This window comes from Vigna unguiculata, chromosome 2 (assembly GCF_037176805.1).
Source record: "Vigna unguiculata cultivar grain cowpea cultivar isolate G323 ecotype 2 chromosome 2, ASM3717680v1, whole genome shotgun sequence".
Classification (NCBI taxonomy): Eukaryota; Viridiplantae; Streptophyta; class Magnoliopsida; order Fabales; family Fabaceae; genus Vigna; species Vigna unguiculata.
Window position 1 is genome coordinate 20,256,643 of NC_140793.1, and position 72,089 is coordinate 20,328,731.

The following is a 72,089-nucleotide window of genomic DNA, read 5'->3' on the forward strand; positions in this document are numbered from 1 at the left end:
CACCACTGGAAGATCCAACATTTTGTGTAGCAGGGGATATAGGATCAGTAGGAGGAAGTTCTTCATCTTCAGCTTCATAATTGGGCATGTCATTTCTATGGACATAGGTATCACCAAAAGGAACAAGCTTTAGCTGTTTGAGAGAACTTTCAACAATCTCATTTGCACGTATGGTACTTTGACAAAGCTCCCCGGTGGTGTCAACTCCCTTGTATTCGCAAATCCTAGAAATTAAGAGAGAATATGGGAGAGGATACTGCGGGTACCTCTTGGCTTTGAGCATAGTGTCAAGGATTAAGCTAGACCATTTTATGGGAACACGATTTAGAATCTCATACATTATGAGAAGGTCAGCCTCTGAGCACTAAGCTTGATTGGTTCCTCTAGGACACAAAATCCAGACAATTAAATAATGGATGAGTCTTTCATCCATTTTGAGTCCTCCAGCCAATAATTGTTTGCCAACATCTTGTGCTGGGTTACGTAAGAAGGATTGATAGGCTAAGATTCGATTGAAGCCAACAATCCCATTGAGAATGGATTTAGCATCATCATTGATGGGAAATTTGGCCATATTTTCCCAAATATTATTATCAATGATAATGTCCAATCCCTTTACTCTTGAATAAGCAACTTCATCTCTGATTCTGAGATTGTAGTAGAAAACTCGAACAAGATCGGGATAGTATTTTCCTTGCATTTCCACAAACTGTCTGATGCCTTGGAAATTAAAGAGAGCGGGAAATTCAAAACATGTAGTTGTGAATTTTCGAGAATTGATGTACTTGGGAGAGATGATTGCCTTGTTTTTCCAAATTTAAATGAATTCATCTCTTCGTTCTTCATCAGAGATCCAGGCTTCGATGGATGCAGATTGGGTAGAAGGTTGAGTTGGACGTGGAACAGTTCGTCTAGCCGTTACAACGGCTAGTTTTTAAAAAAATTTCACCCAACGTCGCACAATAATCGATTATTCTGAGTGATAATGGATTATTGTTTCATGATATGAATTCCAGAAATTATTTTTATGAGCAGATAATCGATTATTGCAAGTAATAATCGATTATTCCATAATGACTTTTAGTAATTTGGACAGGGTCATGATAATCGATTATCGCACTTGATAATCGATTATTCCAGGAGTTTGGAACTTATTTAGGGAGAAGATAATCGATTATCCTTAATGATAATCGATTATCCTCAATGATAATCGATTATCCTCAATGATAATCGATTATCCTCAATCGATTATTCCATAATGACTTTTAGTAATTTGGACAGGGTCATGATAATCGATTATCGCACTTGATAATCGATTATTCCAGGAGTTTGGAACTTATTTAGGGAGAAGATAATCGATTATCCTTAATGATAATCGATTATCCTCAATGATAATCGATTATCCTCAATGATAATCGATTATCCTCAATGATAATCGATTATCCTCAATGATAATCAATTATCCTCAATGATAATCGATTATTGAGGGTTGTTTTACGAAAATTTGGAAAATTGAAGTTTGTTGATCTTTCAAGAGACTTCTAATACTCTTAAATCTCTTCTAAGCTCATAAAACTTGTCTTGTAAAAATGTTCGCCAATTGATGCTTGGTGTCTACATATTTTATGACACAATTTCCTTTATTGATGTGATCCCTTATGAAGTGGTGTCTAATTTCTGTGTTTTGTCCTAAAATGCATTATCAGATTCTTGGTTAAGTTTATGGCACTCGTATTGTCACACTTTAGAGGTATATGATTTAGATAGATACTGTAATTCTCTAATTGTTGTTTCATCTATAGGATTTGGGCACAACAATTGCCATCAACAATGTATTCGACCTCAATGGTTGATAAAGCTACACAAGCTTGTTTCTTGGAGTGCCAAGAGACTAATGAACATCCTAAAAGATGACAAGTACCATTGATACTTTTCCTATCAATTTTACCGCCACCATAATAAGCATCAGAATAACCTATTAAATTAGGGGAGGCTCCTGAAGGATACCAGAGCCCAAAACAAGCAGTTCCTTTTAAGTATTTTAAAATTCTTTTTACAGCAGTAAGATGTGATTCTTTTGGATTTGCTTGAAAACAACCACACACACACACATACAGATTGCATTATATCAGGCCTAGTTGTAGTAAGATATAACAAAGAGCCTATGATACCTCTAAAGATAGTCTGATTTACCTCTATTCCTGATTCGTTTTTGTCTAAATAACAAGAGGTTCCCATAGGAGTACTTGCTTCTTTAGCAGTATCCATTCCAAATTTCTTAAGTACCTCCTTACAGTACTTAGACTAAGAAATGAAAGTTCCACTTTCCATTTGCTTAATTTGCAGACTCAAAAAGAATGTCAATTCACCCATCATTTACATTTCAAACTCTCTCTGCATTATACTTGCAAAACAGAGTTAAATCAATTTTTCCTCTTTCAAAATCATTTTCTAACAAAAATGTACTTAAACGCTCATACCAAGATCTAGGTGTTTGTTTTAATCCATACAATGCTTTCTTCAATTTATAAATGTGATTTGGAAATTTATAATCTTTAAAACTAGGGGTTGTTCACCATACACATTTTCTTTAATGAATCCATTTAAAAAGGAATTTTTAACATCCATCTGATACATTTTAAATTTCATTAAAGACGCATAAGCAAGAAGTAAACGTATAGCTTCTAACCTTGCAACTGGAGCATATGTCCCATCATAATATATACCTTCTTCTTGTCTGTATCCCTTTGCTACAAGTCTAACTTTATTCTTAGTGATGTTTCCATCTTCATTCCTTTTAAATTGATTCAGCTCTTCTTGCATTGCAATGCACCATTGATCATCTTGAAGAACTTCTTCTACATTTAGAGTCCTTTTGATGAATGGTGCAGTAGTCACTCTCAAAGTCGACTTTGAGTCCTTTATCACATAATTGACTTATACTGAGAAGATTGTGCTTTAATCCTTCCACAAATAGCACATCCTTGATCACCAATGTATTTCCCCCACCAACATCACCCGTTCCAAGTATTTTTCCTTGTTGTTATCCCCATATGTAACAACTCCTTGTTCCTTTCTTTTAAAGTTCTTAAACTTCCTTTTATCTGTAGTCATGTGCCTTGAACAACCACTACCAAGATACCACATTGATTTTGTGGATTTAGAAGTCATATGCAAAATAAGGAAACAATTTCTTTAGGTCCCCAACAACTTGTTTGAGTCCTTGGTGTTAGAGAAAAATATTTACCTAACAACAGGCACCCAAAAATACTTCTCATTTGGAACACCAAAATGTTTAATGTTGCACTTATTTAAGTATGACCCTTTTTCACGCAATAAAAATAAGTAGCAACACATGCATTCATAGAGTAACAATGTAACATCCCGATAGGATATTACTTAAAACAATTAAAAAAACAATTTATATAAATACTACCTCATTTATTATCAATCCATTTTCCAAAACGCCAGAAATTTTAAAACTTTAAAGTTGAATAATCGCTATAAATAGTCATATTACTCACAATTCACTTTTACATTTTAGAAATCCAAAGTAATGTAAATTGTAATTAAATTACATGGAAAATAAATAAAAGTCTTTATAAACAAATCCCCTGTGCTCCCGCTCTCCGCCACTAAGCATCTCCTGGCTCACCTAAAACATCATATGCCCTTGGATAACAAGTTATCCAATCATCGCCACACACAAACAGATAGGGTGAGTTATGCCCATAGGTATAAATAAATATGAAATACACCCACCGACAAATCATAAATATTTATTATTTCTCAAAACACCCATTTTCCCACACTCATCATCATTATGAGTTCATGCATGTACTATAAATCATGGGACTTCCTGTGCTTCCACGACCCTCCTCGCTCGTGGTCCAACCTACAAGCCTATCCCGCTTGTAGTCCTGCTTCACGGACTTCCTCGCTCGTCATCCAAATTCATGAGTTCATTCTATTATGAACTCCCTCACTCATAGCATTTTCAAGTTAAGCATGAGATGAACTCCCTCGCTCACTCATCCCAACGAGAGTACCTTTGGTGAACTAAACCGTTCACGTTTCGCATGCGGTCCACCCATCATGAACTCCTAGCTCGCGACTTAAGCCAAGCACATCCCAGATCCTATAGACTTAGTCCTTCAAGCCCAAACACCACAAACACATGCATATAATTCCCATAATGTAGGAAACACCAAGCAAACTCGTGCAAACAGTACACACAAGCATAAATTCTCACCATTCTCGCTTAAGCTAGGGGTCTTCGCCCAAACGAGTGCATCTATCTCGCTCAAGCTGGACTTCCTCGCCTGAGCGAGTGGGGAAACAGTGGCTCACCACGAGCTCTCGCTTAGGCGAGACCTTCTCGCCTGAGCGAGACCCTCGTTCACTCAAACACACAATCCCTCGCCTGGATGAGGATTTGAACGCAAGACCTCACTTGTTTCATCGCGATCTCACTTGGGCAAGCCATTCTCGCTTGAGCGAGTGAACGTGTCGCTCAAGACCAAAATTGGTCGCCTGAGCGAGATGCACGAACCAACACAATGGACGAGTTTCTGCAATTTTTGCTTAGGCGAGAGTGACTCGCTTGGCCGAAAATAGTAGAGTTTCGTCTCTGTTCACGCAAGCAAACAATCGAGGCATACCAAAACACAACACAACCATTACAAAACAGTGTATATCAACAAGCACATCACGTCAGAAGCACATCACCAAAACCAGAGGTTTAACCATAGGCAACGAATACAGTACCAAAACCCTCATTCTAGATGCATAAAGCATAAAAGACTTTACAATAACATCAATTTACCCCAACTTCTCAATCACATCAGGTATATCACGAATTCCATAGCATACATAATGAATTGAGAAAGAAACGCAGAAGCACAATTCTATAATTTGATTTACACAAATAAGGACAACTTCCTCTAACCTGGAATCCTTGCTTAAAGTTAAGAAAACATGTTTTCCTTTGCCCACCAAGCTCTTGCTCAAACCTTCTCCCAATTCAACCTCTTGTGCTCCAAATCACCACTCACTCTCTCAATTTGTCCTCCTTTCAAAAATAAAATAACCACACTGCAAAAACCCTTCTCGTCTACTCAAAGTGGCCTTTTATAGGTGTCTTAATTATGGGTTTAAGTGCTAAAACGAAAATAGGCTTTATGGTGGATTTAATTTCTATTCAAGGACCATTATATAATGGCTTTTTAACCCCTCTTGACTGCCCCCTTCTGCTAGGGTTTTCTCTGCCCTTTCATATTCAAGCCAAAGTTGATTCTAACAAAAAAATAAGGTTAATTCATGTCTATCAAGGTTTGAACCTGTGACCATACTAATGCCAATTCAATTAGAGATGTCAAAATGAGTTTCAACCCGTGAGCGAACCTGGCTCACCACGGGTTCGAGCCGGGTTGGGTTGAGAAAAATTCAACTTTTTCAAAAGTGGGTTGAACTCAACCCGGCTCACTTAACCCAGGGGTTAAACGGGTTCGAGCCGGGTTGAAGGTGGGTTGGCCCACTTAACCCACCAACATTTTTTTACAATTTTTTTAATTTTTTAATTTTTTTTAATAATTATTTACTATTCCTATTATATTTGTTCACAATTTCATATTTTTAAATACTAGAATGTTGCTTAATTATATTTGAATAGTTTAAATGTTTAATTAATTTGATTGTCAAGTTATATATATGTTGATACTTTAATCTTTAACTATAATCTTTATAGTAAATTACTCAAGTAACCGTCTTATAAACAATTTTTTCTAAATTAGCATGAAAAAAATATATAATTTGTTTATTTATATTTTGTTGAATAGCATGACAGAAAATTTGTAATATTAACCATGCTTCCTTAGACTAATGGATACTTTCTTGGAAATAATTCTTCATATATTGGCGGTGAGCATGATCAAAATATTGGTTCTTTATTTTAGTATGATTGTCATTTCATGGGTTACTTAAAAATTTATTTAAATATTTAAATACTAAAAAAAATAAAAAAATAATTTTTTTAGGTGGGTTGGTGAGCTAACCCACTTAACCCACCAACCCGTGGTGGGTTGAGCCGGGTTACAAAATTTCTGGCTCACCAGAAAGTGAGCCGGGTTGGGTTCACTCATTTTCAACCCGGCTCGTGGTGAGCCAACCCGTGTGAGCCGGGTTGGCCCACTTTGACATGTCTAAATTCAATACATCACCATTCAACCAACTCATATTTGGTGGTAATTATCCTAATCCTATGATTATACTATCACTCAACAGATTCAAGTATATTATCAAAATAATAATAAATCAAATACACATAATTGGCATACATAGGACTTAAACCCAAGAGCTCTCACACAATAAAGTACTCTCAACCACTTGAGCTAGTACTTTTCTACTTTATACCAATTAACATTTAATGTCATCAAAGTTCTCACCACCTGCATTTATTAATTAATTAATTTCCACGGGTCTTACATTCCCCCACCTTAAAAGAATTTTCGTCCTCGAAAATAGAACTTACCAGAAAATAAATGACGATAAGACCTCCTCATGAGATCTTCCATCTCCCACGTCATCTCTTGTGTCGTCTCATCCCAAAGCACCTTCATTGTCCTTATCTCATTGCCCCTTAGTTGCTTGACTTGAGCATCCAATATACAAACCGATCTGACTAGCATGGTTAGATCCTCTCGCACTTGCACCTCATCTGCTTCTAACACATGATATGGACTTGCAATGTATTTCCTCAATTGTGAGACATGGAATACATTATGCAAGTTGGCCAAGTGAGGTGGTAAAGCAATCTCATATGCCGCTGTTCCAATCCTTCGTGTAATCTGATAAGGTCCTATAACTCTCGGAGTCAACTTTCTTGATTTAACAACACTTCCAATACCCATGGTTGGAGTAACCCGGAGGAATACGTGATCTCCTTCATCAAATTCCAATGGCCGTCTTCTCTTATCAGCATAAGACTTCTGCCTACTCTAGGTGGCTCTGATAGAGGTCGTACCCCACCAAATTAAAACAGATTAAATGTAGTATATGAAAATGAACCAAGTCGTCTTCCAACGACCAATATTTTCATTCAAAGCTTCAATTTCCAGATGAACACAACAATACAACAGAGGGGGGGTTGGCAGATTTACGGATGCAACACACAATTGAAAACTTAAATGCAGACTTCTAAAATCAATGTAAAAGCAACGTTGATTCCTTGCTTCAAATGAACATCCACCAATCACGGATTACAACTCAAAATGGTTATATTAACTCTCACTGAACCCGAATTAACTACTAAGCGCAAATTAACTCGAACTCAAGTGCAATTAAGCAAAGCACACATCCATGAATCTGCTATAGTTCACTAAGCATGAACACATAATGATTCCACTCTGCAAATTAAGCAAAAACAGAATGGTTTCTTCATTTAAACCCAAACGCAAATTCAGAATTGAGAGATTAACATAACTCCACGAACAAAACACTAATCTCAAGGTTTCAATCCATTATCTGCAAAGAATCAACATATAAACTTAGTTCCTCATGGAATCCGAATTAGGCTTCAACATAAATTTTGATTCAACTATCCAAATGAGTGCAAATTGATGTAGAAAACCTAAATTGGTGCAGTAATCGAAAATGTGCAAGGAATGAAAGGGGCAACAATGAAAACAGCAACAAAAAATGAGAATACTTCAATATAAATGTTACCCAAGGTGTAGAAAACGTGAATACAAGTTCAATGTGTTGTCTGAGACTCATTAAAGGTGAAAAACGAATGGAAAACGTGAAAAATTAGCTTGTGCCTCCATGAGTGACCTTCCAAAGCTTAAAACATCAAAAATGGAGGTTGGAGAAAGGTAGAAGATGAAGTGTGCGGCTGGTTCATGGAAATGAAACCCTATTCTCGTGGTCACCTCAAGTCTGCCAACATTATTTACAAAATTGCCATTATGAGCTGCAGAATTAAAAAAATGTCACTCTTAGGCTTCTAATGTTGGCCTATTCACTCAAATGACGTGGAAATGATGTGGAAATGATGTGGCGATGATGTGACCACTCTCTTCAACTGAATATTGATGTCCAAGCTCCAAAATTGCTTCACCCTAATACCTAAAAATAATTAAAAAACAAAAATTAGGCCAAATAATGTGAAATTAGTCCAAATTCGAAATAGTAGCCCAATAAAGCCTAACAGATGAAAAATACTATAAAGATGAACAATTAAGCACTGAACAACTGTCAAATGGGTACACAAAGGCTAGTGGAATGGAAGAAAATAATGACTCATCAAAATCGACTACACTTACCCTTTTGCACTCTTGGGCAAAATTAAAGAGTAAAGCAAAGCAAGGACATCACAGACATAACAAGAGAGAAAAAAGACACAAGACAAACATACTCGACACAGACAAGTGGAAACACATCCAACCCAGAAGTATTCAAAGCTGCAAGGTATCCATGAACAACATCCAAGCAATTCAAAACATGTCAAGTACTCAGTTCAACTCAAAGAGAGAATTGAAAGCAACATAACCTCACGAAATATGCACTGTATCACTCAAATCTCTAGGCTACTGTTTACTCTCAAAGCACCCATCAAAAACAAACATCAAACGAACTTGGCAAACCTCTGGAACCAACAACCAAACAAAAAACACATGCAGGTCAAGATCAGAAGGACTTTTCAAGGTTGTAATGGGGCTGAGGACAAGGTGTGGAACCTATGGATAAATAGCTAAGCAACCAAGGAAATAGAGGAGCAATGGGGAATAAGTCTCAATCAAGCATGAAAGTAGTCCCAAACACCAACACTTCCAACTTCAGTTCTCACAGAATGCTCAAATCCAAACTCCTTTTTATTTCTTTTCTTTTCTTTTCTTTTTGTTTTCTCTCTTTTTCTTTTTGTTTTTCTATACAAAGAACATGCAGAGAAACCACAATTCTGAAATCCCACTTGGGAATACAAATAAGCAATCCAAGAACCAATAACAAGTGCGCGCACAACCATACTTGTTGTGCGCGACCACACTTAATTGAGCACGCATTCCCAAAACAATTCCAAAGCTCCAAAATTTCCTAAGGTAGGAATAATCATGGTTTTTCAGGCTAAGGGCTTGTAATGAGCTGTAGAACAATGAAAGGGTATGCATGCTCAAAAAGGGGTATCAATGGAAATAGTTCAAGGTAGGTTCATTTGGCTGTAGGATCATATAACAAAATTGCCTAAATCATATCCCAACATGCATGTGAATCAGAAAAGCATTCAGAAAGAGTCAAGCCAAGGCCACTGTGCAAGCATTCAAGAGGCATATATCACACAATCAAAGAACAGAGAGTGACTCAAATTCTCACATAGGGTAAAATAATTCCAAAAGCAACTTGACATGCAAAGAGAAAGCAAGCATATCAGTCCACAGAGTAACCAACAACTCATCTTCCAAGAGTGAAGTGAGTGTCCCAAACAAAAAACAAAAACATAACACTAACTAACACAAATTAACAAAAAGGAAACAAACAAAAGGAAACAACAACAAACAGACCTGGACAAGTGCAATAAAAGTAAAGAAGGGGAAAGAAAACTCCCTGGTGAAACAGCAGTGGGGTCAAGCAGGAAAGTCTTCTCCACAACAATATGCACCAAGGCAGGATTGCTGAGGAATGGCTTCAGACGATGCCCATTCACTTTGAAGCTCTTATCGGTGGACTGACTTTTGATTTCAACTGCACCATAAGGATAAACATTAGTGACAACAAAAGGACCAATCCACTTTGATCGCAACTTACCCCCCATGAGTCCAAGTATGGAGTTATACAATAAAACTTCCTGACCAACAACAAACTCCTTTCTAGCTACGAAGCTATCATGGAATCTCTTGGTCTTCTCCTTGTAGAACATAGAGTTCTGATATGCCTCCAAACAGATCTCGTCTAACTTGTTCAACTGCAGCTTCCTTTCCTCTCCAGCTTGATCAAGAGAGAAGTTGCATGACTTGATAGCCCAGTAGGCTCGGTGCTCTATCTCCACTGGAAGGTGGCATGGCTTACCAAAGACAACCTGATAAGGAGACATCCCTATAGGTGCCTTGTAAGTAGTCCTGTGAGCCCATAGAGCGTCCTTAAGTCTATTGCTCCAATCCTTCCTGTTGAGCTGCACAATCTTCTCCAAGATCCTCTTGATTTCTCTGTTTGAGATCTCGGCTTGCCCATTAGTTTGGGAGTGATATGTGTAGAAAGTTTGTGCACAACCCCGTACTTTTGAAGCAAAACCCCCATGGATTTGTTGCAAAAATGGGTGCCCTGGTCACTAACAGTAGCTCGAGGAACTCCAAACCTGCAAAATATGTGAGACCTAACAAAGTCCACAACAACTCGAGAATCATTAGTTCTAGTGGCTTTGGCTTCCACCCATTTTGAAACATAATCAACAACAAGCAAGATGTAAGTGAAACCAAAAGAGACAGGGAAAGGGCCCATGAAATTTATACCCTAGGCATCAAACACCTCACAAAATAGCATGGGTTGTTGAGGCATCTGATGTCTCCAAGAAATGGCTCCTCCTGCTCGTTGACATTCCTCACACGTGCTACAAATCCTCCACGCATCTTTTAAGATGGTGGGCCAATAAAATCCGTAATCTAGCACCTTGCGAGTTGTCCTCTGTGTGCCAAGGTGACCACCAGGTACAGATGAATGACAAAATTTGAGGACCGAGTCAATCTCATGGTCCGAAATGCATCTCCTGATAATCTGATCACTACACATTTTCCATAGATAGTGGTCATCCCTAATGTAATACCTAGCATCGCTCTTGAGTTTATCACATTAAGCTTTGGATGCTAGGGGAAGAAAAACAGAAGCAGCAAGATAATTCACGATGTTAGCAAACCAAGGTGAGGAAGAAGTAGAGAGTGTCAACAAACTTTCGTCGGGAAAGTCATCCCGGATCGGTGAAGCATCATCAGTAGACCTCTCAATCCTGCTCAAGTGGTCTGTAACCAGGTTTTGTGCTCCGCTCCTATCACGGATCTCCAAATCGAATTCTTGGAGCCAAAGCATCCATCTTATCAGCTGAGGCTTTGATTCTGCCTTCTTCAATAGGTACTTATGAGCTGCATGGTTAGTAAACACAACAGCAAGAGAACCAAGCAAATAAGATCTAAACTTTTCAAGTGCAAAAACTACTGCAAGGAGCTCCTTTTCTGTTGTGGTGTAGTTTTCTTGGGCAACATCTAATGTCCTGGAGGCGTAATAGATTACCCTCGGCTACTTGTCAATTCTTTGAGCTAGAACAGCCCCCAATGCATAATTGGATGCATCACACATAAGCTTAAATGGGACTGTCTAGTCGGGCGCCTGAATGATTGGAGTCGATGAAGTCAACATCCTTTTGCAGTAGGTAGGACAATGGGAGGGCCTTTTTGCTGAAGTCCTGAATGAATCACTTGTAAAACCCTGCATGGCCAAGAAAAGAACGAACCTCTCGCATAGAAGAGAGGTAAGGCAATTGTGAAATAATTGAGATCTTGGCAAGGTCAACTTCAATGCCCTTGCTCGAAATTATGTGCCCAAATACTATGCCTTGTTCTACCATGAAATGGCATTTCTCAAAATTGAGAACAAGTTTAGATTGGATGCACCTATTTAAAACTCTGTCCAAACTATCCAAACTATCCAAACATGCATAAAAAGAGGACCCATACACAGTAAAGTCGTCCATAAACACTTCTACGCTTTTTTCAAGAAAATCACTAAAAATGCTAAGCATGCACCGCTGGAATGTGCCAGGGGCATTGCATAGGCCAAATGGCATCCTCTTATAGGCAAAAGTGCCAAAGGGGCAGGTGAATGTGGTTTTCTTTTGGTCCTCAGGTGCAATGTGAATTTGAAAGTAACCAGAAAACCCATCAAGAAAGCAATAGTGGGACTTACCTGCCAAGCGCTCAAGCATCTGATCAATAAAAGGCAGGGGGAAATGGTCTTTCCTAGTTTCTTGATTTAGCCTTCTGTAGTCAATGCAAACTCTCCAACTGTTTTGCACCCTTGTTGGAATCAACTCTTCTTTTTCATTCTTGACTACAGTGAGGCCTGTCTTTTTGGGGACAACATGGATGGGGCTGACCCACTGACTGTCAGAAATGGGGTAAATGATCCCAACTTGTAGAAGCTTGGTCACCTCCTTCATGACAACATCCGAGATGACAAGGTTGAGTCGTCTCTGTGGCTGTCTTACTGGCTTTGCTCCATCTTCCAACAATATCCTGTGCATGTATGTTGATGGGCTAATACCAGGAATGTCAGCCAATGTCCATCCAATTGCCTTCTTGTGCTTTTTAAGAACATGCAACAACTTCTGCTTTTGTTCAGCAGTGAGGGAGGTAGAAATGATGACAGGCAGTTTGTCCTCCTCCTCTAAGTAGACGTACTTGAGGTTGTGTGGCAAGGGTTTCATCTCTGGAGTGCTGCATGCTGGTTGAATATCAGGAACCGGAGGGGAGGGAGAAATGGGTTCCACAGCCTGTACCTTAACATATTAATCAGATGCATATGTACTTCCTGCAACATGGTTAGTGCAATCTGATTGTATAACATCAAAATCATATGGTACAACACCAGTGAGTCAAACTTAGCAAATTCAAATTCAACATCATCCACATCATAATCAGCATCAGAATCAGAATCAAGAACATCAATGCATGCAAATTTAGACAACTCAGACACGGATGAATGTTTTAATGCATGCAAAGAGTGGAAATCAGAAATAAGTCCATCAACATCATCATCAATAATATCCACGTGAAAAATAGAGTGATCCTCAGAATGATGTTTCATGGCATCCAGAATGTTAAATCGTACAACAATATCATCAAACTCCATGGAAAAAGTACCTACATGGACATCAATATTGGTTCGTGCAGTTTTCAAAAATGGTCTGCCTAAAATGATTGGTGCAGAACCATGTGAAAATCCCTCTTCCATATCAAGAATGTAAAAATCAGAAGGGAAAATCAATTCACCAACACGAACCAAAACATCATCAACCAAATCTGCGGGGTGGGCAACACTTCTATTTGCCAACTGAATCACCACACCCGTAGGTTGCAGGGGTCCAAGAGAAAGAGATTTAAAAATAGACAAAGGCATTACATTTATTGAAGCACCAAGATCAAGCATTGCATTTTCCAATTTATTGTTACCTATGATGCAAGGTACACAAAATGTACCTGGGTCCTTGTTACCTATGAATGTGGTAGGGTCGACTTCCTTTGGAGGTGTAGGCTCAGGAGTGGGAACATCAATGTTCTTCCCAGATCTCAATGTAATGCCACTCACATTTCGTGGATTCTCCACCGTTTATGATGGCAACTTGTCAGAATTCTGAGCCTGTGCTTGGTTTAGCTGAGAGGCGATCTGCCCCATGTGATTTGTCAAACTCTGGATTGAGGCCCTAGTCTCCTGCTGAAATTGCATATTTTGAAGGGTCATCATCCTGACCAACTCCTCCAATGAAGTGGAAGAAGACGGTATAGGTGCCGCAACAAGAGCTGGTGTAGGTGCAGATGGAACTGGAGCAACTTGTGCAGGTGCAACTCTTTGTTATGGAGGTGGCTGCACATTTTGAAATGGTTGGTTTTGCTGCTGCTGGTTGCCCTGGTTTCCCCATCTCAAATTAGGATGATTCCTCCATCCTGGATTATATCTGTTTGTTGACAAATCATGGTGGTTTTGTTGTTGATGTTGGGGCCTATTGTTGTTGAAAATATTTGCTGCATAGGCCTGTGGGGTATCCACTGGTGTAGAAGAAGAAGCAGCAGCCTATTGTTGCAATGCTGGGCAAGAGTCTGTAAAATGATCAACAAATGTACAAAGGCCACAAACTCTTACAGCTGGAGCTCTCTGATTGGAAGCAAGTTTGTTGACTAGTGTGGTAAGAGCATCAATCTTACTTTCCAACTTCTTCGTGTACTCGGCTGCCCCTACATCATGAACACCTCTAACAACTATGGCATCACTCCTTATGCCAAATTGTTGACAATTTGAGGCCATGTTCTCTATTAGTTGCCTGGTTGCAGCTGGGTTATGTTACCAAGAGCACCACCACTTGCGGCATCAATCATATTTTGATCCATGTGGTGCAGGCCTTCATAAAAATATTGTCCAAGGATATGTTCAGAGATCTGATGGTGTGGGCAGCTTGAACAGAGATTCTTGAACCTCTCCCAGTACTCATAGAGGGTCTCCCCAGATTGCTGCTTGATGCCAAAAATTTCCTTCCTTATGGTTGTTATCCTTGAAGCAGGGAAGAACTTGGCAAGGAACAATCTCTTCAGGTCATCCCAGCTCGTGATGGACTTGGGTGGAAGGTAGTACAACCAGTCTTTTGCATTGCCCTCCAACGAATGAGGGAAAGCCTTCAAGTATACATGGTCCTCCTGGACATCTGCAGGCTTCATGGTGGAACACACGACATGAAACTAATAGAGGTTAGAGGTGTGTTCCACCATGAAGCCTGCAGATGTCCAGGTGGACCATGTATACTTGAAGGCTTTCCCTCATTCGTTGGAGGGCAATGCGAAAGACTGATTGTACTACCTTGCACCCAAGTCCATCACGAGCTGGGATGACCTGAAGAGATTGTTCCTTGCCAAGTTCTTCCCTACTTCAAGGATAACAACCATAAGGAAGGAAATTTTTGGCATCAAACAGCAATCTGGGGAGACCCTCTATGAGTACTGGGAGAGGTTCAAGAATCTCTGTTCAAGCTGCCCACACCATCAGATCTCTAAACATATCCTTGGACAATATTTTTGTGAAGGCCTACACCACATGGATCAAAATATGATTGATGCCGCAAGTGGTGGTGCTCTTGGTAACATAACCCCAGCTGCAGGCAGGCAACTAATAGAGAACATGGCTTCAAATTCTCAACAACTTGGCACAAGGAGTGATGCCATAGTTTTTAGAGGTGTTCATGATGTAGGGGCAGTCGAGTACACGAAGAAGTTGGAAAGTAAGATTGATGCTCTTACCACACTAGTCAACAAACTTGCTTCCAATCAGAGAGCTCCAACTGTAAGAGTTTGTGGCCTTTGTACATCTGTTGATCATTTTACAGACTCTTGCCCAACATTGCAACAACAGGCTACTACTTCTTCTTCTACACTAGTGGATACCCCTCAGGCCTATGCAGCTAATATTTTCAACAATAATAGGCCCCAACATCAACAACAAAACCACCATGATTTGTCAACAAACAGATATAATCCAGGATGGAGGAATCACCCTAATTTGAGATGGGGAAACCAGGGCAACCAGCAGCAGCAAAACCAACCATTTCAAAATGTGCAGCCACCTCCATACCAAAGAGTTGCACCTGCACAAGTTGCTCCGGTTCCATCTGCACCTACACCAGCTCTTGCTGCAGCACCTACACCGTGTTCTTCTACTTCATTGGAGGAATTGGTCAGGATGATGACCCTTCAAAATATGCAATTCCAGTAGGAGACTAGGGCCTCAATCCAGACCTTGACAAATCAAATGGGGCAGATGGCCACTCAGGTACACCAGTCACAGGCTCAGAATTCTGATAAGTTACCATCACAGACGGTGGAGAATCCGAGGAATGTGAGTGCCATTACATTGAGATCTGGGAAGAACATTGAAGTTCCCACTCCTGAGCCTACACCTCCAAAGGAAGTCGACCCTGCCACACTTCAGAGAAAGCATGATGCTCATGTAGCTGGTCCTTCCACATTTGGTGTGACTTCTACGCCTTCCACCTCTAATGCTGCACCTTCCGTACCTCTTCCTTTCCCTCCAAGAGCCATTCCAAGCAAAAAGATGGAAGAGGTTGACAAGGAGATCTTAAAGACATTCAGGAAGGTGGAGGTGAACATACCTCTGTTGGATGTCATTAAACAGATTCCCATACATGCAAAGTTCTTGAAGGAGCTATGCACGCACAAGAGGAGGCTAAAGGAAAACGAAAAGATCAGCATGGGGAGAAATATGTCAGCATTGATAGGTAAATTTGTTCCTCAGATTCCGGAGAAGTGCAAGGACCTAGGTACATTTTGTGTACCTTGCATCATAGGTAACAATAAATTTGAAAATGCAATGCTTGATCTTGGTACTTCAATAAATGTAATGCCTCTGTCTATTTTTAAATCTCTTTCCCTTGGACCCTTGCAACCTACGGGTGTGGTGATTCAGTTGGCAAATAGAAGTGTTGCCCACCCCGCAGATTTGGTTGATGATGTTTTGGTTCGTGTTGGTGAATTGATTTTCCCTGCTGATTTTTACATTCTTGATATGGAAGAGGGATTTTCACATGGTTCTGCACCAATCATTTTAGGCAGACCATTTTTGAAAACTGCACGAACCAAAATTGATGTCCATGCATGATTCATTGAATACTGTTGATGGACTTATTTTTGATTTCCACTCTTTGCATGCATTAAAACATTCATTTGTTTCTGAGTTATTTGAGTTTGCATGCATTGATATTCTTGATTCTGATTCTGATGATGCTGAATATGATGTAGATAATGTTGAATCTACTGAGTTTGACTCTCTGGAGGTTGTACCTATTGACTTTGATGTTATACAATCAGATTGCACTAACCATGTTGCAGGAAGTACATATGCATCTGATTGTTATGTTGATGTACAGGCTGTGGAACCCATTTCTCCCTCCCCTCTGGTTCCTGATATTCAGCCAGCATCCAGCATTCCAGAGTTGAAACTTTTGCCAGACAACCTCAAGTATGTCTACTTAGAGGAGGAGGAAAAACTACCTGTTATTATTTCCGCCTCCCTCACTGCTGAACAAGAGCAGAGGTTGTCGCATGTTCTCAAAAAGCATAAGAAGGCAATTGGATGGACATTGGCTGACATCCCTGGTATTAGCCCATCAACATGCATGCACAGGATATTGTTGGAAGATGGAGCAAAGCTAGTGAGACAGCCACAGAGGTGACTCAACCTTGTCATCTCGAATGTTGTAAAGAAGGAGGTGACCAAGCTTCTACAAGTTGGGATCATCTACCCCATTTCTGACAGTTAGTGGGTCAGCCCCATCCATGTTGTCCCCAAAAAGACAGGCCTCACTATAGTCAAGAATGAAAAAGAAGAGCTGATTCCAACAAGGGTGCAAAACAGTTGGAGAGTTTGCATTGACTACATAAGACTAAATCAAGAAACCATAAAAGACCACTTCCCCCTGCCTTTTATTTATCAGATGCTTGAGCGCTTGGCAGGTAAGTCCCACTATTGCTTTCTTGATGGGTTTTCTGGTTACTTTCAAATTCATATTGCACCTGAAGACCAAGAGAAAACCACATTCACCTGCCCCTTTGGCACTTTTGCCTATAGGAGGATGCCATTTGGCCTATGCAATGCGTCTGGCACATTCCAGCGGTGCATGCTTAGCATTTTTAGTGATTTTCTTGAAAAATGCACAGAGATGTTTATGGACGACTTTATTGTGTATGGGTCTTCTTTTGATGCATGATTGGATAGTTTGGACAGAGTTTTAAATAGGTGCATCCAATCTAACCTTGTTCTCAATTTTGAGAAATGCCATTTCATGGTAGAACAAGGCATAATATTGGGGCACATAATTTCAAGAATGGGCATTGAAGTTGACCCTACCAAGATTTCAATTATTTCACAATTGCCTTACCCCTCTTCTGTGCGAGAGGTTCGTTCTTTTCTTGGCCATGCAGGATTTTACAGGCGCTTCATTCAAGACTTCAGTAAGAAGGCCTTTCCACAGTATGAAGGATGCAAAGAGGCTTTTGATTGCCTCGAGAAGGCCCTGACCACAACTCCAATCATTTAGGCGCCCGAACGGACAACCCCATTTGAGCTTATGTGTGATGCATCTAATTATGCATCGGGGGTTGTTCTAGCTTGAAAAATTGACAAGCAGCCGAGGGTAATCTACTACGCCTCTAGGACATTAGATGTTGCCCAAGCAAACTACACCACAACAGAAAAGGAGCTCCTTGCGGTAGTTTTTGCGTTTGAAAAGTTTTGATCTTATCTTCTTGGTTCTCCCGTTGTTGTGTTTACTGACCATGCAACTCTTAAGTACCTGTTGAAGAAGGCAGAATCCAAGCCTTGGCTAATAAGATGGATGCTCTGGCTCCAAGAATTTGATTTGGAGATCCGTGATAGGAGCGGAGCACAAAACCTGGTTGCAGACCACCTAAGCAGGATTGAGAGGTCTATTGATGCTGCTTCACCAATCCGGGATGACTTTCCCGATGAAAGTTTGTTGACACTCTCTACTTCTTCCTCACCTTGGTTTGCTAACATCGTTAATTATCTTGTTGCTTCTGTTTTTCCTCCCCTAGCATCTAGAGCTCCATTTGATAAACTCAAGAGCGATGCTAGGTATTACATTTGGGATGACCCCTATCTATGGAAAATGTGCAGTGATCAGGTTACCAGGAGATGCATTCCGGACCATGAGATTGACTCGGTCCTCAAATTTTGTCATTCATCTGCACCTGGTGGTCACCTTGGCACACAAAGGACACCTCACAAGGTGCTAGATTGCGGATTTTATTGGCCCACCATCTTCAAGGATGCGTGGAGGATTTGTAGCACGTGTAAGGAATGCCAACGAGCAGGAGGAGCCATTTTTGGAGACAACAGATGCTTCAACAACCCATGCTATTTTGTGAGGTGTTTGATGTCTGGGGTATAGATTTCATGGGCCCTTTCACTGTCTCTTTTGGTTTCACTTATATCTTGCTTGCTGTTGATTATGTTTCAAAAGGGTGGAAGCCAAAGCCACTAGAACTAATGATGCTCGAGTTGTTGTGGACTTTGTTAGGTCTCACATATTTTGCAGGTTTGGAGTTCCTAGAGCAATCGTTATTGACCAGGGCACCCATTTTTGCAATGGATCCATGGGGGTTTTGCTTCAAAAGTATGTCGTGCACAAATTTTCTACACCATATCACCCCCAAACTAATGAGCAAGCCGAGATCTCAAACAGAGAAATCAAGAGGATCTTGGAGAAGATTGTGCAACCCAACAGGAAGGATTGGAGCAATAGACTTGAGGACGCTCTATGGGCTCACAAGACTACTTACAAGGCACCTATAGGGATGTCTGCTTATCCGGTTGTCTTTGGTACGCCATGCCACCTTCCAGTGGAGATAGAGCACCGAGCCTACTGGGCTGTTAAGTCATGCAACTTCTCTCTTGATGAAGCTGGGGAGGAAAGGAAGATGCAGTTGAACGAGTTAGATGAGATCCGTCTGGAGGCATATCATAACTCTATGTTCTACAAGGAGAAGACCAAGAGATTCCATGATAGCCCCATAGCTATAAAGGAGTTTGTTGTTGGTCAGCAAGTTTTACTGTATAACTCTAGACTTGGACTCATGGGGGGTAAGTTGACTCTTTTTGATGCTTTTCTAATTCACATGCATGTTGGGATATGATTTAGGCAATTTTGTTTTGTGAGCCTATAGCCAGATGAGTCTACCTTGAACTGTTTCCGTTGATACCCCTTTTTGAGCTTACATACCTTTTCATTGTTCTACAGCTAATTACAAGCCTTTAGCCTGAAAAACCATGATTATTCCTACCTTAGGAAATTTTGGAGCTTTGGAATTGTTTTGGGAATGGGGGCTCAATTTAGTGTGGTCGCGCACAACAACTGTGGTTGTGCGCGCACTTGTTATTGGTTCTTGGAATTGCTCATTTGTATACCCGAGTGGGATTTCAAAATTGTTGTTTCTTTGCATATTCTTTGTATAGAAAAACAAAAAGTAAAAAAATAGAAAACAAAAAGAAAAGAAAAGAAAAGAAAAGAAAGAAAAGAAATAAAAGGAGTTTGGATTTGAGCATTGTGTGAGAACCAAAGTTGGAAATGTTGGTGTTTGGGATTACTTTCATGCTTGATTGAGACTTATTCCCCATTGCTTCTCTATTTCCTTGGTTGCTTAGCTACTTATCCATATGTTCCACACCTTGTCCTTTGTAACATCCTAGCCAGAAATTACTTATTAAAATAAATAAGAAAATAAATAAAATAATCACCTCCTTTATTAATCATCAATTTCCCAAAAACGCGGGAAAATTTAAACATTAAAGTCCAACGCGCCAATATAGATAAAATAAATCGCATCAGTACGTGTTACAATTAAAATCGTCTATAAAATTGTTACATATATAATCATAGTTCATCATAATGACTGGTGATAAAACCCTGAGATATCCCCACTCCCTCTCTAGGCATTTGTCTGCTCACCTGCATCAACATCTGCTCTCATGTAACAAGTTACATGATCATCGCCACACACACAGATAGGGTGAGCTCATTTAAATAAAACCAAACAATATAATATTAAAATACAGCAACAACAAATTTAAACCCGGGTTAGTACACTTTCCCCATTTTCTCTTACTTCTTCACTCCCAACACTTGTCTTTAGACGTCTATCATCTCTATACCCTTTAGGTGAGATTAAAGATCGATCTTTGCTGTACGAGTGTCTACTCGCCCCTCCGACTACAGGCCACCACCTGATAGTCCACACATGGGAATAACTTTGCCACAACATCTCACCGTGACACCAAGTGGAGTTCCCCAAAACAAACCTAAGTTTGTAGTTGTTTCCAGACTACCAAATCTCTATCAGAATCCCTTGAAGAGGGCAATCATCGGAAACCTCGACGTACGAGCCACAACTCGCACACTCCACTGGACTTCCTAAACCACCAAGCTACAACCTAGAGTGGTCACGTGTTACCCCAATACAAGATGCACTCGTAACTGGGCCCCCAGCCAAAGCATCGCATCATGAACATCCCCTAAAGTGGTGTAGAAAACTTTCCTCGCGCACCATCACTAGACCACAACCGCCTGGTGCGCATCTCACGCCGCTAGGCAGAATTTAGCTCTAGACCGCCTAGCGGGCATCACACACCGCCAGGCGCCACGCCCCTACAGACTCATCTCTGCACCGTCACTGCCTGGCGGTCACACGCTCTGCCACCAGGCACATCGTGGCTCCACCGCCTGGCGCATCTGTCTCGCGGCGCCAGGTGCCACTGAACCTCCAAGGTTTCTATTGCATTATTCCGCCTGGGGGAACCCCCTCTACCACCAGGCGCCCTGCGCGCATTGTGACCACTGTCATAGGTTGGTGTTTCGTTCGTTTGGCGGCTCGCCCACGTCGCCAGACGCCATACCAGTAGCGCAATGTTACTGGTTTCTTGGCACTTTAAAAGATTCCCCAAAGGATCCAAATCACACCGCATACAAACTTGTAGTACAATTATTGCACTCTAGTCACAATTCTATACTAAATTACAAAACATTCAATCCATCAAATTATAGTACGCTTATGGCATTTCAGGTTTGATTCTATAACTAGATTACCAACTTCACAAAAGTTAAACAACAAAAATTTGCAATGTATCTCATACCTTAGATGACTCAAATGTTGTACATGCAATCCAAACCAACACCAATATCAATTTCAGACATCTAAACATATTTTCCACAATTAAATGCCACATTCTATTTCATGCTCATCATTTTTACCCTTTTTACCAAACCCAAAGTCATCAATTTCATAATATAATGTCTTATTTACCATTTACAATTCAAAATTGAAGATGATCCTCATACCCAAGCATGACCAAGCACCCCAATTCCAGTACATGCTATCATGTTGCGGTAACACCATTATACTCATCATACAAAGATTAACTGCATTCATTTAAACATTATTCATATATACCATATGTCCATAAATTCATCAGTTTAACGCTTACTCACCCCCAACACCTACTTAATCCGAAATTCCCCCTTTTCATCCAAGAATTCAGCAATTCATCATGCATACAGTAATATTCATCATAGTCATCAATCAAATTGAACTCCATCCAGCCCCCAACCTAACCCTTATTTCATATAGAATTGATGCATTCAACATAACCATAACTACACAACCAAATAAGGTCATCAAGATTTGCATTCCAGTATGAGATCATCACAACAAAATCACAATTATCAGAAAATACTCAAAACAGCAAAAAATCCCAAAATCGTGCTCGCGTCGCCTGGCGGTTCATCCTCTGCCGCCAGGCGGTTCATGAAGAAAAACCCATAAACTGGGTCTGTAACTTTTGTCGCCTAGCGGTGCATGCATGACCGCTAGGCAGTTTCTGGAAAATTCCAGAAACCCGACTGAATTTAGATGAAACTAACAGCACGCAATACCAAACACTTAAGAAAATCACTATTATGTACAATGGCACTTAAACCAATCAAAAGGAACTCCCCTAACCTGGATTCCTTGCTCAATTTGCTAAATGTGCTACTTCGTTCTTGTTTGCCAATCTCCCTCTTGCTCTTCTACCAATTCAGACCCAGAACCTCACCCAACACTCACAATTACTCTCCTTTCGCGCTCTCTTTCTGGTATAGTCTCAGCCTTGGCAAAACCCTTCCTAATACTCAACTTTCACCTTTTAAACAGTGCTTAAATTTAGGTCAATAAGGCAAAAACGGGTTTCTCACTTAATTAATGGTTAATGGCCATTCATGGTCCCTTTATGGCTGTTTTTCAACCTCCCTTGGCTGCTAGATCAATTAGGGTTTCCCCTAACCCTTCCCATTCCACCCAAATCTAGCATTAGCAAAAAAATATAAAGTTTAATTTAGGTTTTCCCTAAGGCTAGAACCCATAACCATGCAATTACTAAGTTAATACTAAACAATCATGCTAATTCATATTTCATGCCAACTAGTATAACCCAATTGCTATCTTCTTACTTACACGCACATACATATTAGAAAAAGAAATAAATAAAATTAAATCTTACACAAATGGCATACATAGGGCTTAAACCCAAGTCCTCTCACACAATCAAAGTACTCTCAACCACTTGAGCTAGTACTTTTCCACGTCATGAAGGTAAGCATTTAATGCTATAAAGGCTTTTCTCACTCACATTAATTAAATAATTAATTATTTGATTATTTAAATTTAGGGGGTCTTACATCCTCATCCCCTTTACAACTTTGAAAAGTCCTTCTGATCTTGAGCTGCATGTGTTTTTGGTTTGGTTGTTGGTTTTAGAGGCTTGCCAAGTCTGTTGATGTTTGTTTTTTAGGGGTGCTTTGAGAGTAAACAATAGCCTAGAGATTTGAGTGATACAGTGCATATTTTGTGAGGTTATGTTGCTTTCAATTCTCTCTTTGAGTTGAACTGAATTTAGTACTTGACATGTTTTGAATTGCTTGGATGATGTTCATGGATACCATGCAGCTTTGAATCCTTTTGTGTTGTATGTGTTTCCATTTGTCTGTGTTGATTATGTTTATCTTGTGTATCTTTTGTTTCTCTTGTTATGTCTGTGATGTCCTTGCTTTGCTTTACTCTTTAATTTTGCCCATGAGTGCAAAAGGGTAAGTGTGGTCGATTTTGACGAGTCATTATTTTCCTCAATTCCACTAGCCTGTTTACCCATTTGACAGTTGTTCAGTGCTTAATTGTTCATCTTTAGTGTGTTTTTCATCTGCTGGGCTTTATTGGGCCACTGTTTCGAATTTGGGTTAATTTCGCATTATTTGGCCTAATTGTCGTTTTTAATTATCTTTAGGTATTTGGGTGAAGCAATTTTGGAGCTTGGACATTAATATTTAGTTAAAGAGACTTGCCACATCATTACCACATCATTTCCACGTCATTTCCACTTCATCTAAGTGAATGGGCCAACATTAGAGCCTAGGAGTGGCATTTTTATAATTCTACAGCTCATAATGGCAATTTTGTAAATAAGAGTGGCAAGGGTGAAGTGACCACGCGTTTTAGGTTTCTTTTCCATGCACCAGCCGCTTCTTTCCCTTCTCCACTCTCTCAAACCTCCATTTTTTATGTTTTTAAGCTTTGGAAGGTGACCCATGGTGGCACAAGCTATTCTTTCACGTTTTCCACTCGTTTTTGACATTTTATGAGTCTTGGACAACAATTATTGCTTGTATTCACGTTTTCTACACTTTGGATAACATTTATATTGAAGCATTTTCGTTTTTGGTGGTTGTTTTCGTTGTTCTTCTATTATCCCTTGCTCATTTTCGTTTGTTGCACCATTTTAAGCTTTCAACATCAATTTGAAGTCATTTGAACGGTTGAATTGCAAATTCTGTTGAGAACCCTAATTCGGATTCCATGAGGAACTAAGTTTATGTGCTGATTCTTTGCAGATAATGGATTGAAACCTTAAGATTAGTGATTTGTTCGGTGGAGTTATGTTAATCTCTCAATTCTGAATTTGCGTTTGGGTTTAAATGAAGAAACCATTATGTTTTTACTTAATTGGCAGAGTGGAATCATTGTGTGTTCATGCTTAGTGATATGTAGCAGATTCATGGATGTGTGCTTTGCTTAATTGCATTTGAGTTCGAGTTAATTTGCGCTTAGAAGTTAATTCGGGTTCCATGAGAGTTAATATAACCAATTTGATTTGTAATTCGTGATTGGTGGATGTTTATTTGAAGCAAAGAATCAACGCTGTTTTTACATTGATTTTACACGTCGGCATTTAAGTTTTCAATTGTGCGTTGCATCCGTAAATCTGCAAGCCCCCCTTGTGTTATTGTTATGTTCATCTGGAAATTGAAGCTTTGAATGAAAATATTGGTCGTTGGGAGACGACTTGGTTCACTTTCATATACTGCATTTTAAGTGTTTTAATTTGGTGGGGTACGACCTCTATCAGAAATGAAACCCTATTCTCGTGGTCACCTCAAGTCTGCCAGCATTATTTACAAAATTGCCATTATGAGCTGCAAAATTACAAAAATGCCACTCCTGGGCCTCTAATGTTGGCCCATTCACTCAAATGACGTGGAAATGATGTGGAAATGATGTGGCGATGATGTGGCCACTCTTTTCAATTGAATATTGATGTCCAAGCTCCAAAATTGCTTCACCCTAATACCTAAAAATAATTAAAAAATGAAAATTAGGCCAAATAATGTGAAGTTAGTCCAAATTCGGAACAATGGCCAAATAAAGCCCAATAGATGAAAAACACTATAAAGATGAACAATTAAGCACTGAACAACTGTCAAATGGGTACACAGAGGCTAGTGGAATCTGATCCTGGATTAATCTGACTTTACTAGTTGTCTGTTGCAGAAACTCAGAACCAAGTACAAAAGCTTCACCATCTTGATACCAACATAATGGAGTTCTACACCTTCTTCCATATAGTGCTTCATAGGGCGCCATGCCAATACTAGAGTGGTAACTATTATTGTATGTGAATTCCACCAAGGGTAATACATCATTCCAGTTTCCCAAGTGGTCTAGCACGCATGACCTCAATAAATCTTCTAGAGATTGGATGATCCGCTCAGACTGACCATCCGTATGAGGGTGATAAGCTGAGCTCATTCTCAATTGTGTAACTAATGCAGCCTGTAATGATTTCCACAACCGTGAGGTGAATCTAGGGTCTCGATCCGACACTATGCTCTCGGGTACTCCATGTAATCTCACCATTTCTCGCACATATAATTCCGCTAACTTGTCCATCGACCACTTCTGATTCATGGGCAGGAAATGTGCACACTTCGTCAATCTGTCTACTATTACCCAGACTGTATCATGGCCCTTTGTCGACCTCGGGAGATGTCTCACGAAATCCATCTAGATACTGTCCCACTTCCATTGAGGTACGTCCAGTGGCCTTTGATGTTCAATTTTGGCTTTTTAACATACCAAACATTGAGCAACAAAGTCGGCTACATCCGCCTTCATTCCATTCCACCAGAAGGACTCCTTGAAATCCTTATACATCTTAGTCATACCTGGATGTATGCTAAGACGACTCTGATGGCCCTCCTTCAAAATTTGCCTCCTAAATAAAGGTCCTCCAGGTACGCACACTCTACCTTTAAAGCGTAGAATGTCGTATGCTCCTATCTGATAGTCCTTCCCCTTATCTGTACCCAACCATCCAACAAATTGTTGTAATTCCATACCCTTTCCCTGAGCCACACGGATTTCATTCAAAAACTCATTGGTGACTTTCAACAAGCCGCACTGTATGAAATTTTGCCCAAACTGCATTCCCAGATTCATATTGCGAAGTTTCTCAATCAACTCCAACTCCTTTATCATCACGCATGACATGTGCATCTTCTTTCTACTTAAAGTGTCAGCTACAACATTTGCCTTGCCTAGGTGATAAAGCAATTCAAAGTCATAGTCCTTCAGGTACTCCATCCACCCGCGTTGTCTCATATTTAGCTCCTTTTGATCAAACACATATTTCAGACTTTTGTTATCACTGAAAACTTGAAATTGAGAGTCGTATAGGTAATGCCTCCAAGACTTAAGAGCAAACACAATAGTTGTTAGTTCCAAGTCGTGAGTTGGGTAACTTTTCTTATGCACTTTCAACTTACGAGAAGCATATGCTACCGGCCTCCTCTCTTGCATCAATACACACCCCAAACCTTGATATGAAACATCACAGTACACTTCAAACTTCTTCTCAATATCAGGAATTATCAGCACTGGGCGGTAGTCAAACACCTCTTCATATCCTCGAAACATTCTTCACACTTTACAGTCCAGAATAATGGTTGATCTTTCCTTGTAAGATGTGTCAATGGATTCACCTTCTTTGAGAACCCTTCTACAAACCTCCTGATAGCCTGCTAAGCCCAAGAAACTCCTCACCTCCGTTATTGTCTTAGGCCTTTCCCACTTAAGCACTGTTTCAATCTTAGCTGGGTCCAAGATCTGGTGATATCTAGACCTCAAGTCAGTTTTGGAGAACACCCTTGCGCCTTTCAACTGATCTAGCAAGTTGTCGATCCTTGGCAGTTGATACTTGTTCTTAATTGTCAGCTTATTTAGCTGCCTATAATCCACACAAAGTCGCGAACTCCCATCCTTCTCTTTCACCAATAAGACTAGAGCTCCCCACGGTGATGTGCTTGGTCGGATAAACTACTTCTCTAGCAGATCTTCAATTTGCTTCTTGAGTTCTGCTAATTCTACAAGCGCCATTCTGTATGGGGCCAAAGATACTGGACCTGCACCAGGAATTAAGTCAATGGTGAAGTCAATGTCTCGACTTGGCGACAATCCTGGTACTTCATCTAGAAACAAATTTGCATACTCATTGGCAACCAGAATGCTTTGAATCAACTTTGCTGCACTTTTCTTTTCTTGTTTCGCCACCACCATGAAACACATGGGCCCCTTCTTGTAGCTCTTTCAGAGCTTCTCGAGTCGAGATCAACTTCAATCCTTCGTGTTCTAGGAACACCAAACTACGCTATCCACAATCAATTATGATGTGGTTGTTAGACAGCCAGTGCATTCCCATTATCACGTCCAGTTCCTCCATGAACTGGTGGCCACCTGACCCGAGGAAGGAGTTGAAACAAATAACTCACACCCCAAGTCACATTTCTCCAGACTCAATCTCCCCACACATGCATTAGAGATGAAGGAATGTGTTGCTCTAGAGTCAAACAACACCAACACTGATTGACCCAATAATAAACAAGGCACATGAATAAGGTTACCTGACTGTGTAGCCTCTATGGTGGTCATGGCAAAAACTCTACCAGCAGCTCTAGGTCACTCTGATCCCGAAGCTGATGGTTTCTTCGCCGTACTAGTCTTCTTATCTCGGCATTGGTTAGCAAAATGCCTAACATGATCGCATATAAAACGTTTGTGACTGCTCCCTTGTTCGCTGGTCGGACTCTTCAACTGCGGGCAATTTCTCTTCAGATGCGTTCCCCTACATTGAAAACATTTCAAGTCTCCAAAGGTGGTAGGGGGACGGCTGTAAGGCTTCTTCATCTGCCTAGCCTCTGCGACCTTCCTCTGATGTCTAAGAACTGGACCAGGGCCCTTCTCCAGATGCTCAACACTCTTGGCATGTTCCACCAAGACTGGGAATCTTCTCTCCCTCAAAGGCGTTACCACCTTCTTCACCTCATGTTTGAGTCCCCACTCAAACTTTAGACACCTCCATTCCTCAGTAATTGCTTGAGTAATATCTCGCCAGATGCTCAAATTTGTTCACATATTCCTGCACCGTCATTTCCCCTTGTTCTAGTGCGAGGAATTCAGTCTCCCTGTCCTGCCTAGTCGTATCTGAGAAATATTTCTCCAGGAAACGAGTTCGGAAGCTAGTCCAATCCACTTGTTCTTCTCGGGTTTGCATCTGTTGTTGCATTCCTACCTACCAATACTCGGCGTCATCATTCAGCAGATAGGTGGCAAAAAGGAGCTTCTGCTCATCCACGCAGTTCATCACATTGAATATCTTCTCACATTTGCGGAGCTATGCATCCGCTTCATCAAGAAATGCTTTGCCAGTGAACTCTGCTGGCTTATGTCGCAGAAAATCCTCCACATTTGGCACCTTGACTGGCACAATCACTGTCGTGGGCTGCGTTGCTACCGACGGCTACATCACATCCACCATTCGATGAATAGCCTCTGCGATGTCATCAGCGTTATTTCCATTCCTTCTCCTCTTGTTAGCAGCCATAGCCTGAATAAGACACATTTCAACTGTTAAGAATCAATTCACTTGGTTAAGCAAAGCCACTCCCCAAAAGCCCCAAAAGCCCCAAAATATTTAAAAAAAATTATTATTGATAATAAATTATAAATGTGTAACAAATTTTTTTTAAGAATTTAATGAAATATAAATCTATAAAATGTTAAACTTAGATAATGATATTATTGAAATGATAATAAACATAAGTCATGAAATACATCATTTAGACCAAAAACATTATAGAAATATGCTTAATCTAATCACATTAACAACCATTAACAAAGACCTCAATATTTGGTTCGATAAAATCATTGTTTGTTTGGAAGACAACAATATCACCTTCTTTTAACTCATTTTCACAACAAGATAACCTCCAACCTTGACCTATCTTTGTTGAACTTCTATTCCTATTTGATATTAGGATTTTGCAATTGACTATAGTTTTGGGCCCTATAAGAAACACATCTTCTACATTCTCGTCCCGAATGAAGTTGGCAATGGCAAACTTTGATGGCAAGTCCTGTATGATTCAAATTTTATTGTTAGTGCATTAATTATTTTCATTTAATTATATGTAAATTGATATGATAATACTTGAAATGATAAAAAGAATTCGTAAGACATATACCAAGTGACTTGCTTTGCTTTAATACTTTGTCAATTTGACTGAAAATATCATTACAAAAAAAAGTTAATTTTTGTAGGGTTTTTTTTGATGTTAGAATAACCCTTGATAAGAGAAACACGTAAATGGGTTTTACAAACCCCCGACAAGTGTTGATGGTTATTTAATGAATAAATTTTCTCATTACCACATTTTCACTTTCTCTTTATTCTATTTTTCATATACTTTTCATTTTTACTCTTTTTTATTTATCATTCATTTCACTTTCCCTCTCTTCATATCTAAACCTAATAGCTTCGCTGAATCACAACTTCGAATTGGTAAAGAATTTCTTTCGTCCTTTTAGATTTCACAATTTCTCACATCAAAAATCTCTTATTTGTCTAATTTACGGCGAGATGTTTGTTTTCAGGTGTGTTTTCTTCTATATATGTGGTGCGTTTTGGGGGTTCAGTACCTGTGGTGTTTGTGTCGTGGATTCACGGTGGCCGCTTCGGTGGTTAGTGATTGCTTTGCGTTTGCGGTTGCTTCAGAGCTTCGTGGTTGTTTTGGTGGTCCGCAGATGCTTTGGAGGTCAGCGACTACTTTGAGTATGTGTTTTCTACCTTTGTTTTAGTTTTGATAATTGTTGTGGTAAAATGGATTATTAGTTCTTAATTTATATGATTTAGATGAGTTATAGTTTTGTTGATTTAGATGATTAATGTTTTTTTTTCTCTGAACTCATGAATATTAAACCTCACAATTACAGGCTCTCATCTCAACTTCCTTTAGAATGTTTCTCACCAAAGTGACCAAATAATACAGATTCGTAGCTTGAAATTATTCTTAACAGTGAAACTTTTTGTATACTAGGCTCAAGGTTCACAGGAGGAAACTTCTATACATAGCTAAGCTGGAAAGAAATGTACAAACGTGTCTTCTTCACAATGTAATATTCTACATGTTTGCAGAGTGACATTTTTTTAAAAATGCAAGGAAATATTATGTAAGATAGTTTAAAGTTTTGATTTTGTTTCTTTTTATGTTCTCGTAGGCAGAAGGATCTGAAGTCTCAGCTGAGCTTGAGTTTCTTAATCAACAGAATTTTATCCCGAGTATGGACAATAAAGCAATCAAACAACGTTTAGAAAATAGGTTAAAATACTCGTTTGGTCCATGTTTTTGTTAAAAAATCTCAAATAGGTCCTAAGATTTTTTTTAGTCTCAATTAGGTCCATATTTTTGAAAATGTGTAATAATTAGGCTCATTCCGTTAGTATAGAGTTAACGGTGTTAAAGATGTGTCACGTGTCAGCTCCACATTTTTTTGAATTTTGTTAAAAAAATTTTAATTTTTTTTAAAATTTTTTTTTGAATTTTTTGAATTTTTTTTTAAAAATTATTCATGCCACGTGTCACGTCAGTATTGTGCCACGTGTCAAGTCAGTAAGGTGACACGTGTCAAATCATTGTCTGAATCTCAATTTGGTCCATATATTTGTTATTTTTATTACATTTCAGTCCATTTTTTTAAATTTTTTTAAATATATTTATTTTAACTTTTTACAAAATTGTTTTAAAATTTTATATTTAAATTTATAAAATTATTAATTTAAAACCAATTCTAACATTTGTATATAAATTATTTAAAACAATTTTGTAATAAGTTAAAATAAATATTTTAAAAATTTAAAACAAAATATAAAATAAACTTAATATTATTAAAATGTTTAATAAAAATATCATTATAAAATTTATATAAAAATTAAATTTGATCTCAATTTGGAAATGATGAAATTGAAAATTAAAAAAAATGGACTGAAATATAATTAAAATAACAAATATATGGACCAAATTGAGATTTAAACAATGACTTGACACGTGTCACCTTACTGACTTGACACGTGACACAATATTGATGTGACACGTGGCATGAATAATTTAAAAAAAAAATTAAAAAAATTAAAAAAAAAATTAAAAAAAATTAAAAAATGAGAAGCTGACACGTGGCATATCCTTAACACCGTTAACTCTATACTGACGGAATGGGCCTAATTGTTACACATTTTCAAAAATATGGACCTAATTGAGACTAAAAAAAATCTTAGGACCTATTTGAGATTTTTCAACAAAAACATGGACGAAGGGAATATTTTAACCTAGAAAATATAGCACAAGAGCAGCTTATCAAATATTGTAAATTTATATGATATGAACATTATACATTTTAAAGTAACACAAGTTTTTTATTTTTTTTAACTTGGAAATATCAATCTAAATAGTACGAATTTGGAGGAAGTTTTTTATATATGCTTAAATGCCTCAACAGGTGAAATTTTTAAGGTAAAAGTGTGAACTTTTAGATTAAAGAATTGAAATCTTTTAACATAAAAGGCTTAGTCAAATGAAAAATATTCTTAAATATCAAACAAAAGCATTGTTCTTTTTTCCCATTATATTTTTGTCTATATACGTAATGAATAAGATATTTTAAGTTTCCTATTAAATTTCCTTGGATTGAATACAAAATGCTAAATATTTTAAGATACTTTGGCCAAGGAGATGCTCTTGGATTTCCAGACACTGAAGGCCAGGTGTGAAAATCTCTTATTAAATGTTGAAACTAGCAAACAGTAATCAAAACTTTGTTCTTGAATATTTGAATTAAATGCATCAATTATGGCCATTTTTTTCTTCTTGTGTAACATTACACTTTAATGCATAACTTTGATGAGCCTAGGGCTGTTCTTTTTCATGTAACAGATGGTATATATTCTTGATGTGATGGCCTTAGAGGAGTAGCTACTCCATAAGATTGAGCTACAAGACCTTGATGTGAAGCCTTAGATTCTAGTGGTATGCCACTGAGTGCTAACAAATAACACAATAAAAACACTAAGCTTTAAAAGGCAAAAGCCATCACATTTAAAGGCTCTGAACTTATGTTCCATGCACAACTCTGAACTAAGCTAGTACATATTTTTTCCCAGTGATATGCAACTATTTTTCCATGACACTTTTTGTTTTGTTTATAGCTTGTACTATTTTCTATAATGGAAGCTTAACCTCTTTTTTCCTTATGTTCAGGTTGCAATTGAAATGTCATCCTTCTTAAAATTTGTCGGCTTCACAGGTGAAACTGGAGTACAATTTATATAATTAGATGAAATGTTCTATTATGTGAACTATTATCATTTTGTACTTGTTTCTTGAACAAGGATTTGGGTGCTGGTGTTTTTGAACCAGGAGCTTATCAACTTTTGAAGTAGTGTTGCTATGTTATAATGTTGATTTACTCATTGTAGATTTTAATAATGCTCTTCTGATAATGATCATTTTGACTCTGTTTACTACTTGGATCTCTTCTTTATAATACCATAATGTATTAAACTTACACGTGCTGCCACAAAATAACAGCCATCAAGCAGTTTAGTTTTGATGGTATGATTGTACTAATAGTGTTTTGCTTCGTGCAGGTACCATGTCACAAATTTTTGATAGACAAATCCCATGAACTAAGTGTTCTTGTTCTGATGGATATTGTACACAGGTTTAGATTATTCCTTATACATATTATTCTTTTCCTTATTTTGTCAATATCTTTATTTATTTCCTTTTAACATTATCCTCAATTATCATTACATCAATGATACTATTTTTAATGTTTTATTCCTACAACCTTATATCTGACTGTGAAAATAATATATTGTGAATGTAACATTTTCACTCATAAATTCAGTGGCTTAGTTATGATAATGTTTTCCATCATGACTCTTCTATACCTTTTGGACAATAGTAAGTGACTGACTTTAATTCTTATTATCATGGATACTTGTTTGCAATATAACACATTCGTTTATCTCTGCAACACTTTATTTAAACTGAAACAATGATTGACTTTTGGACTTCACTGTACACAACCACAATTTCATCATCAGACTTCAAGTTTCTTACTTTTGGTACCAATAAATTGGATTCGGGTTACCCCAGTATATTTTATATACACCTTTCGGCCTATTGATTATTTAAAAGGATCCTAAAGTCATTTTCTTAGCTTTCTAAGTTTACAATGTACTAATTGATTACAAGTTTATTGGAAATTCTACTAGATTGTTTATGCAAGTTATCTTGATAATTTGTTGCTAGCAGGGGCATGAACTATCTTCATGAATGCAAACCAGAATAGATTATTTACCATGATTTAAAGCTAAAGTAAGATCACTGTGCAATAGATCTTTATCCTGTAAGATCACTTGCAGAAGAGAGGTTAGAGACATTGGAACCAAATTAGATTAATTTGTATAAGTAATTTTGTTGTAATGTAAACAATTTATTTTTTTCTTGTTTTCCATTAGGGTTAAGTCTTCCCTCTTGATTGTAACATGTTTAATTTGTTGTTTTCCATTAGGGTTAAGTCTTCCCTCTTGATTGTAACATGTTTAATTTGTAACCGTAAGTGCTTTGATGGCATTGAAGTGTTTAGTACCCATTTTTAAAGAGTTATCTAATTATGTTTTAGTAATTTTTCTTTAAAAGTACTTTTTTTGTGATTGTTTCAACTTTTCAAAATAATTAAAAGCAGTAAGGATTACAAAATTAAAGTTATTGGTAATAACTTGTAAAATCAGCTTATTCTCTTAAAAGGGTTATTTGTATCACCAAAAACGTAAATTGGTTTTTTTTTTTAAATAACTAGAAAATAACGGGGTTTTTAAAACCCTAGTCATTATTGGAGGTTTTCAAATCCTAGGTATTACTGAGGGTTTTTGAAACCCTGAGCATTAGCGGGAGTTTTCGAAACCCTTGGTAAGTTGTGCTACTTCCAAGGGTTGTTAAAAGCTCCTGATAATCTGTTAGTCATGCTTGCCCTTCTAGGGGAATTATAAACCCGTGATAAAACCCTTATTGGGGGTTAAAACCCCTAGAAACGTCAAATATAACTCCCACTAAAAATAATTATTTTTGTAGTGTATAGATCTTGTTTCTTAATAACTGATACGGTACATAAATGTTGACAAACTCCCTGGTGTACAACCACCTTTAAACATGATTATGTGAAATAAAGAATTTCCCAAATACTTAAATCGCATGTGAGAGTCACTTTTGATGTCATACAAATCTCTCATATTACTCCAACCTTCTATGATTTTTGGGTTATTTGAATCCATGTTATAGGTAACTATCGTGCTCTTACCATTTACATCTACCAAGTGTCACTATGGAACTAATTCGTGTTCATAAGCAACAAAAAAATGTCGATCAACGAATCCAAATGGCTACAAATTAATAAACATAGTAAAAAAAGGAACAAATTTATTTCTGCAACGAAATGATAACATACACTCAAACAATTATATGAGGGAAAAATTTGAACATCTTAATGTGGCTGATACAATATGAATCAGGATGATACAGTTGACACCAGAAAACACATACAACAACGAATATTAATGCTTTCCAAACATGTATTTCTGTTGTTAAATTTATAGCATACCTGAGAGCAGATGTAGATTGTGTTAAAGTTCCAAAGAATTGTTCTGTTGTTTGCTCCATCTGTACTGGTTTGCTCCATCTCCATTCATGTAATTACAAAAAAAAGTGAAGGTTTAAATATATGGGTAACTGAAAAGGAGTGTGAATGAATGGTAAAGTTGAAGTTGGGAATGGAAGAGCAAAGATTATCACGTGGAAAAGGAATCTTACCTGAAAGTGGCAGCAAAAATTCAGTTTCACGTACAAACAGTGGTTGTAATTGTGAAGTTACTGAAATATATGTTGTAGGTGTTTTTTGCAAATATTTTAATATATAAAGAAACTTAAACATAAACAATTTACAACTGTACTGCAGAAACATAAAACATAAAGCATTTATAACAGTAAAGCCATATATACTGTAGTAAGGAATAAGAACATCTGGGTAGATATTTTTTCTTCAAAATACATTAAATCCACAAACAAAAATAAAAATAACAACAATTGAGAATCTTTATAACTGTTATAATATCTGTACTGCAACAACCATGGTGTTCAAAATATCAATCTATGACTGGACAATGCAATAATGCAATTCAAACATGTATCAATGACCATGTACTTTTCAATATGGCTGCACCTATGAATAAAATCCTGAAAGTGTATACTATACACTATGGCATATTATAATCTCCAACGAAACAAAGGAATTACAGTTAAAGATACAATAATTGACAAATTATAATAATGTTGTTAAGTTGTATACCTCTTATCAAAGATTTTCAAATATTTCTTTGTAAACCACATTGGTAGTTGTATTGCTTGCTTTTCCATCTTCATCCAGAATTAAAATTTTAAGTCCTTGCTTTGTTGTGACTCTAGAAATTGCTACGTACAATTGTCCATGAGTAAAAACTGGGCGAGGAAGATAAAGTCCAACTTTAGAAAGAGTTTGGCCTTGACTTTTGTTTATTGTCATTGCAAAGCATAAGGATATTGGAAATTGCCTCCTTTAAAATTTAAACAGGATGCTGGAATCAGAAGGTGTCAAGTTCATTCTTGGAATGAAAATTTTGTCACCAACATTTTTCCCTATTATGACAGTAGCAGAGATAACATTCTTTCCCAAATCATTAACTTGCAACATTGTACCATTGCAAAGACCATTTGCTTGATCAATGTTTCTTAAAAGCATAATTGGTACGCCAACTTTCAATTTAATCCTATGATTTGGAATTCCTGAACATTTGATATCATTTAGAAACTCTTGAATAAACCACTCACCTTGAATTTCTTGATCATCATCAAATTGGCAAGGAGTGTCTGAACTTAAATAAATTTGTTCTTCACCAGGAATCAAAGATAAAATGAAGTCATATACTTGTTCAACATTATCAATTGTAGGGCAAAGTATACCACCGTCATCAAAGAAGCCAGAATTCATGATATTTTCAATTAGACCACCATAAACAAATTTGACTAAAGAAAGTAAAGGTGTTTCACTTTCTTGAATTAGAAGATATGTTGGTATTGAAATGTTGGCTTCACCACTTTCATTGAAATTCATATTTCCATCTCCAATTTTAAGAATCCAATCAGTAAATTCTTTTATATGTATTGCACTTTCATTTGAAACAACACATTTTAACCTCATGTTTTGTGATAGCCTAAGAACTGTGCAATATTGCCACAAATTAGAGTAATTAATTGATGAATTCACAATATCATACCTTAATCTCTTTCTTACTACTGGCAAGATTTGTCTAAAATCATCGCCCAAGACAACAACCTTTCCACCAAGTGGTTTGTCAGCATTATCTTCATTTGTAGCTCTCATAATGTCTCTCAATGTTCTATCAAAAGCTTGGAAACATAACTTATTCATCATAGGAGCTTCATCCCATATGATAAGTTTTGTTTCCATCAATAGTTTAGCATGAAGACTTCCTTGATTGATGTTGCACGTTGATTCATCATTGATTGCAAGTGGTATGCAAAAAGTAGAATAAGCAGTTTTACCTCTAGGAAGTAATAAAGATGCTATGCCGCTTGAAGCTACATTAAGCGCAATCATTCCCTTTGCTCTAACAGCAGCTGACAAAAGTTTCCACAAATATGTTTTTCCAGTCCCCATAACCATATAAGAAAAAGAAATTTCCTACATCTGAATTCACTGCTGTCATAATTCTGTTATAAACATGTAGTTGCTCATTAGTGATTGACTGCAATAGAGAGTGATGTAGCTTCTCCATTTCTTCTTTATCATAATTCAGTTCATCAATAATGAACCTGTTATTAAATTTAAATGAATGAGAAAGATTAGGTTGAGGAAGGGAACTATAATCTGTTAAAGATCGCCCATTGGAATTTAGAAGTTCTTCTACTTTTAAGAGACACAAATTGTGTAAATCATGTTCTTCCATTTGAAAACCTACAAAAAAAAATGTCATGAATAAAAAAATATGGAATAAAGAATGGAGATTATTTATATTTAGTACCTGGTATGTTCAAGTGTTTCCTTCTTTGGTATAGGATACCATCTGCCAATAAATTCCAAGTTACATCCCAAACAACTTTTGGCTTTGACATTGTATTCATTATTAACAAAGAAACAAATAACCTTCTAAGTTGATTTCCATATGCAAGATGGCTAGTCTCTTTAATAACATCAATGAATTCTTTGTCATCTGCCAATAATCCCAATTCCTGGCAAGCCTCTTGGTATGTAGAGAATGTTTTACCATTAATTGTCTTTATACTATCATGATTAATACAACCTTTTTGTTTTGTCAGTAAGATTCTCATGTAATAGCATTCACCCGATCCTGGAGGAACATATGGAAGTCTTCCAATACTATAACCCTACTTTCTTGGTTTCCATTGCCTTTGTTGAGACATCCAAACAAACTTTGTTGGAAATTCAGCATAGGTCAAGTTCCTTCCTTCCTCATATATTTTGTTAGCTTCAAACCAAGCTAGAAACATGGTATTGATGTTGCCATTCCTCTCCAATACATCATCAATTCTATCATCATCTTTAAACAAAACTGTTTGCTGATCTTGTAGGTGAAAAGTTAAACGCTAAATAGCAGGCCATCTATGATGGATATTAAATCCATAAATTCTCCAAACTGCTTCACATGGAGATAAATATCTACAATCATAATATCTTTTAATCTCATCAACAACACGCACTTCTGTAGAATCATTATCTTTGTCTGTAATTTTCATTGTGGCTCTATCAGGACCTTTGTTGACATATTTGAACAAATACTTGATTGAGTTTGATTTGTTGCAATATTCTATATTAACATGAGCTTGATATCGCATTAAGAGAAGAGGACTATAAGGCACAACATTTTCATTACCTAATTTATGTCCATTTTTCAACACAAATAAACCATCACCTCTACGCCTATATATAGGATATCCATCCTCATCAATTGTAGTTTTATGTCTAAAATTTTTAGGAAAAAATTTAGAACACCGACCTTCTTTCATGCATGGTGAGTTGAATCTAGCAGTTCCGCACGGACCATGTATCATATATGTTTTAACAGCCTTTGAAAGTTTTGGATATAGATCTGGATGAGGAAGTTCAGTAGATATTACTTCATCTATGTGCTTTTCATTTTCTAACTTGTTTGAGTCACTCAACCATAATAATATATGAGCATGTGGCAGACCTCTCTTCTGAAATTCAACTGTATACATACCTATAATTCGAAGATAATTATTATACAAAATCAGAATGATGGAAATGTAGTTTGTGTACCTGCATTGGCTTTGCCAAAGAAATTATTCTTCTTGAAATCTGTCATCATTTGGTCTAATTTCATTTTTAAAACTCTACAAACAATGTCTGGCCTATCTGAAGCAGTTAAAACTCTTGATTTTACAAAATCAAGAATTTCAGGCCAATTGACATTACATGTGATTGTTATAAACAAATTTGGATAGTCATACCTCTTACAAATGGCCATAGCATCTTGGCAATTATTGAACATGTATCTCATGCCACTTGTAAATTAAGCTGGCAAAACTATACGCTTTCCAATGGAAAAAGGATCAGTTTCACCTTTGTTAACAGCTTCTTGTAACCCATTTAGAATATCGGAACGAATGAGTTTTTGATTATTTCTTATAAAAGACAACCTTTGAGCTTCAATCATCATGTAGGTATCCACTAAAAATTGTTGAAACAATCTACGTGAGTGTACAACATTACCAAATTCAACCTTTCTATCTTGTATTCTGAAAGCAATGAATTCTCGTAAAGAAATTCGAACTCTCTTTCTACTTTGACCATATCTTTGACAATCTCTAATTGGAATATCCTCTTGATAACCATCCTCTCCATATGGAAAAATCAAAGGATATTGCAGAGGAATGAAACATGTATGAGTTTCATGTAGTCTCGTCAACTGACCACAAATTTTCTTGACAATGATGTGTCTTCCTACATCTAAAGTGCTCAAATTACAAACTATCAATGATGCGACTTCATCTGCTATTGGGGTATTGTATACTCTAGGATCCTTAAAGCGATGTCTAAATAACCTCAATCCAAAATCTGATCGATCATCATCATGTATAAAATCTCTTACTCTTCTAAATGATTGAGCAAGAACATTATGTTTGTCAATCATGCTTTTCAACTCTTCTATCAAGTATTTATCAAATATGGATTGTTGTATATCAGACCTGTAAAATTACAAAAGGATAAATAATATACAGAATGATTCATAAAAAAAAATAAAGTATGTAGGCATACCCAAAGTGACTAACTCTGTTTGTTATTTCATTTTCTGTGTCATAAATATATAGTTGTGCAAATTTTGGACTTGATCCTTTATCGGGCGATAAACTTCCAATGCGATGGTAATTTTGACCAATAAGAATAAACTGAGGAGGACCATATCCATCATTGATTGAGGAATGAATCTTCGCACCAATTGATGTAAAGGAGAACATGTTGTTGTAGCTTCTTATGTACTTTAAGAAATGTTGGCTTGTAGTGTCTTCACCTTTCAACAACTTTTCAAGCAATTGAGGAGGTTTCTTCAACAATGGAAGTTGGACTTTTCCCTTTTGACAACAAAGAGAAAAAGCAACTTGTTTTAATCTTTTGCATTTATCAGATCTTTCTTCGTACTACAATTAAGCTTGACAATAGGGACACTCAATGGAACAGTCCCCTACATCAACATGTGCTAAGTATATAAAAAACAATATGTTATTAATTAGAAGATATTTATATTTATATGTACAGTATAATAATATAAATTGGCTAAAAAGTTGTGTTAAACCTTGAACTTAAGCTCTTGAATACAAATCAGAGGAGAAATGCCCAATAAGATAATCTGAAATAAAAAAAAATTAATAATAAAGGTAAATAAAAAAATATTAATTTATTTTTTATAATCAAGCATTATTGATTACCATGATTCTCATTTCATCAGAATTATTGTCAAAATCCAATATCTTTGAAATAGGTGTAATAGCATCCTGAAGAGAAGGCTGTCCCAATTTTACAACTTCTAAATATTGAGATGATTGACTTGATCTTGCACTGGTATAGGATTGCAGCTTACATATGTCTAAATATTGATTTAAACATTACCAACATGAATTTGCAACAATAAAAGTAATTAAAGTATTCAAATTAATTTTGTTAGTAGTACAAATTACCACGACTTTGGTTCTCTTCAACATCAAAAAGATTAACAACTTCAGAATAAGAAGAAGAATCCACAGAAGCAGGAATGAAGTTACTACCAACAAATTCTTGATCTAACCTGTTAGTAATTTAATCCAACAATGGTTTTGTATTATGACAGTCACTTTGAACCATATCTGCAAGTATAGACATGAAATATAAAATGATGATATATTAGTTTGTAACTTGGATTCAATTAACAGAAACTTGGAATACAACTTGGATTGTTACCTTTGTTGTTAATGTTGGTCTTGTGCAAAATTGAACCATTGGTGATTTCAATTGAATTACCAACAATTCCAGATCCAATGAAGGTAGAACCATGAATTTCTTTACATGAAATGTTAGTAAATATTAGTAATACAAAAACTATTAAAGGAATTGAAATAAAGATAAAATAATATTAGATTTATCAAGCATGATCTTACTTTTTTCTGCAATCTTCTGATTCCTAATAACTTTCCTTTTGGTTCGTGCATTCTTATAATTAAGTTGGTCAATGTCTGCAAAATAAAAAAAAATGTATCCACTCTAAAATACAAAGATTACATTAAATATAAAGATGAATGAGACATTGTGCATTTCAATTTCATTGTTGGGAATTTGAATGAAATTTAAATTCAGTGAACAAACTTACCACGACATGTCAACTCCAATAATGGCTTTCTATTTGAAGATTGAATTGCTTGATCATGCAGCTTTCTATCTTCACTGACAGTAAACGAGTTGTTGATAGTTGAATTTGGGGTAATATTTTCATTCCATACTACGAAAATTGTTCAAAAATAAGAATAGAGCATAATAGATAAAGTTCATTTGAAATAAAATTGTTAAACAACGTAATCCAAAGTATTAAACTTTAGCACTAAAAGCAATCTAAGTATGCAATCCAATAAATTAATTGCATATGTTGCATTTTTTTATGAATACCTAAAAAAAATATTAAGAACACAACTTATCTGTAAGAGATGTATTAAGTAACAATGTCAAAATTCTACAGTGTCACTGAATAGACAGTGATTACAACAGTTTGTATTGAATGAAAAAATCATTACCAAAATTTGTATAATGAGAAAAAGGAGTAGTATTTCCAGAAAAAAATGCTTCAGTGTGAATGGATTTGTCCTGATTGGTATCTGCAGTGAAGAAAACAAAATAAAAAACTGTGTTGGTAAATGTACATCTGAATGTTTATGTTATTCTATTGGAGATAAGTAAATGTATTTATTGGCAAGAAGTTTTAAGAACAAATGAATACCTCAAAAAGTTTATTTTACCTGAGGAGTTCATCATCATATTTTAAATCTTTGTTGACACAATGCTCTTCCTTTTTCTTCTTGCATTTGTTGATAGATTTGCAGCCATTTGTCTATGTTTGTTTATGCATACAATTGTTGTTATGCATACACTTGGTGTTATGTTTCCAGAAGTTTATACATACACTTGCTGTTTTGTTTGTTTACACATTGAAGAGAAGTTTAATAAAATAAACATTTTGTTGGAGGATGTGTTGAATATAAAGGGACATAGTCAGTTTTCCACGCTGAATATTCCTAAGGTAGATAATGTAAGTACAATCTTTTTATAAAAAAGAACAACCAAGTCACTAATATGGAAACTGTACCTTCTGATCAATATCTGGAACAATGTACCTTTTGATATGCAGTGTCCAAATTCATGATTTGCAGACACTGATATGCTTGTGTTCAGACTTTCCATGTGTGCTATAATACCTTTTTGGACCAACACATAAGTACTATGGTTGATAATAGTCAACCATGAAAGTAGAAATTTGTTTCTACATTTACTTTACCATGAAACTAATGGAAATAATTTTTGAAAAATGAGGTCAAAGAAAAAGAATGACAGCTGAATGTAATTTTAATTGTCCTTTGATAAAAAATGAATACACGTGTTGTTTAACTTTTTAAAACATAAATACACTAAAACTTTGAATACACGTGTGTTTGAGAGTAACAAATAAAATTTATTTTATTGCATTGTTTTTATAAAACAAATAATGTTCTGAGATAGTATTACAATACAAAGATAACAAAATTATAATGTTAGCAATATTTACAACTTCAATCCTGTGTTAAAATTTTTGATAAAAAATTAAATTTGTTAATAACTTTTATTATCATGAATATTCTTTATATAACATTAATATTAAAATAAATCTTAATTCTAATGATGTTTTTTTAAGAAATATATATAAAAGTAATACATAACTATAATAAATAATTTGAAACATGAAAATAAGTAAAATTAAAGTAAGTAAAATATTAAAGTTGACCAAAATTAACATACGGATAATACTTTTAGATATAGCTTCTACTTATTAGAAGCAACAAAATTACGATCGATAGAGTCTTACAAACCAAAACAAAGCAAACTTGCTTGAAAGTGAAAACAAAAAACATAAATACCATCTAAAGTAAATAAAAGAAAAGTAAAATATTAAAAGCTAAACTCTTTTTTGACATAGACTTTTATCTTCTTCTTTCTCATTTGGTTGTGAGCTGCAAACACAATAACATCCCCCTCTTTCAACCGATTGAATATGCAAAAGTCCTTCCATCACTTCCCAATCTTAGTTGACTTCTTAGGTGAATTACGCACCAAAAGCTTACACTAAACAATGCATGTGTTGGTCGATCCCTGCAATTCCAACCTCTTAAATCTACGTTTGCGAACATAACCTGCAAAGCCAGTTGGTAGGTCTTGCAAAAAATTAACAGTTAAATAAATAAAAACTTATATGAACAGAATAGCATATAAAAAACAATATAAAAGCACATTGTTCACCAGATGGCTAGCTTGGCTTTGAGATTTTGTCAATTTCACTCTAAAAAGATGTTTTGTTCGCAATCGATGTATGTTTGTAGAAATTTGGTGGCAGTTGATATTGTAGTCATGCCAGAGAATACAGTAATATGGAATGTTGAGTTTCCAACATATCTGAATAAGATTTGATGGATATGCTGCAATTTATAAAAAACTCTTAGGCTAGACCAACCATCAGTCAACAATGTATTATTGACATCCATATTAAAACTTAACTTATGGCGATTTCCTTTAATATCTTCCAACTGTCAAACAGGTCCTAATTCTTTAGCAAACATAGCAACAAACATACGATCAACATGACCGAACTCCTAAAATTTCATTGGTCAACAGTCAATAAAATTTGAAAAAATGACTGTAATAAACTGAATGTAAGCAAATATTAAACTGATAATGAAAGAAAGACAGAGAATAAATAAGATTTAATCCAATGTAATAAGATATATAGCATGAATCATGTAAACAATAAGATTTTATGGATTATTGAAGAAAGTTGACATTGAAAGAAAAATCAATTAATACGTCAGATATACAACAAAGTAAAAAAAAAACTTTGCTTACGGAAGCAGAATTTTGTAAATTTAAACTATTATTGGAAAGTTAACATTTTTTTAAGAGAAAAAAGATTTGTAACGAAGAAGAAAAGAATGAATGGGTAATTGAAAAAGAAAATTAACATGAAGAACAAATGAAGAAAAAAAAATTTGAAATCATCCAAATGTCGTATATTTAAACAATTGTTGAAGAAATATAAGATTTTAAAAATTAAAAAACATAGTAACAAAGAGATGCATGTCTAATGAAAGAAGAAACAGTTAGACAAAGATGAAAAATGAAGAAGAAAAAGAAAAACCATAGATTTAAACTATTATAAAATAAAGTTTTGATTTTTATGTAAAAAAAAAAAAATAAGGGTTCGAACATTGTTTTCAAAAATGAATGGCTGAAGGAAGAAAGAACATTTACAGTACATTTGAACGACTAATTTTGAGTTAATAAACATAAATTAATGAAGAACGAACATATATTTCAAGTTTTTGTAAAGAAAACATACCTGATTATGAACAAAATGCATTGTAGTGAACCTTCCTAAGGTTATTCTAGCAGGCACAGGGATAGAGGTATCCATGGAGGGTGAAGGGAAGTGACCGTTCTGTTTTGTTGATGGATAATAAACAAAACTTGATGGATACTCAACAGTTTTATACATAGCAAAATACTGTTTCAAATTCTAATTACTTTACCAATAAAATATATTTCTTTAATGCTTTGGTATATATTTATTACAAATTAAATATATAAAAAAATTTGTAAATTAAGAATTAAGAATTAAGAATAAATATAGAACATTAAATATTTATTAAAAGTTAGAAATTAAAAAAAATACAAATTGGAAGTTTAAAGAGTAATATCAAAAATTGAGAAAAATAAAATATTAAAAATAATATAATGTAAATTTTTTAAAAAATAAAAAGATTACAAATTAAAAAAAATACAAATTGGAAATTTAAAGAGTAATATCAAAAATTGAGAAAAATAATATAATGTAAATTTTTTTAAAAATAAAAAGATTACAAATATTAAAAATTTATAGAAATAAAAATTCAAATTAATAGTTGAAAGAATAATACAAAAAAATTTAAACACATAAAATAATAAAAAAATTATATTTAATAAAAATTACAAATATTACACATTATTAAAAATAAATCTTTTTAAAAAAAATTACAAATATTCAAAATCATTAAAATAAAGATACAAAATATAAATTCAACGAATAATACAAAATATAAAAAATATTTATACAAATAAAAGGCATAAAAATGTAAATGAGTTTCATCTTTTGTCTTGGTTAATTAAAAATTCAAGAACCAAAATTGAAATTTAAAATTCGAAACAGAAGTATAAATTAGAATTTCAAACAGTAATAGAAATAGAAAATAATCAATAAATAAAAATAATCAATAAATGTCAGTTTTTATTTTTATTGATTACAAAATAATTATTACAAATAAATTCCTTTCAAAAAATGAAATAAATTAATTGATGGTGTAAATTTTCAATGAATGTCAGTTTTTGTTTTGGTTAATTAGAATTCAAAAAATATTTGTGTTCAGAAATTATTTTTAAATAATAAAAGATAAATTCAAAAAATTATCATTTTATTACAATGTTAATAAAAAGAATAAGTTATATATAAGTTACAATATATAGCTATCATAGTTTTGAAAACATGAAATAAGTTATATATGTTGTGCAACAAAAAATGTAGTCAAAACATGCACGATAGAGCAAAACTTAATCTCTTTGATGTAGCTAGCATGATAGTGTAGTTGACAAAAAAAATATCAACACATTGAATTTCAGCTAGCAACATATCAACAAACACAACAAAACATAATAGTACATGTATGTAACATGAAATATATTTTTACGAATTATTGATTGCTAAGATTGAAATGTAAACAAATGCTGAAAGACAAAAATCTTTTAAAAAAAATACACATACAATAAACTTTCTTTCATATAGCTAGCACGATTATGGTGTTGACAATATAAAATAATATCAACACACTTACAGTTTGGTAGCAAATTCTCACTGCAAAAATAATTAGGGATTGAACTTGAACAATAAGTAAAATACTTCAGAAATAAATAAAAAGAAATTTGAAATGAATGTTTTAAAAATTAAAACAACTAAAGAACAAAACATATTGTAGCTAGCATGATAGTGTAGTTGACAAAATAAACAATATCAACACATTCAGATTCAGCTAGCAACATATAACGATGTTTACAAATCAACAGAAAACAAAAGATAAATACTATATGTATGTAACCTGAAAAATATTTTTACGAATAATTGAATGATAAAATTGAAATGTAAACAAATGCTGAAAGACTAAAATCTTTTAAAACAAAATACAAATACAATACACTTCCTTTGATGTAGCTAGCATGATTATGGTGTTGATAATAGAAAATAATATCAACACAGTTTGACTCTGCTAGCAAATTGTGAATGCACAAATAAAAAGTCATTATTGTTCACCAATAAGTAATATAGTTCATAAATAAATAAACAGAAACTTCAAGTGAATGTTTTGAAAATGATAACAACTTAAGAACAACAAAACATATTGGTCATGAGTATCAGCAAATGTTTTCCAAAAAAATAACATAACCAAGATAAAAACACAAAGTCTAGTACAATTTTCATTCACTTTTCAATCTTGATGTTCTTCTTCAACATCTTCACTGGGATCTTCTTGTTTTCTTGAACCACAGATCGATTCTGCCTTTTAATTGTCGGGACACATGCTTTGGTAGCCAAATCAAAGCTAAGATTCTCCAGATGAGATGATTCTTTCTGGGTTAACTCATCATTTTCAACATCAATTACTGGTTGATTGACCAAAGCTTCCTCTGTAGAAATAGGGCTTGATCCTATAGTCTTCAAATGATCACTTAGAGCCTCAACATCATTTGATTCTTCAGTGAATTTGATCAGCAAATCCTAAAAATAAACTTGAAAAAGTTAGCATATAAAAACATTTAGAAAAAGAAGTATAGTTGTAATATTAACATACCTCTGGAATGGTATCAAATGCCATCTTATTTGTAATCTGCTTAAGTTTACTTTCTTCTTCATTTCCAGAGTATACATCCTAACAAATATATTAAAGTAAAAAAATAGTAAAATTAAAATTACATATATGAAAAGACCTAAACAGAAATAAATAAGATCTTACCAAAGACTTAACTTCAACATCACTAAGGCTTTCAATGATTTTTTCATCCATGCAGACTTTTTTAACTCTGAATGATTGCTCAAATTTGCTATTATAATCATTCTTGCACTCAACTTTGAACAGATAGGTCTTATCAATGAGGACTTCAAACTCTTTAGGCAAGTTACCAGCATGAGTGTTCTATAAAAAGAAGTAGAAATGCAAATGATTGAACTTAATCAAAAATAATTTGTTCATGATTTATTTGACTATATAGGATACTTAACCTTGTCTTGTAAATCAAGAATATCATAGCATGATTTCTTCAACATTGCACTTGCATCACGATCAAATACAACAAAAGTTGTAGAATCAGTAGCATCAATTACACGAAGTCTAAGTTTAAACCTAACCAAAGAAAAATAAAACATTAGTGATTTATTCAAATTTGTCTATTAGTAAAATTAAATTAGAGAAATAAGAATTATGAAGATTAATACCTAGGTGTAACCTTAATGACATGTTTGTTACATTTCTCACAAAAAAACATTTTGGAGTCAGGATAAACAACTTTGTTTTAGATACATTATGTGTACCACCAATCATCATGATCTAGAACATGTTTGATAGTAGCCTTCACTACAAAAGTACTTTCCTGGAACATAAATAATGCAACAATATAAAGCATAATATTCAAACTAAACAATTTAAATGAAAGAGAGAGGAAAAGAATTCAACCTGTTTAAAATCTTTGAGACCTTCAATTGAGCATCTAGGATGCAGCTTAATGAAATCTTCTTCTAAGCTAACTTTTGAAGACTGACCAAGTTGGGTAAGAGGTTGAGAAGGAGATTCAGTACTATCCCACATCCTACAAAAAAAAAGGCAAATTAAACGAAAATAAAAAACGAAAATCAAAAAATGCAAAATGTACTTACACTTTTTTCAACTTCGTAGCATCTTCACCATCACAGTTAAAAATTATCCTCGTACAGTTCATATAGTTTTGAATAGAAAATTTATCTATAAAATATATAAAGATGTCAAACACTTTTTAAAAAATTACTACATTTGTAAAAAATGTCAAAAAGTTAGTTACCTTGGAAGATCTTGACTTTGCAATAATGTAAAGCAATGACAACATATTGATCCTCTCCAGAGGCAAGAAATGCATTTAACATATCAACATATTGACCAAATAAAGTACACTCCAGTTGATAACTATTGCATGATGTAAAATTTCATTAGATAAGAATAATGTTAAACATAAAATAAAAGAAGAACAATACTCTTACCCATCAGATTCAATAAGGATGACATTCATCTTGGTCTTCTTACCACCTTTCTCTAACTCTCTCTCTGTTCCAACACCAGTAAACATTCCAATGACATCTAAACAAAAATAAAACAATAAAAAAAATAAAACATGAATAAAAATTTAAATGCAAAGAAGAAGAAAAAATAATATACTTACTAACTAAGTAATTTGTGTCAAAACCAGGTGCTTTAATGGTTGAAAAAGGGGTGTATGCAGTACTAATATTGGGAACTAAGGTAGATTCTACCAAATTGATTTTGGTTCCAAATTGGAAGTTGATCTTATAGGCGTGATTTGTAGTTCTATAAGAACCACCATTACATGAAACACTAAAAGACTGAATGGAGTAAACCTTATCCTCTTTGATTTCAGATTGAAATTTGTATATCAGTGTGTGTCTAACAGACGCATGGATTAGGACACCCTGCACAAACAGTTTCATATATCACATTATAATATAAAATGGAAACTAAAAAAATGGCGGACATTTAAAGTATGGTATAGTACCTCTTTGTCTTGAAGAACAATCTCCATGGAAAATGGAGATTTTCCTTTTGTGTAATCTTCTGCAAACCATAACCTTACCACTCTTGCAACAATATTCCAACTTTCCTTCTCTGGGTTCAGTTCTTGTAATGACTGGGTTTGTTTTTGCAAAGCAGACATGGTGTAAAGAAAACGGAAAATTAGACAATAGTGAAGAAAGGAAGTTGTGGATAGATGTATTTGTAGACAACATAAAAACATAAGAATAGTCTGATGTATTTGTAGAGATAATACATCAAAAGTAAAACCGTACGCATGATGTGGTCTTGGTTACACAAATTCAGTAAAAATCGGGATAAGCAACTGTCAAACATATGAAGAGGACGGAAGAAAGAAAAACAACTTTTATGAAATGCATACAATGGTTCATTCAAACCAAAACCATACGCATACTCTGGTTTTGGTTTACCAAAAAGAGTAAAATGTGGGAAAAGCAACCGGTCAAACATACGAAGAACAGAGAAAAAAACAAAAGCTCTTTTTCACACGGCTCAATGTTGTGGAATAAAAGGAAAATATGGCAGAGAGCAAAAGAAAAATAGAAGCTGCAGGACATTTAAAAGGAAATAAAGATATTGTTTGAAGGTTTCAAGAAAAGGAAATATGAAGACAACAAAGAAGAAAAAGGAAAGAAGAAAAACAAAACTATGAAGAGATCACAAAGCTGAAAAAGGAAAGAAGTAACATGATGTAGTCATGTAGCTGCATCGAAGATAAAGGAAAGAAAAGACCTAATGTTAATTAACTGAGGACTCCAACATAAAATATGGCTAAACCTACATAAAAAAAAATCAATCATAAGGTTACAAATAAATTATAAGGTTCAATAAAATAATTAAGAGATATCGAATTTGTTTTAACAAAATTAAAATGATATCTAATACTGGTTTCAAAACTTCAACATTATTAGTTATCAAAACTAAAATGATATCTTTTGCATAAAAAACATTACTTCCACTGCATTGAATTCCAACACTAACTGAGAAAACAGATCCACCTTGGGTTGCAATGAAGAAAACTGAGCAATTCCTTTTAAAAAAATCAAAAAACAAAAATCAAACATACACTTAAAAACTAATTATGTATTAATACCGTTACATTTGATACAATACAACAACATCAACAACCAAGAAATCAACAACCACTGACAATAAAAGATGAACAGAATAAATTGAGATGAAAATAATATCAATGCATATCAAAATTAAAAATAATAATCATTGTTCCAACTTTAACAGAACTCAATGAGTTCCAATGAGTTCCAACTTCAGACTAAACTCATGACTGTCATTTGGAGACATCCTGTATATCAATCTTCAAAACCTACAAAATAGGTAATTAATAAAAATGTTAAATAATCCTGTAAAAATGAATAGACAGTGAAGGAAAAACCAAAACCTGATCGGAGAAAACCTAAAAAATCTAAAATCAGCCTCTAAAATCAAAAAAAAAATTAGCATCGAAAAATAAAACAACAAAAACAGAAAAAGATACAAATAAACCCTAAAAAAAATAAGCAAAACATGATCGAAGATGATCGGAGATCAGAGAAAGAAAATAAAGGGTAAACCGTAAAGGAAAAACCAAAAACTGATCGCAGAAACCATAAAAAATGTGAAATCAGCCTGTAAAAACAAAGAAGTTATCATTGAAACATAAAACAACAAAAACTTACGAAGTAGTGGTCGAAAATGATGGAAAACCAAAAACTGATACGAAAAAACCTAAAAAAACACACACAAAAAATGATCGGAGATGATAGAAAAAACATAAAGAGTAAACGGTGAAGGCAAAACCAAAAAATGATCAGAAGAAACATAAAAAAACCATAAAAACAAAACGAAAACATGATCGGAGAGAAGAGTAAATGATAGAAAAAACATAAAGAGTAAACGGGGAAGGCAAAACCAAAAACTAATCGGGAAAAACCTAAAAAAAACCATAAAACAAAACGAAAACATGATCAGAGATGATAGAAAAAACATAAAGAGTAAACGGTGAAGGCAAAAACAAAAACACATTGGATAAAACCTAAAAAAACCATAAATACAAAACGAAAAAATGATCAGAGATGAGAGAAAAAACATGAAAAGGAAAAGGTGAAGGCAAAACCACAAAATGATCGGAAAAAACCTAAAGAATGGGAAATCAGAATGTAAAAACATGATCGTGGATGAATATGGTGTGGTTGAGAATAGTTGACTGTGAAGAGAGTGAAAGAAAGTAGGAAAGTAGCGTGACGGCAGAGAGTGAGAGAAGAGTTGTTAGGGTTATGACAGAGAGAGACAGTGAGAGAAGAGTGTTGACGGCAGAGAGTGAGAGAAAAGTGTTGACGGTAGAGAGTGAGAGAAGAGTTGTTAGGGTTAGGACAGAGAGAGATAGTGAGAGAAGAGTGTTGACAGCAGAGAGTGAGAGAAGAGTGGAGCGTGAAGGAATTAGGGTTTAGAAGATGAGTGACACGTGTCATCGCGAGGTTGTGCCACTTGTCAATCAAAGAGAGTGTTACAAAATGTTATTTTGAGTTAATTTTGTGTGTTTTGCTTTTTGTGGATCATTTAAAAAGTTGCCTTTTGTGCTACCTTGAATTGTATTATTAATAGATTTTCAAAACTTTTTCTTTGATACTAACTGTAACATCTCGGTAGGATATTACTTACAACAATTAAAAAAACAATTTATATAAATACTACCTCATTTATTATCAATCCATTTTCCAAAACGCAGGAAATTTTAAAACTTTAAAGTTGAATAATCACTATAAATAGTCATATTACTCATAATTCACTTTTACAATTTAGAAATCCAAAGTAATGAAAACTGTAATTAAATTACATGGAAATAAAATAAAAGTCTTTATAAACAAATCCCCTGTACTTTGCTCCCACTCTCCGCCACTAAGCATCTCCTGGCTCACCTAAAACATCATCTGCTCCCGGATAACAAGTTACCCGATCATCGCCACACACAAACAGAAAGGGTGAGCTATGCACATAGGTATAAATAAATATGAAATACACCCACCGACAAATCATAAATATTTATTATTTCTCAAAACACCCATTTTCCCACACTCACAATCATTATGAGTTCATGCATGTACTATAAATCATGGGACTTCCTGTGCTTCCACGACCCTCCTCACTCGTGGTCCAACCTACAAGCCTATCCCGCTCGTAGTCCTGCTTCACGAACTCCCTCGCCCGTCATCCGAACTCCTCGCTCAGACCCGGACCCACATACCCGCCTTTCCTACTATGAACTCCCTCGCTCATAGCATTCTCAAGTTGAGCATGAGATGAACTCACTCACTCATCCCAATGAGAGTACCTCTGGTGAACTAAACCGTTCATTTTCCGCATGCGATCCACCCACCACAAACTCCTAGCTCGCGACTTAAGCCAAGCACATCCCGGATCCTATAAACTTAGTCCTTCAAGCCCAAACACCACAAACACATGCATATAATTCCCATAATGTAGGAAACACCAAGCAAACTCGTGCAAACAGTACACATAAGCATGAATTCTCACCATTCTCGCTTAAGCCAAGGGTCTTCGCCCAAGCGAGTGCATCTGTCTCACTTAAGCTGGACTTCCTCGTTCGCTCAAACACACAATCCCTCGCCTGGACGAGGATTCGAACGCAAGACGTGACCTGTTTCATCGCGATCTCGCTTGGGCAAGCATTCTCGCTTGAGCGAGTGAACGTGCCGCTCAAGACCAAAATTGGTCGCTTGAGCGAGATGCACGAACCAACGCCAGGGATGAGTTTCTGCAACTTTCGCTTAGGCGAGAGTGACTCGGTTGGGCAAAAATAGCAGAGTTTCGTCTCTGTTCACGCAAGCAAACAATCGAGGCATACCAAAACACAACACAACCATTACAAAATAGTGTATATCAATAAGCACATCACATGAACCTATTTTAATTCCATTTGAATGACCAAAACCAGAGGTTTAACCATAGGCAACGAATACAGTACCAAAACCCTCATTCTAGACACATAAAGCATAAAAGACTTTACAGCAACATCAATTTACCCCAACTTCTCAATCACATCAAGTATATCACGAATTCCATAGCATACAGAATCAATTGAGAAAGAAACGCAGAAGCACAATTCTATAATTTGATTTACACACATAAGGAAAGCTTCCCCTAACCTGAAATCCTTGCTTAAAGTTGGGAAAATGAGTGTTCCTTTGCCCACCAATCTCTACCTCAAACTTCCTCCCAATTCAGCCTCTTGTGCGCTCCAAATCACCACTCACTCTCGCAATTCGTTCTCCTCTCAAAAATAAAATAACCACATTATAGAAACCCTTCTTCTCACCTCAAAGTGGCCTTTTATAGGTGTCTTAATTATGGGTTTAAGTACTAAAACGAAAATAGGCTTTATGGTGGATTTAATTTCTATTCAAGGGTATATAATGGCTTTTCAACTCCTCTTGGTTGCCCCCTTCTACTAGGGTTTTCTCTGCCCTATCATATTCAAAGCAAAGCTGATTTTAACAAACAAAAAAAAAGGTTTAATTCATGTCTATCAAGGTTTGAACCTGTGACCATACTAATGCCAATTCAATACATCACCATTCAACCAATTCATATTTGGTGATAATTATCCTAATCCTATGATTATACTATCACTCAACAGATTCAAGTATATTATCAAAATAATAAATCAAATACACACAATTGACATACATAGGACTCAAACCCAAATCATGTCACACAATAAAGTACTCTCAACCACTTGAGCTAGTACTTTTCCACTTCATACCAATTAACATTTAATGTCATCAAAGTTCCCACCACCCGCATTTATTAATTAATTAATTATTTAATTAATTAATTTCCACGAGTCTTACAAACAGTTCCTTTTTCTACCCAGACTCTGCGACTTCTTTTAGTTTTATTTTTCTTATTATAATTATAAGCATACCTGATCTTATTTGAATTTTTCTTAAGAGCAAGTTTTTTAGAATTTTTATTTTCTAATGCATCTTCAAAATGTTTTTCCAAAATACATATATCAAACATGTAAATTTTACAAGAAGCATATTCAACAATTTCTTTTTCTTTGTTTTCAAAAGTTAAAATTTTATTTTTTTAAATTTCTTCTTACTCAAGAGATTTTTTAAGTTTATTTTGTAATTCTTTAAACTCGTATTTTAACTTCCTGTGAGCAGTATTTAATTTACTAGATTTAACAAGCAATTGTTGAAATGCATCATAAAGATCATCATAATCATTTTCATTGCAAGTAGAACTTACCTCACTGTCAAAGACATCATGATCAGCCATCAAATAAAACTTTGCTTCTTCCTCATCAGAATCACTGGAGTTTGATGTACTTGAGGCATTATCTTCCATGCTATGTATGCATTTTTTTCTTAAAAAATTTTCTGCCATTCATTTCTTCACTTTTCTTTGAATTTTGGCAATCAGCCTTGACATGTTCAGTTTCTCCACATCCATAGCACTTGAAGTTTGAGGATGATCCTTTATTCTCCTTCTTATTTCTCTTGAATTGATTTTTACCTTTGGCCTTCATGAATTTTGTATACATTTTAATCATCAGACTTAAATTTTCATCATCATCAGAATCTTCTTCATCTTTGTGCTTTTTTCCTTTGACGACCTCAAACTTAAAGGCAATATTTTCTTTCTTCCAAGATCTTCTTCTTCATTTAATCTACCCAGTTCAAGCTCGTGCTCCCTTAGCTTTCCAAATAGAGTCGCCATTGTCATCGTTGCAAGATTTTGTGACTCTGTAATGGTCGTCACCTTTGGTTGCCAAGTCATGTTCAAAGATTTAAGAATTTTTATGTTTAATTCATCAGTGTCAAAATTTTTACCTAGACCCGTGAGATGATTGACGATGTGTGTGAATCTTTTCTACACATCATAGATGGTCTCTCCTTGTTACATACGAAACATTTCGTATTCTTGAATCAGGGATTTCTTGCGTGCTCTTTTTACATCTTCTATTCTTTCATGAATCACTCGCAAAATTTCCCACATCTCACGTGCACTGGTGCAGATTGAAATCCTGTAAAACTCATCAAGGGTCAAAGTAGATGAAATAATATTTCTCGCTTTAACATCGTATTGAGCCCGTCTATTTTCATCTGCATTCCATTGTGAAAATGACTTTGGTTCCTGCACTTCATTAACAACATTAATAGGCACAAATGGACCATTTAACACAACATCCCAAATAATCCTATCAATTGATTCCAGAAAAATTTGCATCCTAACTTTCTAGGAAGGATAATTTTCACCAGTAAAAAGTTTGATTTTGCCCAACCATTTTCGAAAAATTTGAAAAACTATCATAGCAAGCTCTTATACCAATTTTTGGTATAGTGTAGCGGAATGTTTAACGTTTGGACAAAAACCAAGAGGGGGTGAATTGGTTTTTAATATTAAAATTAATACTTTAAATATTTTCTGGAATTTTACTAATTAATTTAATATTAGCTCCTTTAAATGCAATAGTAGATACAATAAAGAGGTAGGGAAGAAGATTTAACACAAGTATTTATACTGGTTCAGATCGAAAGATCCTACGTCTAGTTGTTAATCTCTTTAAACAAAGAGATTAACTCAATCACTAAAAATATCATATTACAATCAGATAACAAAAAAATAGGGAAAAGAAAACACCTCTCTTGAAGACACAAGAGATGAAAGTAACTTTCTCTGAATCACACAGAGAACTTGACCTAGCTTTCCTAGCAACAACAGCAGCACTCAATCTCCTAGAAACCCTCTTAGGAAATGTTATCGCTCTACCCACGCTAGGCTTTTAAAAGCTCTTTGAAGAACACTCAGAGAACTTCTTTGCAAACATGACATTAGGACTCTAGCTCTCAAAAAGGTGATTTCGAAGTTGAACTGTAGTTCTTTAAATAGGGGTTTCAAAAATTAGGTTAAAAGTTGAACAAACATGTTCCAACTGCCAAGGATAATCGATTATCACTTATGATAATCGATTATTCCAGTAGGTTTTTGAAAAATAAAAGTTTGCACAGATAATCGATTATCATTAGTGATAATCGATTATCACTGCAGTTTTTGCAAAAATGAGAGAACCTATAAAGAGATGAAGTTTATGCTGCTGATTCTAAGTTAAGTAAAACTACTCTACAACAACACTTAATTTATTTTACAAGATAACTTCAAACATTTAACAATTTGTCTTCATTCTTGCTTGATCATCATTCAAAATCTCTAGGCTTCCTTCTTTTGCCAACATTTTGGCTTAGCCAACAGTCCTCTACTAAGCGTTAAAAACACACTACTTTGGTACTTTAAAGATACTTTTAATATATTTTAAAACTTCAAAATCAGTGGCCATCGGTGTATTTCAAACGTACAGCAGATGAACAACACAGAAAAATCTAACAAAGAATCTAAATTTTTTAAAGGATGAAAAAGAAAAACTCAAGATGCTTCAAAACCACCTTCAAAAGGACATATTTGTTCATTGACTATGACAAATAAATAGCATTCAGAATAATTTTAAGGTTAAATTACCATTTTGTCCCTCTATTTGTCATGAAATTTCAGTTTGGTCCTCAAGTTTTTCGTTGTCTCAATTTGGTTCTCATTTTCTTAAAAATGACTCAATTTGGTCCTCACCATTAACTTTGACCAAATGGGTGTTAAAGTCAACGCCACGTGTCAATTTTTGGTTTTTTTTAATATTTTTTTAAATTTTTTTAATTTTTGACATGTGTCACTTCATAGTTGTGCCATGTGTCAAAGTGACTCAACTTGATCCCTATATTTGTTTTTAATTTCAATTTAGTCCCATTTTTTGTAAAAATGAAGCAATATTGTCCTTCCTCAAATTGACACTAAATTTACTTTTTTATAAATTTTGTGGTGATATTCTTAATAAAATTAACGTTTTTATTAAATATTTGTATAAATATTTTAAATTAACTTTAAATTCTACACAAAACATTAGACTTTAATTTTGTTTTGAACTTGAAATTTAGTTCCTAAACTTATATGTGACAAGTTATTTGATTTTTAATCTTTCCTAAGTTTGTATAATATGATACACTTGATGCCTTTATATATGATGACAAAATTGTTAATTTTTGAAATTAAGTTTGGGGTTTAACTTTGTTTAATAATAAAACTAAAAAAAAACATTTAAAAATATTTCTACAAATATTTAATAAAAATATCAATTTTATTGAGAATATCATCATAAGTTGTATACAAAGATTAAATTGAGTCTTAATCTAAGGAGGGACAATATTGCTTCATTTTTACAAAAATTGAGACTAAATTGAAACTAAAAACAAATATAGGGACCAAATTGAGTCACTTTGGCACGTGGTACAACGGTGAAGTGACACATGTCAAAAATAAAATATAAATTTAAAAAAATTTAAAAAATCAAAAAATATTAAAAATTTTCAAAAAAACCAGAAATTGACACATGGCATTGACTTTAACACCGTTTGGTCAAAGTTAACGGGGAGGACCAAATTGAGTCATTTTTAAGAAAATGATGACCAAATTGAGACAACAAAATACTTGAGGACCGAACTGAAATTTCATGACAAATAGAGGGATCAAAAGGGTAATTTAACCTAATTTTAAATATAAACTTCCAAAGTTGTAATTACTACATTCACATCCTAGTGAAGCCCCCAAATTTGATAGTAGTGAATTGGGTAAAAAAACCAGAACTAGAGAGGCTTTGGCACTAGAGGTATGTCTTCCATGGGAATTAACACTAGAGTGGAAATCAAATAAAGAACATATGTATTACTTAAGAATGGAAAATATGAAAAAATGGTTAAGAGAGCTTAACTATCTCTTGGCTAATTCATTCATTTCTATGGATTCTTACATCACTAAAATACAGAAAGATGTGATGATCCACACGTAGATGTCAGATAGGTAATACAAAAGATGAGTTAACTAATTCTAACAGTTAACCCATTCACATAAGTTAAGCAATTATGACAATATTCTCTTTTACAAAGTCATTTATGGTTTTCTCGAATATTCTTTTAGTGTCACCCACTCTTAGCAACAACAACTGAAGTTATTTACAAGAAAAACTCTCAAAACAAAAGTTATACAAATAAGCACTCATTGTTGATATAACTTTCTAGAGTAAAGAATTTACAAAGACCGGTGCACTTTTTATCTCATTATAAGACTGTCTATTGATATAGCACTTAATAACTGAAGAAAAAGCTCATGCAATGTATGTCGTTATTCTACATGAGATCCTTAGTTGGCTCTAGATGAATAAACTTTAGAGCAAATTATTAGTACATTAAAATCTGATATTATTTATTATCATCAAAACCATATGGTTTGTCTTGTCAAAACTGTTTCGGTCTATGAAAACTGGACTGACATGATCAAACTATTGAGACAAATCTTCATTAAATTATCTATATGATCATATCATCTTGGTCTGAAACTGAAACATAGGTTCATGCCTTGTGTTTACTTTGCAACAAGTCATTTTCATAACATGAGTGAATTGAGTTGTGAAATCTATAACTAGGTTATATACTTGTTAAAACGAGAACGGTAAGAGCCCTACTTGTTATTTTGTTATTTTTAAATTTTGATGGATTCTTTTAAGAGGTACAATAACACAGACATGTTTAACACATGTGGAATTATTATCATATATATTGAAAAAAAAAAACATTTATATTTGAAGATAGCATTAACTGTCTCTCAAATTTTCTTTATCAGGTAAATGTAACCGCTGACCACCGAATAATCTATGGAGCTGACTTAGCTGCATTCCTTCAGACATTAAAATCGTTGCAAACCCTTTTTTTTCGGTGAAGGAAATTGTAAACGAAATCTAGGTGAGAAACAAGTTCAGTGAATTATGTTATGATTTTGCAATAAAGAAATCTAGTATTCTTTTCATATCTTGTTTGCAGTTAGGTTTTAACATTTGGTTGGTGTCAACTCATTATATTTTGTATTAGGAAAAGTAAGTTGAATGGCTCGTAATGGATATTTTTGTAATTTTCTACGTGATAGTGTCATGTTCATTGATACGGACCCAACGGCTATGAATGACCCAAATAGTGCAGTTTCTACCAGTACCTCCATAAATTTCCCACCATACTTTCAATATAAAAAAAAATAAATGTTTTTTCCTTTCAAATTAAACAATTCGAATGTTATTTTTGGAAATCAAACATAAATTCTAGATTATATAGTTTAGTAGCCAAAAACAGTTTTTGAATTATATAATTTGGAAGTTATTTTTCTTTAAAGAAAAACCTTTAGATTAACTTTCGGACTATGAAATCTGAAAGTAATTTTTTTCTTAGTCTTCAACTTTTGGAAGTCTTTTCTATCTTCTAAATTAAATGGTTAAAACATGAAGGAGGAAATTTATGAACATGCGGGAAGAAGCTGCCCCAAAGAGCATATTTATTTGAATGGCATGTCTTTCTCAATCTCCATTAAAGGATGAAAAAGTCTTAAATGTCTATAGTTCAGAATTTTCAAAATACACAATTTATTCTGAAATTGAAAAGGTCTAAAATTTGAAAATATATTTCATATTATACAATTTACAAGGACATATGGGATTAGTTCATAAATATATTCTTAAATTTTAAATTACATAATCTAAAAAATGTTGTAGATTATACAATCAACAATTTATTTTTAGATTATACTATTTAAAATACATTTTTAAATTATATAATATGAGATATATACTTTAATTTTAGATGGTAAAATTTAAAATAAATTTATGAATTAAGCGGTTTTAAATATTTTGGTCTTATTAACAATTTAGATTTTTTTTTTCTTCCATATAGAAGTGTAGGAAGAAAGTATGAAAGAAATTGCCTATTTGAATTAAGAACAGCTACCTCCCTGTGTTTCTTCCAACACCCCTACAAAGTGGTACTTCTCAAACTATCCTTCATAAAAAATATAATAAAATTTTTTTTATTCCATTTCAGAATACATGTTCCAGATGTTTTCATATTCAAAAATACCTTCTTAAATAATTATTTCAAAATTAAAAAAACATTTTCGAAACAGATGTTTGAAATGTATTTTTCGAATTAGAAAATACTGGAAGAGTTGTAAGCCCTTTTTCTTTTGTCCCAGAGGTTTGGGCCTGGCCCTTCGTAGGCCCAAGGGCAGCCCTTCTGAAGGACACCCTACCCTGCCACAGACCCCTCCTCATTCTCCTCATTCCTTAGTTTTCTTTTTTCAGAAGCAGCAACTCCACACCTTTGCCCTCTGCTAGGGCACACCAGCCGCACGTCTCCGAGCTGCCAAAACCCTTTCTTTTCCAAGTAAGTGAACTTCGGAGCTTCTGGTCCGTTCATTTCCTCTTCCTCTCTGTTTAAAACGCGTGGGTCAAGTTGGGGTTGAGTTTCTTGACTTCGTTTTGTCCCTTTTTCCATGTTTCAGCTCATTCCTGGAGCTGTAGTACCCCTTAGTTCAGATCGGTCTGCTTTTGGTGCTCAATATAGAGGTAAGGGAAGCTAGATTCATCGGTCTTAAATTATTCTTGGCTGTTTTTGGTCGTTTTTATGGTTATATGCGTGCATAGTATGTTTTTATTGGATGAAATGGAGTTGCATGTGTATTTGGGAGTTGATCTGAGCTGTTTCCGCCACTACATGTGGGCTGACAGTGGTGAGCTCTGTTATTCTCGCCCAAGCGAGCTCGTCTCGCCTAGGCGAGAGTATCAGAATGCTCACCCTGGTTCTGCCTCGAGCACTCGCCTAGGCGAGGGACTGTGTTCTTGAGCGACAGGTCAGCTCGCCCAGGCGAGACCTTCTCGCCTAAGCGAGGGATCGCGAACTCTCCAATGACCCACTGTTGTAGGCTCGCCTAAGCGAGAGCCCGTCACCTGAGCGAGACAGCTTCTCTCGTCTGGGCGACGACTCCTAGCTCGAGCGAGGCTGCTGCAGCGGGTGGTTCCAATTCTGTTTTTCTCTTTGTTTGATGGGTGAATTGTGTGATTTACTTATTTACCCCTTTCTTTCAAAACCTAAAGCATGTGAATATATATATATATATATGGTTGCTTGAATCTATGAACTAAAAGTTGGTATGTTGGCATGAATAACACATGGATTTTGGTTGGTTGGTTGGTTGAGAACTTGCATGAGAATTGGATGTTTCAAGATAAAGGTGGTGGATATGGTATGAAACATGAATTTGGTGTGTGATAGGCGTAATTCCGTGAGTCTCGTGGGGAGACCTCGTGGTGGCGTGTAGTGTATATATTAAGATATGGATTCAAGTAAGGATCGCATCCCGAAACTCTAAAGGGTCAGTGAGTCTCAGGTAGAGCAATCTGACCCAAGTGGTGAGAGTGGCGGGAGACCTTAGTCTTTGGCAGGATAATGGCCTTAGATGCTTGAAGGTTAACCTTGTGCGTGGTAGGGTGAAACCCATTGGCAATGGCTCTACAGAGCAGTAGAGGCCACCACAAGTGCAAGCGTCCAGTGAATCCGATCTTAGTATATTTATCCGGATAATTGAGTCATAGTGTCCTGCTTGTTTGCTATAGCATGATGTTCTGTGCCTGTTGCGTTGCATGTTAAGGAATGTTTAAGTACTTGTCTGTTGTATCATGATAAGATCAAATTACACTAGCTTACCCTTGCATTTTGTGTTGCTTCTGTTATGTTTTCTTTATTGTGATGATCACCTCTTGGTGGGAGCAGATGAGAGGGATGCTCGAGATGGATCCGGGGGACGCAGCGGTGCGATCTAGTTTTCTGTCTTGATGACCTTAGGGGCAGATTCATGGCCATGGGGCCTTTTGTAATGGTTGCCCAGTGGCAACTCCTTTTGCGAAACTGCTGAATTCTGTTAGTTTTCTTTTGGTTGTGGCATGGTTTCATGCCTAGTTTTTCTTCCTTTTCGAAGTACTTTTGGGATGACTGTAATAGTTACCTTTCGTACGTTTCTTGTTTGTTTGATGGGTTCTCGTTATCAAAATTTTGTGATGCTTTATTTGGTAGATTAATCTATTAAAAATGGGATGTCACAAGCATTGGCGGACCTAGGACGTGACAGGGGGCAGTCGTGGCTCCCCCATTTTTTTTTTTTGAATTTTTTTTATATATTTTTTAAAATTATATTATATATTATTTATATTAAAATTATATTATGGAAAATTATAATAAAATAAAAAATAAAAAATTTTAATAGCGACATTAATTTATAAAAGAGATTAGGATTTTTTTTCTGACTATAAGATCTTTCCATCATATAAATTATCATGAAAGTCTGTGAAGAAAGATAAATACAAAGGTTGGGAAATAGAGGTTGGAAACACATATATTGAGATTCCTGTATACATTCTTGCATGATCTATCACAAATCAAAGTTAGTATCTTATTATGATTTATGTATGTTAGTTTATGATTCTTTTTAGGATGTTTCTTCCAAATTAAGTTTATCATAAATTAATATAACCCCTAATTATGATTTTAGGGATTCTTTTATGAAATTGGTATGAACCCTAATTATAATTTTTCCTAAATTATTATAATCCTTAATTATGAAATTTAGGGATTTTGTGTTTTTCGCTACCTATGGTATTTTTTTTTAAGTTTTGAATTTATACAGTATTGCTTATTTAATTAAAGTAGTATGAGTTTTATTATGTTTTGCATTGTGATAATTGTGATTTGTGAATATAAATTTTATTTATTCTAAATAGGTAAGAGGTGATAAATTTATATTAGAAAGATTATGATAAAAAGTAAAAAAATTGATTCCTTTATTTCAAAGAGGAAGGTTTGTGATGAAGATGAAAAAGAAATGCATTTACGTTAACTAAGCTTGAGAAATTTAATAAGAACCAAGAATTTAAGACAATATAAAACAAATCTCTAAAGTTATCAGAGTTACATATAATGAATTTAACAATTCAATAGAACGTGATCTGGAAAAAATGACATCAAATTTGACAATACCACCAAATCAAATTGATGAGATACGAATTCTTGATCTAAAATGGTATTCATGAATTGGTATCATGATATAATAGCGAATGATAGTAATATTTTTTTGAATTCTACTATTATATGTGTTTGTTATAAGAAGAGAAAATGAAGAGAAAAAAATGAATAGTTTTTCTTCTAAAAAAAATTATATATAACAAATCTAATTTGGCCCCCCTACAATTTTAGTCCAAGTTCCGCCACTGGTCACAATAGTTGTTTCAGAATTAGAATTCAAAAATATTTTTTAGGACAAATATTCCAAAAAAAAATAATTTTCAAAACGAGATATTTTGGAAGTAATTTCTAAATTTGAAAAGATATTCCAGAATGTATAAAACATAAATCTTCCTTAAATTTTCTAAATTTTACGTTCCAGTATTACAAGATTTTTAATGATTTTCAAACAATGTGAATGAGAATTTGACAAACAAAAATGTCACACAGCACAAAGCACAAAGAAAGAGATAGATGAAGAGTGTGAATGAGATGCAGAAATAGATAAGAAGAAGTGGTGGAGAACCATGCTTTGAAGATAGAGAAAGGTGACGGTGATATTGAGACGTGGGAGGTGTGACTCACGAAAGAAGAAAAAGAATAGTTAGGGTTTTTAATATTATTTAATTAAGGGGTAGAATAGAGATTAAAATTTATATAAGGGTGCAGTAAGAAAAAAGGGAGTGCAGCCTAAAATGAATGGAAACAAAACTAAAAGGGATTAATTAAAACTAAAAGAAACACAATGGCGTCGCCCGGACTTGAACCGGAGACCTTCAGTGTGTTAGACTGACGTGATAACCAACTACACCACGACACCTCGATGTTTTATCCGTCACACTTATGCTTATAAATGTTCCATGCCATTAATGATAATGTGGAATAGGTGGGTGTGCAGAAGAAACAAATGGGGTGCAAGGAACAGTAACCCGTGAGAAGATATTACTCAATTGGATGAAGGATTTCACATCGAAGAGTCTGTCACTATTGTGAAAATCCATCCGTCATTGAACCAGTTGAAACACTGGATTACTGATTCATCCAGTTTATATTAAAAACCTAAAATCTATATCATACATTACTAACCTAATTTTTTTTTAAAAAAAGTTTAAGTTGGTTATCATAATAAAGGATTAATATATGAAATAACATATAAAATATAAAATAATGTAATTTCGTAATTCAAATTAAAAAAAAGTTATTATAAAAATGTAGCTAATATCTAGAATAAAATTATTAATGGTAACATAATTCAACCTGGAGCAGGTTAGCTCGTAGACCAAATTTTCAATTGAGCCAATCAAATACATTTTTTATTTCATCATCAACCCGAACTAATCCAATTAATAATTCCTGTTTCCATCGGTTAAATCAGATCAGGCTTCACAATTATGCTATTTCTATTTTGAAATAGTTGTAACTTCCATTTCGTTTTACATTTTTTTTTTTTTTTGCGAGTAGATTAATCAAGAGTTTATTAGACATGTTTTATTTATACGACCCTTGCATTAATAATATTTGAGATAAAAAAAACCAACCTAGTGATCTAAAAATTGCAGGAAAGAAGTGTGTCATCATGAGGTAAAAAGGGGTGGAAAACAGAGCTTGAACTTGTAATACTTGATGACCAAAATGTTGATGGAGATTGAGGAATGATCTATTTATAAAACATTCTTGGACGCTTAAGTTAATAAAAAGTGTATGAGTTTTTGAGTAAGAAAATTGAATAAGTACTCCGTGTGCCTTACAAATAAGGTTTAAATAATTAGAGATATAATTAGTTGTTTAGTACTTGAATATCATACCTGAGTTATCAGTCTCTATAAGAGTTGTTCGGATTTTATGTGGATATTATTACATTGTTAAATATTTTACAAATAAAGTGTAAGTGGATCGATTTGTTGCATGGACAAGTTTGAGTGTTTGTCAAGTATGAGTTTGAGTAATTAGTTTTGAGGTTGCTTTTTCACAACCATCTCTTGAGGTTGATGTTTTGTGACTTTCATGGGGCCACTTTTCAGTATGATGTATTGCATAACAGTGTGATTTCCGATGTGTATTAATGAAGATTTTCATCTTTAGTTATGTTATTTCTCTTCACGAGACGTTATGTCACTGTGGCGAATAACGTTTCAAATTTTTGTGCTACATTACCTTAAGACACAATGCTTGAGTATCTTATCACTGCTACTGACATCGTTCCAACCTCGTTTTACTTTTCTATCTTTCATAAGCTTTTAGTGTTTTTCCTTCTCCATTGTTGTCATTAATGTTTAGATACATCCCTAATGGCTTCTTTTTTTTTTTTATTCCAACGAAAATAAATAGTTTTCTAATAAGTATAGAGGTTGTTGCAATTGGAGATGAGTATTATTACAATTGTAGATTAATTATAGGGTTAAATATCTTTTTTCTCTAAACTCTCATGAAAATTGAAATTAGTCATTTTACAAAACTTTGATCCAATTTAGTCTCTCAACTTTAGAAATACGTGAATTTAGTTCTTTTAACCAAAGTTTTTAAAGTTTAGTTGACTTTCAAACGTGTTTCATGGTAGTATTTAAGTTCTTTTCTTTATACTCTTTGACATACTTTCTGTTTCAATATTAATTGAGAAACGTGTTTGAAACATCAAATAAACTTAACAACATCTAATTAAAAGGACTAAATCTATGCATTTTTAAATATTGGTTCAAAGTTTCGAAAAGGGACTAATTTCATTTTTCAATGAAAGTTAAGGGACTTAAAACATATTTAACCCTTAATTATCCCAAACATTATCCACTATCCCCATGTCCATTCTTTTCCATCTTACTAAGAATACCCACCACCTATATGCTAAACGAGAAAAAACGTGGTTGAAAGAATAATTTATTAAAAATAATCATTAATTTTTTTAATATATAATAATAATAAATAGAACCGATAAATATTTTGCAACCGATTACAAAATTAGTCAAAAGCATGATCTTGTAGAGTGACAATACAGAAACATATGGAAGTTGTGAGAGAGACACGTTACAATGAAAAAACTTTATTTCGATTAGTGATGGATCTTGACCAAAAGTGTTGGAGGGACCAAAATAATATAATTTTGAGATCATTAGATTCAATCATTAGTATAATACTTCAGAAAATGACTTCTTTAACTGAACAATTTGATCATTAGTATAATGCATCAAAATATGTGAAGATGTAGAATTTATCTTGTTTTCATAAATAGTTTTCTTTTTATCACTTCTAAACAATGAATTTATTCTTTTATTATTTATCAATATACTTTTTTTGTACAAAATATTAAAAAATAATTTATCATAATCAAATAAAAAATTGAGATATGAAATTATTAAAAGAAAAATATATTATAGTCAAGTCATACTTAAAAATTGGTTATGAAAAAAATATAATACATTATTTATTTTTCTTCTATATTCATAAAAAAATAAATATACAAAAATTTCATGAGATAAAAAATAATGTTTTTATTATCAAGTGAGACAAGAGACAAGTAAGGAAGAGGATAAATGAGAAATGAGAACAAAAACAATGAGGTTGTGTCTAATTTTTTTTTTCTTCAAAAACAAAAAAGAAAACACATGAGAGTGAGAGATTATTACAATTTGTTAAAAATTAAAAAGACAACGACAAGGAAAATAAAAATTATATTAATACGTATTTGGTTTAATTACTCTTTTAATTCATGTTTTCATTTAAAAATACTAAGTTGATCCTCAAATTTTTTAGTTTCAATTTGGTCCCAATTTTTGAAAAACTTATGTAATTTGGTTTTTTAGGATAAATTTCGTTAAATTTATTGAAACGGATAAATTATTTTTTCATTAAAATTGAAACTCTTAATATGTATGGTTTACTTTGTTGGTGTAATTAACATAATCCTAATGTTAATCTTTGTACAAAACAGGGACAAAAAGAAAATTAAACCTAAATATTTTTATTTTTTATTATATTGAATTTTATGTTTTATTATCTATTAACATTAAATGTTGTGCTTTATAAAAGAAATGAAAAGATACACAATTTAATTTTCATCAATTCCTAAAATACATTATCTACAATTTAAAAAAATTAACAAATTTCAATAAATATATATATATATATATATATATATATATATATATATATATATATATATATATATATATATATATATATATATATAAATTTGGGGGGCATGGCCCCTCGCTGCCTCTAAGAAGATTCATCCTTGATTTTGATCATCTTTCGTTGTTTTGGTAACATTATACTTAAACATGTTTTTTAGTTACTTGTACTAAATATTTTAATCTTTGTAAAAATATTTATTATATGGAAAGTATTGGGGTATAAGGTTATCAAGAAGCGAACTATTATCTCCTAGTGAGAAGATTTTGAGTTTCAAATTAAAAGAGAGACAATATTCATCAATAAAACATTATTTGACACTTAAGTTGGGATTGTAGAATATGAGTATTATAGTGAGATAATTGAGTATTTAAGTGAGTACTTTGTGTGGTGGTATGTTGATTTATCGGTTTCTTGTACCCATAAATTAATATATATATATATATATATATATATATATATATATATATATATATATATATATATATATATATATATATATTATGTAACTCGAACATAATCAATTATTATTTCATAAAATATTATTGGGTTAAATATGTTTTTGATCCCTCAAGTTTTAGTGAACTTTGGAATTAGTCCATTTTCGAAACTTTATACCAATTTAGTTCTTCATCTTTAGAGATGCGTGGATTTAGTCCTTCTTACCAAATTTTGTTAAGTTTATTTTACATTTTAAACACATTTTATGATAATATTTAAGTTAACATTGAAGCGAAAATGTGTCAAACGGTATAAACAATTCAAATACTATCATGAAATGCGCTTGAAACGTCAGATAAACTTAATAAAATTTGGTTAAAAGCACTTAATTCACGCATTTTTAAAGATGAAGCACTAAATTGGTCAAAAGTTTGAAAGAGAGACTAATTTCAAATTTTACTAAAATTTGAGGGACCAACATATTTAACCCGATATCATTTCTATCTTGGAGATATTAGATACATAAGTTATTATTTGTAAATATCTTGGAGATATTTTTTAATAGAATTTGATAATCAGGTATTATATCATAAGATATGATCTGTAAATATCTTAACTCAACAAAGAAGATCCCTTTCTTGGTACCTATATAGTAGTTGCTCACATCACATGATAGGCGAAAGGTCTATATTCCAAGACTTAAAGATCAAGAGAAGAGCAAAGTCATATTTGGAGGAGATAAACATGGAAGGATAATTGGCATCGGTAAGATAAGTCTGAAACCTTCTTTATTATTAATAGTGTTCTTAAGCGATGGTCTTAAATACAAATTGCAGATCATAAGTTAATTGTCTACAAGTGGGTGCAAATTCAAATTTAGATTGATTTGCTTACCTTTACATGGATTAGATAATCTCTTGAGGATCATATGTTGTGTGGTTCGAAGGAGAAGTGCACCCACACCTCGAGGGGATGGAATTAGTTAATTGTGCTTTAAGTTTGAGGTGCAAATTTGAATGGGTAATAGACATAAGAACAATACATGATGATTCACTCTTATGAACCCTGTCGAGAAGGTTACCAAAGCAACACCTTCTCATTGTAGGATGATTTCGAAGAAGAATACCAAAGCCACAGATTCTCCATAACATAAAAGGTTGCCAAAACTATACTATATCAATGCAAGATGATTCACTCCATGTGGACCCTATCGAGAAGGCTTCCAAAGTAACAACTTAATTTAGGATGATTCATTACATGTGAACCTTTCAAAGAAAATATAAGGAAGCAAAATCTCAGTCCAGGAAACCATGAGTATTTATGCATATCAACTATGACAATTTATCATATTCAAACTCTATCACTAAACTCATGAATACCCCCTCAACATAACTCACCCTTAGAAAACTTCATCAACTTATTTCATGCTTAGTTGAAAAAGCAAACAATGCCAACATCATCAAACAAAAAACCATATGATCAATGATGACTGGAAAAATATTCACTTCCTCCCATTCATAACCATTCTTCAAGGGAAAATCATTCTTAGCTTACTCCTCTAATTCTTCCACAGTGCATTCAATGGTTACGATCACACATCACTTCATATTTATAACTCCACCAACATTTATTATGCACATCCCTCAAGAGGCTCTCAAAATGTCTTAGACTCTTAGTAGGATTTCACCTACTCGCATTTGGGAGTCAAGGTACCGAATGTATTTGATGACATCCAAGCAAAGAAATGAAATTTTTTGTCAACACTCATCATACACTTGAGTTTGGGGTTACTATACTACACAATTCATAAACTGAGAAGTATCAGGCAATATTGAGAAATACTACAAGACCGAGAAGTATCCTTTTGCCAAGAAATGTTAGTCTTGTTAAGTACCATCTTACTAAGAAATAACATGTAAGGTCGAGAAATGTTAATCTTTTCGAAAAGTGTCTTAAAAGAATTAGACAAGATCAAGAAGTACTAATATTGCTAATAAGCATCAAGCAAAATCGAAAACATTTAACTACAATATTTATGCAACCAATCAAATGATAATAAATATATAATATCATGACTAAACCAATATGAAAAATGACATAGACCATATCTAAAAACTTATTCAGGTAAAAACCCACTAAAAATAGTATAAATAGGCAATTATCCACCAAGAAACGATTGGGAGCCAAAAACTTTTAGATATACAAAATTAATTAGTAAAAATATGCAATCTTATAAATGTCATCTCACCGTTATAAGAATATTATTTTGGATAGTTTACTTTTATTATATATTTTTTATTTACAAAGTGATTGTAGTCGATATATGAGAAATAGAGATGGCAAATAAACCCGTCCCCGTGGGTATTGCCCGAACCCGTCCCCGTTTTGACGGGAAATCCCCGCATTGACTGGGTATGGGTATGGGTATGGGGAATCCCCGACTTTTTCAGTTGGGTATGGGGATGGGTATGGGGATGTACATATACCCGCCATAATACCCGTCCCGCCATATCTCCATTCTCGTTTAAATTATTAAAATATTCACAATTAATCAAGTATATATATATATATATATATATATATATATATATATATATATATATATATTTTTTTTTTTTCTATTTTTTATTTCTTTTAATTATTTCATTTGTCATGAAACTCATTCTCATCTCCAATATATTTTTTATCTTATCATAACCTTTATGTAATTATGTTAAAATAATGTATGTTAATTAAAAAAAATTATGCCTCACATTTGAATATTTATATTATTTTATAATATTTTTATTTATTATAAATTTTCCTTTCACATGAGAATGTTTATACTCTCAATTTAGGGTAATATAAAAAAAATTATTTACTTATTATTATTATTAATTTTTGTTTAATTTGAAGAACTCTTTTGTTTCATTAAAATAATTTTCGTTATTTTTCAACCATTAAGTATATATGTTGATATTTGAAAAGTTTTCTTAATTCTCTAAGATATTTTTCGTTTTATCATACCTTAGTTATACATTTGATTTGTTTTTTTTCGATAGTCTCTCAAATTATTTCTAAAACACACATTTGTTAGTTTTTTAATATTTTTATTTATTGTTTTTATTTTCATCATGTAGAATAATATTTCGATATATTCTATCTAATTATTTTTTATTTTATAACTCATTATTAATCATAATGTAATTTTTTCACTTTAAATTCTGTTTGAAGTGGTTAAAATTATATATATATATATATATATATATATATAATAATAATAATAATAATAATATTTAGGAATAGTATATGATAATTCACTACAAGAAAAACATGAAATGGTGACTGATTTAGTCAGTAACCCATATCAGTCACTATTTTTCGTCATTGGTGGTAGTAGTTGATTTATTGTCTGAATCAATGACTAAATTAGTGACCGATTCAATGATCGAATCGGTACTTGATTTAGTGATCAATTTAATTACTAATTTATTTGTAATTTAATGACAAATTTTTTGGTCACTAATGATATTTCTATTTAATTTTAACCACTTCAAACATAATTTAATAATTAGTTCTCTAAGGTATTTTTCATTTTATCATATCTTAATTATACATTTGATTTCCTTTGTACGATTTCTTTCAATAATCTCTCAAATTATTTCTAAAACACACATTTGTTAGTTTTTTAATATTTTTATTTATTGTTTATTTTCATCATGTATAATAATATTTCGATATATTCTATCTAATTATTTGTTATTTTATAACTCACTATTAATCATACTGTAATTTTTTTCACTTTAATTGTATAAATAACTTTTATTTACTACAATATAAAAATTTAATGTAATTGCTATGAATATTTTTTTGTCACTATCCAACATATATTGAAGTTCAAAAGATACAAAATCTATGTCAAAATTTTATTATTATGTTTATTATTTGTTCTTTGTGTCATTTTGATCAAGTGATGTATTATAACTTTTATTAGTGTATAAAAAATAGATTCATTATAATTTAAAAAATTGAAGTAAACAAACATTTAAAATATATTTTAATTTGAATATTTGTTTTCCTTTTATTATTATGTTTATTATTTGTTCTTTGTGTCATTTTGATCAAGTGATATATTATAACTTTTATTAGTGTATAAAAAAGAGATTCATTAGAATTTAAAAAATTGAAGTGAACAAACATTTAAAATATATTTTAATTTGAATATTTGTTTTCCTTTTATATTTTTTTGAAATATTTTTTAATTTTATCAACTAAGTTCATCAATGTTGTAGTTTGCAAATTTAATAAATGTTTTGGTTCACATGAAATTTTATTTGGTATTCTAATATAAAATGTAAACAATTATAATTTATTTTAAGGTATTTGACATCGGAGAAAATCCTCCTAATATTGAATATTTCATAATATTATGTTTTCTTTACTGTAATTTTTTTTTCTTTTATAAAAATTAATATTGAAGTAGTTAGAACACGGGTACGGGTATGGGTACGAGATTATACCCGTTACCCGGTGGGGATGGGAATGGGAAAAAAGTTTGATACCCGTTGGGTTTGGGTATGGGGATGGGGATGAATTTTTTATGCGGGGATGGGTATGGGATAGCGAAACCCGTCCCCGCCTCGCCCCGTTGCCATCCCTAACGAGAAAAAAAAAATGCTAAACGAATATTTGTTATTAGTCTATACGGACTGTTCTGT

General features: G+C 34.0%; 3 protein-coding genes, 1 long non-coding RNA gene and 3 other non-coding genes across 17 annotated transcripts; 2 read left to right on the top strand and 5 right to left on the bottom strand.

The window, feature by feature from the left end:
• The first annotated feature begins 14,187 nt into the window (after positions 1 to 14,187).
• On the top strand, positions 14,188 to 14,294 carry LOC146888407 (small nucleolar RNA R71). Its single transcript, XR_014993101.1, has one exon. It is a non-coding gene; the product is annotated as a small nucleolar RNA R71 (small nucleolar RNA).
• Positions 14,295 to 14,685: 391 nt separating this feature from the next.
• LOC146888408 (small nucleolar RNA R71) lies at positions 14,686 to 14,792 on the bottom strand. Its single transcript, XR_014993100.1, has one exon. It is a non-coding gene; the product is annotated as a small nucleolar RNA R71 (small nucleolar RNA).
• Positions 14,793 to 29,407: 14,615 nt separating this feature from the next.
• Positions 29,408 to 33,544, top strand: LOC146888409 (uncharacterized). Of its 11 annotated transcripts, none has more exons than XR_014992933.1 (8): positions 29,408 to 29,535; positions 29,628 to 29,805; positions 29,967 to 30,146; positions 30,252 to 30,312; positions 31,961 to 32,053; positions 32,285 to 32,330; positions 32,674 to 32,747; positions 33,347 to 33,544. It is a non-coding gene; the product is annotated as an uncharacterized LOC146888409 (long non-coding RNA). The 11 variants fall into 11 exon arrangements; XR_014992932.1 differs by having other exon boundaries at positions 30,071 to 30,146; XR_014992929.1 differs by having other exon boundaries at positions 29,414 to 29,535; positions 29,628 to 29,788; positions 30,071 to 30,146.
• Positions 33,545 to 35,681: 2,137 nt separating this feature from the next.
• On the bottom strand, positions 35,682 to 36,803 carry LOC146888410 (uncharacterized). The gene has a single exon (XM_085670091.1). It carries the CDS (start codon positions 36,801 to 36,803, stop codon positions 35,682 to 35,684), a length of 1,122 nt encoding a protein of 373 aa, XP_085526217.1.
• A 9,652-nt stretch (positions 36,804 to 46,455) lies between these two features.
• LOC146888411 (uncharacterized) lies at positions 46,456 to 54,202 on the bottom strand. Its single transcript, XM_085670092.1, has 10 exons — positions 54,104 to 54,202; positions 48,792 to 48,923; positions 48,441 to 48,708; positions 48,262 to 48,358; positions 47,705 to 47,837; positions 47,563 to 47,621; positions 47,254 to 47,374; positions 46,988 to 47,167; positions 46,826 to 46,903; positions 46,456 to 46,752 (listed from the first exon to the last, which is right to left on the bottom strand). Exons 1-10 carry the CDS (start codon positions 54,200 to 54,202, stop codon positions 46,456 to 46,458), a joined length of 1,464 nt encoding a protein of 487 aa, XP_085526218.1.
• Positions 54,203 to 54,754: 552 nt separating this feature from the next.
• Positions 54,755 to 55,084, bottom strand: LOC146888412 (uncharacterized). The gene has a single exon (XM_085670093.1). The coding sequence runs from the start codon at positions 55,082 to 55,084 to the stop codon at positions 54,755 to 54,757; it is 330 nt and encodes a 109-aa protein (XP_085526219.1).
• Positions 55,085 to 63,575: 8,491 nt separating this feature from the next.
• TRNAV-AAC (transfer RNA valine (anticodon AAC)) lies at positions 63,576 to 63,649 on the bottom strand. The gene has a single exon. It is a non-coding gene; the product is annotated as a tRNA-Val (tRNA).
• Positions 63,650 to 72,089: the final 8,440 nt, after the last annotated feature.

What these genes read in the sequence shown, in the direction of transcription:
- LOC146888411 (XM_085670092.1), bottom strand. Translation starts at nt 54,202, where the DNA reads ATGGAAGATAATGCCTCAAGTACATCAAACTCCAGTGATTCTGATGAG. An exon ending in TTGTTCTTCAAGACAAAGAG is followed by an intron (nt 48,709 to 48,791) that starts GTACTATACCAT and finishes CTGTTTGTGCAG; the next exon opens with GGTGTCCTAATCCATGCGTC. An exon ending in TTCTTGATTTACAAGACAAG is followed by an intron (nt 47,168 to 47,253) that starts GTTAAGTATCCT and finishes TTCTTTTTATAG; the next exon opens with AACACTCATGCTGGTAACTT.
- LOC146888410 (XM_085670091.1), bottom strand. Translation starts at nt 36,803, where the DNA reads ATGGGGACTGGAAAAACATATTTGTGGAAACTTTTGTCAGCTGCTGTT.
- LOC146888412 (XM_085670093.1), bottom strand. Translation starts at nt 55,084, where the DNA reads ATGCAAATTTTTCTGGAATCAATTGATAGGATTATTTGGGATGTTGTG.